Below are 72,089 nucleotides of genomic sequence, written 5' to 3'. Positions count from 1 at the left end.
CGTAGATGATTGCTTTGGCATAGGGTGTTCATTGAGTTGTAAGTGTTGTGTCGCTCAAAGCTTTTAAGCGTGAGTGCTGTGTATCTTGATTAAAGCTGTTAAGCACAATCAAGAGTTGTTTGAAGTGTGACTTCAAAATTGTCTTTAATATTGATTAAAGGTCACTGAGGTGATTGAGGGGGAGTGAGTAGGAACTCTGATCTTAGAGTAAGATTGAAATTGCATTGGGTAGGGATTAAGTGAAGAGTTGTAAACGGGTGAGTTTAGCTTTGAATTAATACTACTAATAGTGGATTTCCTCCCTGGCTTGGTAGCCCCCAGATGTAGGTCATGTTGGACTGAACTGGGTAAACAATTACTTGTGTTATTTACTGCACTTACTTTTAAGTTCTGCATAATTCCTGTCTGTGCAGAATTGGATGTCATAACAACCCGAGTGACATCTAAAGTCTGATAACTAGAATTTCAGGTTCATTATACCATATCTCTAACATGCATTAACACCAAAATTTCTATTGCCCTGCCTCAGATAGTTGTGACTTAAAGCTAAATTTTGACCCTAAAGGCATAACATTCTAGTAAGTGAGATTGTAAGTCTCCCTCCTTTCATGGTATTGTATGGAAAATTGGCTCGTTTTACTTCCTTTGGAAGATGTCTTGGTTCAAGGATCCATGCTTGTGAATAGAGGGTTGAGTGTTCTCCAAAGAATGACTTAATCAATTGAAAAGCAAAACATCACTAACATCTAATAAACTAACATTTGACTAACTTTTATTATTATTGATTTTATTTTCAAGTCATTTATATTATGCAATTTAAATTTAAGTCATTTACCATTTCATTTGTCATTTACATATCATTTAACTTGTTTATATTGTTGTCCTTTTCACTTTGCTCACTTGATCCATATATTGTGATTGTATATTTTTGTTTGTGTATTTTGTTTGTGTTTTTGGTGTTAGGACCTTAAAATACTTAATAAACAACAAAAACCCTAAAAAATGTGTGTGTGGACTGTTGGATTTGATCTGAGCTTTTGGGCTTATAATTAGGCAACATTCCATATGCAAAAGGACATGGCCAATGCCAACATTTCTGAAACCAAGTTATTATGATTTGAGCTTTCATCTGATGCAAGTATTGGGATCCTCATGAATTCATCTGTTACATGGTTTTGATGCAACTGTTACTTCGAACCTGTGTCTAATACCTTATTCTGAGCTAATCAAGGAGTATGTCATCTGATACTTGCTCTTCATATTGCTATTTTCTTGTTGATATTGCTTTATTCAAAGTCCAAAGGGAAAGTGGGTTTTCTATATGACATTCTTGTCTGTTGGATTGCATCCCATTGGTCAGATATTTTCAACTCTTAACTTTTAATTTTATGCTTAGGATTAATCTCTTCATCTCCTCCCACTTCTTAAATTTCAAATCTCTCCCCCTTTTTAAAAACCTTATTTCTTTGTGATTTCAAATTTTGACCTTATTTTAAATTAGAAACTTTGGCCTTATGCCATTGCACTTTTAAACTCTTTTCTTAATCAAACTTGTAAATAAATATAATCATATTGACTTAAAATTTCAAAAGACAAAAAGAACTAAAACTCATTCAAACTCTTTTAGGCTCCTTTATGCCTCTTTTAAACTTAATTTTTTATTAAAAGCAATCCACTCATTTTGAAATTGATACCACGAAATATAAGGTTTTGATCCCTCATTTTTATGTTGGTACGTAGGCACAAGTCCGAAGGTCTTGTCAAACACAAAAATATAATTAATGAATTCTTTCCTCATCCCCACACTCTATTTATTGCAAATATCTTTTATACCAAAAACACATACACACATAAAAAAGGGCTCCCTAGGAGTACCTAAGACACTTTGGGTGCTAACACCTTCCCTTTGTGTAACCAACCCCCTTACCTGTAATCTCTGGAATTTTATTAGTTTTGATTTGAAAAGTTCTTATCTTCGGGTTTTGTTCTTACTTTTCCCCTTTCCTTTGGAAACAATAAAAACATGGTGGCGACTCTGGTTTTATTGACGTTAAGTTTATCCATAGCTTAATGGTCATGAATTTACCGCTACAGAAATTAAGTGGCGACTCTGCTGCGGAGTAGTCGTCAGTGGGTTTAGCCTACTTTTTTATATGTGTATATAATTGTATGTTTGATGTTTGTATATTTGTTTGTGTGATATAATCTGCTTGTTGTGCCTGGTGATCTCTGAGTGGTGAGATAAGTTCTAACCTGAACTTGAGTGAAATTAAGATATGAGGATGGTATAGTCATGTTCGACTTGTGTGGAGTAGTCCTTAACAAGTTGGCTTGAGACCCATCTACTCAGTGGAGACCCTTTTGGAGTTAGGCATTACTTTTTATGATTTGGGGTCCGAGAAGCTGAGGACAGTAGACCATTTAACCCAACTTGGCCTATTTAGGATGTAGTGCGGAGACTGTTCAGGTGTAGACTTGATAACAGTTGTTACGCGATACTACACTCAGACGAGTTTCTCTTGAGAATATTATGGGTTGACGAGTCAGTCATCCTAACCTATAATATCTGATAGATGGAATTAAGACTCTAGGAACTTTTTAGAACATGATCTACATATTTTTATCCTTAGTACACTCCTTTGGGATGGTTCTTAACCCGACTCCATGATTGTGACTCACAACAAACCCTTTGATTCTTGGTTGATCCAATCAAGTCTTGTCAATATCAATGGAACTTGGGTGTCGATAAGGTGAAAACCATAATCCACCAAAATTGATGATTAATCTTGACAATGACTTGATTCATCCCTTGACCTTTGTTTGTTTACCTTGTGTGTGATCCCTTATTTGTGATTGTTGCATTCATGCGCATCATAACATTCATCACACGAAAAATAACTTCAAGGAACTAAGGCTTTATTTGCAAATATTTTCAGACCATGGATTATGGACGAAGGAACACTAAGAAGTACAGTTTCATATGTTCTGATTTGAAAGAGCTTAGGAAGTTATCATCTTTTGTATTAGATCCCTTGGACTTCAAGAAATGTCATGGGAAGCTTTTGTCTGTGTTATCTAATGATGTGGTTGAAGGACTCTTGAGTGTGTTGGTTCAGTTTTATGATCCTCTCTACTGTTGCTTCACTTTTCCCAATTATCAACTTGTGGCTACGTTAGAGGAGTATGCCCATTTCTTGGGAATACTTGTTTCTTACAAGGTGCCTTTTAGTGGATTGGAGGAGATCCCCTTATCTCATATCATAGCTGAAGCTCTTCATCTGAAGAAGTCTGAGATTAAGGCTCATTGGGTAAAGAAAGGAGGTATTTTTGGGTTGACTTCTGAGTGCCTCATTGGAAAAGCTACTATCTTTACTCAAGCCAGTGGTATGGACGCTTTTGAAGCTATCTTTGTGTTGCTCATCTAGTGTTTAACTTTGTTCCCTAACATTGATGGTTTTGTTGATGTTAATGCCATTAGAATCTTCTTGATTAGAAATATTGTGCCTACTCTGTTGGGTGACATGTATTTTTCTTTGCATTTGTGAAAATTCAAAAGGTGGTGGGACTATTGTGTGCTGTGTTCCTCTTCTGTACAAGTGGTTTATTTCGTACTTGCCTCAGACGTATGCTTTTATGGAGAACAAACAATGTCTACGGTGGTCTTAAAGACTTATGTCCCTCACTAATGATGATATTGTTTGGTATGATTATGTCTTGAGTGGCTTGGATATCATTGATAGTTGTGGTGAATTCTATAATGTTCCTCTCATTGTTACACAAGGAAGAGTTAACTACAACCCTGCTTTCGCTCGTCGTCAACTTGGGTTCCCCTTGAGAGATAAGCCTAATAACACTCAGTTAGAGAGACTCTTCTATCAAGAGGGTAAAGATCCCCAATGTTTGAAGCAGAAGATGATACATGCTTGGCATAATGTGCATAGGAAAGGAAGATCCGAGCTTGGTCCGTGCAACTATGTAGCTTTGGAAGCTTACATTACTTGGGTGAAGAAGAGAGATTTAAAGATGAAGATGTTGTATGCTTGTGAGAGACCTATGTCTTTGGTTGTGGCTGAGCCATCAACTCTCCCTAACCAAGATGTAGAGGAGTTGGAAGACGCACTTGCCAAGATGAAGCAAGAGAGAGATATGTGGGAAGAACGGTTCCATGCTTTGAGCCAAAAGCATGAGGAGTTGCAACTTGAGTCAAAGGATAAAGAAGTGCTTATTGAACTTCTTGAAGACCGAGCAGTGAAGAGGCAGAGAGAGCCAGAGGGTCCATCATCCTCTATTATGCCTCAGCCTTTTGGTGCTTGGAAGAAGATTGTTGATCAGTTTTCCTTGAGAAGGCTCAGATGAAGACATCTGTTGAGACCGAGATTCGACGCATCCGAAGGAAGTACGTTCCTGCAGCCAGATCATCTGACACTAGTTTCTGAAATTGTACTCAGTGTAATCCTTCCAAATTTAATGAATAAAAGATATTTTTTATGGTCAATCAAATTGTTATTATATATTTGCAAATAAAATAGTATGTTCCTTGAAATTAAATAACAAAAACATTGCATTTCATGCATCATTCGCATAACAGGTTTTCTTCCCCAGATGTCTTATCGGTTATTATTCTGTGCTTCAGTCAAGTTGACTCACCAATACAACACTCGCGCCAATCAACCCAGAATTATGGAGCATTTGGAACAAGAGAGCAAAGAACTGAAGGATGAGATTGCTCGTCTGACTGCTAGGATGGCGTCTGTTCTTGCTGTGCAGAATTAGTCTTCACCAACTCCTGCAACTCCTCCTCCTCAAAGGACTGTCATCTCCGAGGTTGCTACCTCAACCATGCCTGCTGCTGCTACTCAATCCGGCCCGTCTATGCCTGTTGGATTCCCGTGGGGAATGCCACCAAACTTTATGCCTGAAGGGTTTGCACCCACATTTGCTTCTATACCGGCATCTAGCCCGATCATGTCTGTGTCACCTCCAGTTGTTCATATCTTACCTTGTGTTGAGGACACCATCTACCATTCTGATCCGTATGAGGGCCCAAATGTTTACGAGAAAATGGATGAAATGAAGGATCAATTCCTTGAGTTACACAAGGAGTTGAAGACGTTGAGAGGAAAGGACCTGTTTGGTAAGAGTGCTACTGAACTCTGCTTGGTACCAAATGTGAAGATCTCGATGAAGTTCAAAGTCCCTGACTTTGAAAAGTATAAGGGAAATACTTGCCCGCTTATACACCTTGTTATGTACGCCCGAAAGATGTCAACTCAAACTGATAATGATCAGTTATTGATTCACTACTTTCAAGACAATTTGACTGGTGCTGCTCTGAGATGGTATGTAGGGCTAGACAGTGCAAGTGTTCGCACGTTCAACGATTTGGGTGAAGCTTTTGTGAAATAGTAAAAGTATAATATGGACATGGCGCCTGATAGAGACCAACTGAGGTCTATGTCTTAGAAGGACAAGGAGACATTTAAAGAGTATGCCCAAAGGTGAAGAGAGTTTGTCGCTCAGATTAGTCCTCTATTAGGAGAGAAGGAGATGACGAAGATTTTCCTAAAGACCCTGAGTTCGTTTTATTACGAACGCATGATTGCCAGTGCCCCCAGTGACTTTACCAAAATGGTAAACATGGGGATGAGGTTAGAGGAAGGAGTCCGTGAGGGACGTCTGTCTAAGGAAGAGGTGTCGTCCAGTAGGAAATATGGTAGCGGTTTTGCCAAGAAAAAGGAAGGGGAAACCAATGCAGTGTCTATATAGAGGCAGATGAGGCCTCGTGTCAGAAAGAGTTTGCAACCTCGTCAATATCAGCATCAAGTTTCATCAGTAATTCCAGTGTTTTCAAACAATTCCAACAATCAATCAGTGCCAATTCAACAACAACGTTAACAACAATCGCAACAAAGAACCAACTACAACAGCAACAACAACAATAATCAACAACAAAAGTTCTAGAGGAAGAAGGTCTCTTTTGACCCTATTCCTATGTCATACGCCGAACTCTACCCATCTTTGGTTCTCAAGAACCTACATCAACCAGGAAATCCACCGCAAATTCCCGAGCCACACCAATGGTGGTATAAGCCTGAACTCCGCTGTGCCTTTCATCAAGGAGCTCCCGGCCATGATATTGAGAACTGTTACCCATTGAAGTATGAGGAACAGAAACTTGTGAAAAGTGGGATGGTGTCCTTTGAGGACCGTGCGCCGAATGTGAAATCCAATCCGTTGCCCGTTCATGGTAACTCTTTTGTCAACATGGTAGATGGTTGTCCTGGAGAATATAAGGTTTATGATGTTCGCCATATCAAGCAATCTTTGGTTGCAATTCATAGAGATATCTGTTTGGTCAGTGAGTGTGAGCATTGAAATTTCGGTATCAGATATGAGATGTCGAAGGTAATGTCACGACACTAATATCTGAGTAAAACAAACAGGATAAAGATAAAGAATAGTAATGCAAGAGACACAAGCAATTGTTAACCCAGTTTGGTGCAACTAACCTACGTTTGGGGGCTACCAAGCCAGGAAGGAAATCCACTAAATAGAATCAGTTCAAAGACTCTCAGTACACTCCACAAGTTACAGTCTTTTTCACCTAATCTCTACCCGTGTGATTTCTACCTAAGAACTCTTAGATATGAGTACCCACTCACTCCCCCTCAATCACACTAGTGATTATAAACAACAATTACTTATGAAAAGAAGACACTCACACTTGATTTTACTTAGCAGCTTCAATTAAGTAGACACACACTCATGCTTAAAAGCTTAGAGTGACAAATTACAACTCACAAATCAGACCAATTCAATCATCTATGGATGAATTGAATGGCTTACAAGTCACGCGACCACACAAGACACAAACCCTTATTCTCTCTCAATATTTCGCTCTGTATTGGTTGTGTATCAATTCAGGTTTTCCATGTCCTATTTATAGAAGCATTCAACTGGGCTTGGACATCTTGAAACCCTAAAACTATTTTCCAATCAAATCTTCTCATGACAGTTGGTTAGATCTCCTTGGAAAATAAGTAAACCAGGTTGTAATTAATGATTGAATGCATGTATAAATCAGATCTTCAATCATACAGAGATTGCCATTAAAAGCGCAATCACATAACACATAACATTCACACTGAATGTTCTGTGTACATATGTCATGACATCAGGTCTGACATCCTGGAACAATCATGCATAATTCCATTTAAAATTTCCAGCAGGTACATTATATCAGATGTCATGACATCGTGTATGACATCCTGAAACAATCCTGTATAATTATATTTTTAAACTCCAGTAGGTACAAGATATCTTATGTTAAGACATCACATGCAACATCTTGTGAACACTCTTTGTTTTACCAAAATTGCTGCCAACACTTAGAACCAACAAACTCCCCCTTTGGCATATTTTGGCTAAAACATATATCAGTCCATTTTGTTCACAAGAAAAACACATCAGCAGTTAAACAGCATAACAGCAGTTTAAGCAGCAGCAAAAGCAAACAGAATTACTAGCTATAATAGAAACTAGTAAGATACACAAATGCACAAGGGTACTTCTTCTCCCCCTAAGTCTATTCAATACAGACATCTCCTTTAACAATAACAGGACATGTAATAACAACACCTGTAGCAATCAGAATATCCTTCTGACATTTCCTTCAACATCTGTAACATTCAGAATCACATTCTAACATCTCCTTTAACATCACAAAACAGGACATCATTCTGTCCCACATCAGACATCTCCTCCAACATCAGCTGCACAGAACATGAGACATCTCCTCCAACATCACAGAACAGAACAACATTCTGTTCAACATCAAACCTCTCCTCTAACAACAGTTGTTCACCTATTTAGCCTAACTAGCTACAACAACACTGCAAATCTCCACATCTACATATTTAACTGCAACTCTCCACATAATCACTTCCCCCCCTTTTTAGTCAAAATAGACCAAAGGTGACCAATTAGACAAAATAAATGTGAATCAACCTAGAAGAGAATGTCACAACAGATGTTATAATATATAAAATGTTAAAACATAAATGTTAGGAGATACAAACCATAATTATACACAACTGTAATAGCTGAGATAATTAGAAATCCATGGAACTCATTAAGAGCCCAAATATTACATCAAGGCATCAGTAAGGACTGCCACAAATTACAAATATTTCAACAGAAAAACCAACACAATATCCAGCATCCAAAACAGCCAAACCACCAGGGGGACCAGTTCTTCATAACAGGGGGACCTTCACAACTTAACCTGAGGAAGTAGCATCTTCTTCTTATAAACACCTTGCAAAAATCCTTGCTATTTTTGTCAGAAATATCCTCTGGGATATTAACCACAAACTCCTTTGATTGCTATAGATTCTCATGAATACAAATCCCCAATTTCGCTCTTAAACATTCAAATTGATTAGCATCCAAAGCTTTTGTGAATATGTTAGCTATTTGCTTTTCAGTAGTAACATGCTCTAGTGCTATGATCTTCTCTTCCACAAGTTCTCTAATGAAGTGCTGACGAATATCAATGTGCTTTGTCCTGCTGTGCTGAATAGGATTTTTGGAAATATTTATAGCACTCAGGTTGCCACAGTACAATGTCATGACTTCTTGTGTGACATTGTATTCAGTCAACATTTGTTTCATCCAAACCAGTTGAGAACAACTACTCCCAGCTGCTATGTATTCAGTTTCAGCAGTGGATAGAGACACACAATTTTGTTTCTTGCTAAACCATGATATCATATTGTTCCCCAAGAAGAAACATCCTCCTGATGTGCTTTTCCTATCATCAGCACTTCCAGCCCAGTCAGCATCACAGTAACCACTCAACATAGATCCAGATCCATGAGTATATAACATCCCATAATCACTGGTGCCATTGACATATTTCAGTATTCTCTTCACTTGGTTTATGTGACTAACTTTTGGTTCAACTTGATATCTAGCAGAAACACCTACAGCAAATGCAATGTCAGGTCTGCTTGCTGTGAGATATAGCAGACTGCCTATCATGCTTCTGTATAGACTTTGATCTACACTAACACCATTTTCATCTTTGGAGATTTTCACATGTGTAGGAACAGGTGTCCTTTTATGACTTGCATTCTCCATGCCAAACTTAATAATAATGTTCTTGGCATACTTGCTTTGAGATAGAAAGATAGAATCTTCCATCTGCTTGACTTGTAGCCCAAGAAAGTAGGTCAATTCTCCAACAAGGCTCATCTCAAACTCAGACTGCATTTGTCTAACAAAATGTTCAACCATCTGATCTGACATCCCACCAAACACAATGTCATCTACATATATTTGTGCCACCATGAGCTTCCCTCCTTCATTCTTCACAAATAGAGTTTTGTGAATACCTCATTTTCTGTATCCATTGTTAGTGAGGAACATTGTGAGTCTCTCATACCAGGCCCTAGGAGCTTGCTTCAACCCATAAAGGGCTTTCTTCAATCTGTACACATGCTTTGGAAGATTTGGATCTGTGAATCCTTTAGGCTGTTCAACATATACTTCCTTATTTAAGTAACCATTCAAGAAGGCACTTTTTACATCCATTTGGAACAGTTTGAATTTCAGAATACATGTCACTCCAAGCAATAATCTAATGGACTCAAGGCGAGCACAAGAGCAAATGTTTCATCAAAGTCCACTCCTTCAACTTGAGTATATCCTTGTGCTACTAATCTTGCTTTGTTTTTAGTAATAACCCCTTGTTCATCAAATTTATTCTTATATACCCATTTTGTACCTATGACATTTACTCCTTCAGGTCTAGGAACCAGTTCCCATACTTCATTCCTCTTGAATTGACCTAACTCCTCCTGCATGACATTGATCCAGAACTCATCAGTCAAGGCTTCCTTGACATTCCTATGTTCAATCTTTGACACGAAGCAGCCATGTGAGATCACTTCCCTTGCTCTAGTAGTGACCCCTTTATTTAGATCTCCTATAATGAGATCTTTGGGATGATCCTTCTGAACTCTGATGGAGGGTCCCATGTTGATTTTGTCATCTTTAGGTTCAGCTTGAGGAGGATCACTTTCCTCATTTTTGTCTGAGAAGTCAGCTGGGGAATCATTCAGAGCTGTCTCGACATCGTCTTTTGGTCATCAACCACAACATTAATAGATTCCATCAACATATTAGTTCTGGAATTAAAGACTCTGTAAGCTCTACTATTTGTTGAGTAGCCCAGAAATATTCCCTCATCACTTTTGGGATCCATCTTCCTTCTTTGTTCACGATCAGTCAAGATATAGCATTTACTACCAAATACATGGAAGTATTTGACTGTAGGTCTTCTTCCTTTCCAGACTTCATATAGGGTTGTAGGAGTCCCTTTCTTCAATGTCACTCTGTTGTGAACATTGCAGGCTGTGTTCATGGCTTCAGCCCAAAAATGGTATTGCAATTTCTTAGCATGAATCATAGCTCTGGCTGATTCTTGAAGAGTTCTATTTTTTCTTTCCACCACACCATTTTGCTGGGGAGTAATGAGAGATGAGAACTCATGATGAATTCCTTCTGAAGAACAAAATTCAGCAAATTTGCTGTTCTCAAATTCCTTCCCATGATCACTTCTAATTTTGATAACAGGACTTTCCTTTTCTCTTTGAAGTTTTAGACAAAGCTCCTTGAAGACTTCAAAACATCAGATTTTTCTCTTATAAAATTGATCCAGGTGTATCTGGAGAAGTCATCCACCACTACATATGCATACTTTTTCCCACCAAGGCTTTCCACTTGCATGGGTCCCATCAAATCCATATGGAGGAGTTTCAAAACTTTGGTAGTGGTGTCATGTCTGAGCTTCTGGTGTGACATCCTTGTCTGTTTTCCAATCTGACATTCTCCACAGATTTTTCCTTCATCAATCTTCAAGTTGGCAATTCCTCTAATAACTTCAACAGATATTATCCTCTTCATACCTTTAAGATGCAGATGGCCCAATCTTTAATGCCATATCTTCACTTCTTCCTCTTTGACCAAGATACACATTGAAGAGTAACCAGTTTCTTGAGAACTCCACATGTAGCAGTTGTCTTTAGACCTAACTCCTTTCATGATCACTTCATTTTCCTTGTTACTAATCATACATTCAGTTTTAGTGAAGTTTACATTTAGACCTTGGTCACACAGTTGACTGATGCTTATTAGATTAGCAGTTAATCCCTTTACAAGTAGGACATTGTCAAGGTCAGGAACTCCAGGGCAATCAAGCTTACCAATTCCCTTGATTTCACCCTTTGTTCCATCACCAAAGGTTACATAACTTGTGGCATGGGGATGAAGGTCAATTAGCAGGTTTTTGTTTCCAGTCATGTGTCTGGAGCAACCACTGTCAAAATACCAATCTTCTTTGGCTGAAACTCTGAAGGATGTGTGAACTATTAGACTTGAAACATTAGTCTTAGGAACCCATAGCTTCTTGTTGACAGGCCTGTGATGTTTGGATCTTGGTTGGTAGTGAGTCTGGTGATGAACAGGGCTAGGATAACCATACAGCTTATAGCAAAACGGCTTCAGGTGGCCAAATTTTCCACATTAATGGCATCTTTATCTTTGGTGTTTCCCTTTCTGCTGTCTTCCCTTCTGATGTTGTGACATGTGATGTGACATTGCAGGGTTGCTATCAATATGGCTGCACTTAGGTTTGGATTTAGGTTTGCCATTAATGTAACTGCAATCAGCCTTAGATTCATTGAACCCAATGCCAGATTTATCTCCTGTTGTTTGACCAGTCTGGAGAATCTTGTCTAAGATGTCAGATCCGTTGTTAAGCATTCTTACATACTTGGTCATCTCATCTAGTTTGGAATTCAAGAGTACAACTTCAGTTTTCAAGTTGGAGATGGTTTCCACATGTTCCCCTTTTCATTCTCCAGTTGAGCTATCACTTTCTTCTGGCTTTCAACTTGTCTGCACACTTCTGCACTTTTGTGACACAACTCTCTATAGGTAGTGGCCAGCTCTTCAAAGGTTACTTCATCATCACTTGACTCTTCATCAGAACCCCATCTTCCTGTCAATGCAGTCACAAGATTTGCAGCTTCTTCTGTTTCACTTCCATCATACCAAGAGGCAGCAAGGCTCCTCTTCTGTTTCTTAAGGTAGGTCCCACATTCAGTTCTGATGTGACCATACCCATCACATTCATAGCACTGAACTCCTTTTCCTTCTTTGGGCTTTTCTTCTGACCTTGTTCTTCTTCCAATATTGTTGGATTTACTGATGTCAGATGCGATGTTCTTGACATTGGCCTTAGATCTTACATCCATCTTTTTCATAAGTTTGTTGAACTGTCTTCCCAGCATTGCTATCTCATTTTCCAGATCTTCATCAATCTCTTGACCACCTTCCTCATCTTCCCCTTCAGTGTTTGACATGAAGGCTATGCTTTTGGCTTTCTTTTCAGATCCATCACATATTCCCATCTCAAATGTTTGGAGGGATCCAATTAGCTCATCAACTCTCATATTTGAGATGTCTTAAGATTCTTCTATGGCTGTCACCTTCATAGCAAATCTCTTAGGGAGTGACCTGAGTATTTTCCTTAATAGCTTTTCATCTGACATCTTCTCTCCCAGAGCTCTAGAGGCATTGGAAATTTCAAGGATATTCGTGTGAAATTCATGAATATTTTCATCTTCTTTCATCCTTAAATTTTCAAACTTGGTAGTGAGCAGTTGTAGTCTAGACATCTTCACTCTAGAGGTGCCTTCATGAGTGGTTTTGAGAATGTCCCAAGCATCTTTAGCTACCTCATAGTTGTTTACCAATCTGAAGATATTCTTGTCTACCCCGTTGAATATGGCATTCAATGCTTTAGAATTTCCAAGGGCTAGATCATCCTCCTCCTTGGACCATTGTTCTCCAGGCTTCTTATCAGTAGTGGCTTCTCCTTCCTTAGTAATTACTGGATGTTCCCAGCTTGTTAACACAGCCTTCCAACCCTTATTATCAAGAGATTTTAGGAAAGCTACCATTCGAGGTTTCCAATAGTCATAGTTAGATCCATCCAAAATTGGTGGCATGTGAACAGATCCTCCATCTCTCTCCATAGTACCAGAAAGTATTGTCTCTAGATCTCACCCAGAACCAGAGCAGGATGCCTGCTCTGATACCAATTGAAATTCTGGTATCAGATATGAGATGTCGAAGGTAATGTCACGACACTAATATCTGAGTAAAACAAACAGGATAAAGATAAAGTATAGTAATGCAAGAGACACAAGCAATTGTTAACCCAGTTCGGTGCAACTCACCTACGTCTGGGGGCTACCAAGCCAGGAAGGAAATCCACTAAATAAAATCAGTTCAAAGAATCTCAGTACAGTCCACAAGTTATAGTCTTTTTCACCTAATCTCTACCCGTGTGATTTCTACCTAAGAACTCTTAGATATGAGAACCCACTCACTCCCCCTCAATCACACTAGTGATTATAAACAACAATTACTTATGAAAATAAGACACTCACACTTGATTTTACTTAGAAGCTTCAATCAAGTAGACACACACTCATGCTTAAAAGCTTAGAGTGACAAATTACAACTCACAAATCAGACCAATTCAATCATCTATGGATGAATTGAATGGCTTACAAGTCACACGACCACACAAGACACAAACCCTTATTCTCTCTCAATATTTCGCTTTGTATTGGTTGTGTATCAATTCAGGTTTTCCATGTCCTATTTATAGAAGCATTCAGCTGGGCTTGAACATCTTGAAACCCTAAAACTATTTTCCAATCAAATCTTCTCATGACAGTTGTTTAGATCTCCTTGGAAAATAAGTAAATCAGGTTGTAATTAATGATTGAATGCGTGTGTAAATCAGATCTTCAATCATACATAGATTGCCATTAAAAGCGCAATCACATAACACATAACATTCACACTGAATGTTCTGTGTACAGATGTCATGACATCGGGTCTGACATCCAGGAACAATCCTGCATAATTCCATTTAAAATTTCCAGCAGGTACATTATATCAGATGTCATGACATCGTGTATGACATCCTGAAACAATCCTGCATAATTATATTTTTAAACTCCAGCAGGTACAAGATATCTTATGTTAAGACATCACATGCAACATCTTGTGAACACTCTTTGTTTTACCAAAATTGCTGCCAACATGTAGAACCAACAAGCATGACCATGATGGTTGTGTGGTATTCAGTGTGAACCCTCGAGGATGTGTCATTATTAAGAGGGACATTCAAAGATTGATGGATGAAGGGCTTATCCAAGTTTGTCAGTCAAGAGAAGTAGATGATGTCAATGTAATAGTTCCAGTGTTTAAGACCCCTGAGCGGGTAGTCATTCAATTTGATAGTAGCAGCAGCAACAACTTCAATAGATCGGTGTCACCGTTAGTGATACGGTTAGCGGGCCTCATCCCGTATGCATCTGATAAAGTTGTTCCTTGCCAGTATAATGCTACAATGATGAAGAATGGTCTAGAGATTCTGTTGCCTACGATAAATACTATTGTGAATATAACTGATATCGCAAAGGTGGCCCGTAGTGGTCGTGTGTTTGGCCTTGTCTTTCTAAAAGATATAGAAGAGGCTACAGTCAGTAAGAAGGAAGATGTACCTGTAATAAACACAATTAGTGCTCCCGTGTGTCATTATGGTGAATCCAGCAAGCTGAAGACTAACGATGATGATGATGTATTGCGATTGATTAAGAATAGTGAGTTCAATATGGTGGAGCAGCTACTTCAAACTCCTTCGAAGATTCCAGTGTTATCTCTGCTAATGAATTCTGAAGCGCACAGAGAAGCATTGCAAAGAGTGTTGGAGCAAGCCTACGTTGAGCACGACGTTACTGTGGATCAATTTCACCATATTGTGGCTAAAATTACCTCTTGTAACAATCTGAGTTTTTGTGATGAAGAACTTCCCGAGGAAGGCAGAAATCACAATCTGGCACTACATATACCAATGAATTGCAAGGAGGATGCACTGTCAAATGTGCTAGTTGATACTGGTTCTTCTCTGAATATACTCCCAAAATCAACTCTGTCCAGATTATCCTATCAAGGCGCTCCGATGAGGTATAATGGCGTGATTGTCAAAGCGTTTGATGGTTCTGGAAAAACCGTCATTGGTGAAGTGGACCTTCCAGTTAAGAAAAGTCCGAGTGATTTTCAGATTACTTTCCAAGTAATGGTTATCCACCCGACCTATAGCTGTTTATTGGGAAGGCCATGGATTCATGAGGCTGGAGCTCTAACGTCCACTCTGCACTAGAAGTTGAAATTCGTGAAGAATGGCAAGCTTGTCATCGTTAGTGGAGAGAAAACGCTTTTGGTGAGCCATCTGTCATCTTTTACGTATGTTGAAGCTGAGGAGGAGGTTGGAAGTCCGTTCCAAGCCTTGTCTATTGCTGAAGTGAAGAAAACTGGGGCACCCATATCTTCTTTTAAAGATGCTAAGAAAGCTATTGAGGCAGGTAATACAAATCAGTGGGGCCGAATGGTAGAAGTGGCAGAGAACAAGAACAGGTCCAGATTAGGATTTCCGCAAGGGCTGTTTAATCTCAGAGCTGAAGAAGTGCAACCAAGTTTCTGTAGCAGAGGTTTCATCCATGGTAATGAACAACACTCAAGTGCCGTGATCAAGGGTGATGAAGATGAAGATCGCGCCAACTTTGTGACGCATGGCTGGACTTGCAACAATTGGGCTGCTGTTGATGTTCCTGTTATTTTCCATTGTTCTAAGTAATTTGTTTTTCATTGGTCAGATCTTTTCAACTCTTAACTTTTAATTTTTGCTTAGGATTAGTCTCTTCATCTCCTCCGATTCTGTTAAATTTCAAAATCTCCCCCCCCCTTTTCAAAAACTTTCTTTGCTTGTAATTTCTAAACTTAGACTTTATTGCAAATTAGAAACTTTGGCCTTATGCCATTGCATTTTTAAACTCTTTTCTTAAATCAAACTTGTCAATGAATCTAACCATATTGACTTAAAATTTCAAAAGCCAAAAAGAACTAACACCCATTCACACTCTTTTAGGCCCTTTGTGCCTCTTTTAAATTTAAATTTTGATTAAAAGAAAATCCATTCATTTTGAAACTGATACCACGAACTACGAGGTTTTGATCCCTCATTTTTATGTTGGTACGTAGGCACAAGTCCAAAGGTCTTGTCAAACACAAAAATATAATTAATGAATTCTCTTCTCATCCCCACACTCTATTTATTGCAAACATCTTTTATACCAAAAACACATACACACATAAAAAAGGGCTCCCTAGGAGTACCTAGGGCACTTTGGGTGCTAACACCTTCCCTCTGTGTAACCAACCCCCTTACCTATAATCTCTGGCATTTTATTAGTTTTGATTTGTAAACTTCTTATCTTTGGGTTTTGTTCGTGCTTTTCCCTTTTCCTTCGGAAAAAATAAAAGCGCGGTGGTGACACTAGTTTTGTTGATGCTAAGTTTATCCATAGCTTAATGGTCATGAATTTATCGCTACAGAAATCAATAGGCGACTCTCCTGGGGAGTAGTCCTCAATGGGTTTAGCCTACTTTTTTATATGTGTACATAATTTTATGTTTGATGTTTGTATATTTGTTTGTGTGATATAATCTGCTTGCTGTGCTTGGTGATCTCTGAGCGGTGAGATAAGTTCTAACCAGAACTTGAGTGCAATTAAGATAGGAGGATGGTATAGTCATGTTCGACTTGGGTGGAGTAGTCCTTAACAAGGTGGCTTGAGACCCATCTACTCAGTGGAGACCCTTTTGGAGCTATTAATGTCACACAAGTTATTTGTGGTTAGGCGTTACTTTCTCTGATTTGGGGTTCGAGAAGCTAAGGACCGTAGAACATTTAACCCAACTTGGCCTATTTAGGATGTAGTGCGGAGACTGTTCAGGTGTAGACTTGATAACAGTTATTACAGGATACTACACTCAGACGACTTTCTCTTGAGAATATTATGGGTTGATGAGTCAGTCATCCTAACCTGTAATATTTGATAGATGGAATTAAGACTCTGGGAACTTTTTAGAACATGATCTACAGGTTTCATCCTTAGTACACTCCTTTCGGATGGTTCTTAACCTGACTCCATGCTCGTGACTCACAACAAACCCTTGATTCTTGGTTGATCTAATCAAGTCTTGTCAATATCAATGGAACTTGGGTGTTGATAAGGTGAAAACCATAATCCACCAAAATGGATGATTGATCTTGACAATGACTCGATCCATCCTTTAACCTTTGTTTGGTTGCCTTGTGTGTGATCCGTTAGTTGTGATTGTTGCATTCATGTATTCATGCGCATCATAACATTCATAACACAAAAAATAACTTCAAGGAACTGGGGTTTTATTTGAAAATATTTTCAGACCATGGATTATGGACGAAGGAATACTAAGAAGTATAGTTTCAGATGTCCTGACTTGAAAGAGCTAAGGAAGCTATTATATTTTGTATTAGATCCCTTGGACTTCAAGCAACACCATGGGAAGCTTTTGTCTGTGTTATCTAATGATGTGGTTGAAGGACTCTTTAGTGTTTTGGTTCAGTTTTATGACCCTCTCTATCGTTGCTTCACTTTTCCCGACTATCAGCTCATGCCTACGTTTGAGGAGTATGCCCACCTCTTGGGAATACCCATTTCTGAAAAAGTGCCCTTTAGTGGATTGGAGGAGATTCCCAGATCTCATATTATAGTTGAAAGGAGGAATGTTTGGGTTGACTTCTGAGTTCCTTATTGGGAAAGCTACTGCCTCTGCTCAAGCCGGTAGTGTGGATGCTTTTGAATCCATCTTTGTGTTACTCATTTATGGTTTAGCTTTGTTCCCTAACCTTGATGGTTTTGTTGATGTTAACGCCATTAGAATCTTCTTGAATGGGAATCATGTACCTACTCTATTGGGTGACATGTACTTCTTTGTGCATTTAAGGAATTCTAAAGGTGGTGGGACTATTGTGTGTTGTGTCCCTCTTCTGCACAAGTGGTTTATTTCACACTTGCCTCAAACGTCTGCTTTCGTGGAGAACAAACAATGTCTACGGTGGTCTCAGAGACTTATGTCCCTCACTAATGATGATATAGTTTGGTATGACTCCGCATTGAGTAGTTTGGATATTATTGATAGTTGCGGTGAATTCTCTAATGTGCCTCTCATTGGTACACAAGGAGGAATTAACTACAACCCTGCTTTGGCTCGTCGTCAACTTGGATTCCCCTTGAGAGACAAGCCTAATAACATTCAGTTAGAAGGTCTTTTCTATAAAGAGGGTAAAGATGTCCAACATTTGAAGAAGAAGATGATACATGCTTGGCATAATGTGTATAGGAAAGCAAGATCCGAGCTTGGTTCATGCAATTGTGTAGCTCTGGAAGCTTACACTACTTGGGTGAAGAAGAGAGCTTTGGAATTGAAGATGCTATATGCTTGTGAGAGACCTACGTCTATGGTTGTGGTTGAGCCATTAACTCTCCCTAACCAAGATATAGAGGAGTTGGAAGACGCACTCGCCAAGATGAAGCAAGAGAAGGATATGTGGGAAGGGCAGTTCCATGCTTTGAGTCAAAAGCATGAGGAGTTGCAGCTTGAGTCGAAGGATAAAGATGCACTTATTGAACTTCTTGAAGACCGAGCAATGAAGAGACAGAGAGAACCAAAGGGTCCATCTTCCTCTAGTATGCCTCAAACTTTCGGTGCTTGGAAGAAGATTGTTGATCAGCTTGTCTTCGAGAAGGCTCAGATGAAGACTTTTTTTGAGTCCGTGATCTAACGCATCCGAAGGAAGTACGCGCCTGCAGCCAGATCATTTGACATCGCTGTTAGGGGATCCTTAGGATGATTAGTTTCCTTTTCTCTTGTACTTATACTATGGTTTCTGAAATTGTACTCAGTGTAATCCTTCCAAATGATATGAATAAAAGAGATTTTATGGTCAATAAAATTGTTACTATTGTTATTATATATTTGCAAATAAAATAGTATGTTCCTTGAAAATAAAAACAAATAAAACGTTGCATTTCATGCATCATTTACATAACAGGTTTTCTTCCGCCAGATGTCTTATCGCTTATTCTTCTATGCTTCAGCCAAGCTGACTCACCGATACAACACTCGCGCCAATCAACCCTGAATCATGGAGCACTTAGAGCAAGAGAACTGAGAACTTAAGAATGAGATTGCTCGTCTAAGTGCTATGATGTAGTCTATTCTAGCTGCTCAAAATCAGTCTTCTCCAACTCCTGCCACTTCTCCTCCTCAGAGGACTGTCATCTCAGAGGTTGCTACCTCAACTGTTCCTGTTGCTGCTACTCAATCCGGCCCGTCTATGCCTGCTGGATTCCTGTGGGGGATGCCACCATATTTTATGCCATAAGGGTTTGCACCCACGTTTGCTTCTATGCCGACATCTAGCCTGGTCATGTCTGTGCCGCCTCCAGTTGTTCATACCTTGCCTCGTGTTGAGGACAACATCTACCATTCCGAGTCATCTGAGGGTCCTGATTTTTATGAGAAGATGCATGAAATGAAGGATCAGTTCCTTGAGCTGTGTAGGGAATTGAAGATATTGAGAGGAAAAGATCTGTTCGAAAAGAGTCTTGTTGAACTCTGCTTTGTACCAAACGTTAAGATCCCGATGAAGTTCAAAGTCTCTGACTTTGAAAAGTATAAGGGAAATACCTGTCCGCTTAGTCACCTTGTCATGTATGCCAGAAAAATGTCAACTCAAACTCATAATGATCAGTTATTAATTCACTACTTTCAATACAGTCTGACTGGTGCCGCTTTGAGATGGTACATGGGGCTAGACAGTGCAAGTATTTGTACGCTCAACGATTTGGGTGAAGCTTTTGTAAATCAGTATAAGTACAATGTGGACATGGCGCCTGATAGAGACCAACTGAGGTCCATGTCTCAAAAGGATAAAGAGACATTCAAAGAGTGTGCCCAAAGATGGAAAGAGCTTGCCGCTCAGATTAATCCTCCGTTGGAAGAGAAGGAGATGACCAAGACTTTCCTGAAGACCCTGAGTTCATTTTATTATGCACAAATGATTGTCAGTGCCCCCAGTGACTTTACCTAAATGGTAAACATGGGGATGAGGTTAGAGGAAGGAGTCCGAGAGGGACGTTTGTCTAAGGAAGAGGTGTCATCTAGTAAGAAGTATGGGAGTGGTTTTGCCAAAAAGAAGGAAGGGGAAACCAATGTAGTGTCCGTAGGGAGGCAGAGGAGGCCTCATGTCAAAATAAATCCGCAACCACTTCAGCATCAACATCAAGTTTCATCAGTTATCTCAGTATTTTCTAACAATCAATCAGTGCCAGTTCAACAACAACGTCAACAACAGCCTCAACAAAGAACCAATAATACAACAACAACAAAAATAATCAACAATAACAAAACTTTGAGAGGAAGAAGGTCTCTTTTGACCCTATTCCCATGTCGTACGCTGAACTCTACCCATCTTTGGTTCTCAAGAACCTACTCCAGCCAAGAAATCCACCTCAAAATCTAGAACCATTCCATGGTGGTATAAGCCCGAACTCCGTTGTGCCTTTCATCAAGGAGCTCCCAGACATGATATCGATAACTGCTACACATTGAAGTACGAGGTCCAGAAGCTTATAAAAAGTGGGATGGTGTCCTTTGAGGACCGTGTGCCGAATGTGAAAGCCAATTTGTTGCTCGCTCATGGTAATTCCTCTGTCAATATGATAGATGGTTGTCCAGGAAGTTTCCGAGTCTTCGATGTGCGACGTATTCATAGGTCCTTGGTAGAGATGCATAGGACCTTATGTACCATCAGTAATTGTGAGCACGACCATGATGGTTGTGCAATTTGCAGTGTAAACCCCCGGGGGTATTTCATCGTCAAGAGGGATATCCAAAAGTTGATGGATGAGAATGTAATCCAGATTCAACATTCGAGGGATATAGATGATGTCAATGTAATTGTTCCAGTTTTTAAGACCCCAGAGCGGGTAATAATTCAGTTTGATAGCAGCAGCAGTAACAAAGTCAACAGATCGATATCACTGTTAGTGATACGGTTAGCGGGCCCCATCCTATATGCATCCGATAGAGTTGTTCCTTACTAGTATAATGCTATGGAGAATGGTCAAGAGGTTCCATTTCCTACAACCAATTCTGTTATGAATATTACAGATATTGCAAAGGTGACCCGTAGTGGTCGTGTTTTCGGTCCCGTTTTCCTGCAGGATGTAGAAGATGTTTTAGTTGGTAAGAAGGTTGATGTACCTGCAGTAAACCTAGTTAGTGCTCAAATGTGTCAGTCTGGTGAATCCAACAAATTGAAGCCTAATGATGATGATGAGGTACTAAGATTAGTCTAGAAGAGCGAGTTTAATATGGTGGAGCATTTGCTTCAAACTCCTTTGAAGATTTCAGTGTTGTCTCTGCTGATGAATTCCGAAGCGCATAGAGAAGCATTGCAAAGAGTGTCGGAGAAATCCAACTTCGAGCATGATGTGACTGTGGATCAATTTGACCAAATTGTGGCTAGCATTACTTCCTGCAACAACTTGAGCTTTTGTGATGAAGAACTTCCCGAGGAAGGAAGAAATCACAACTTGGCACTGCATATATCGATGAATTGCAAGGAGGATGCACTGTCAAATATGTTGGTTGATACCAGTTCTCCTCTGAATGTACTCCCCAAATCAACTTTGTCAAGGTTATCCTATCAAGGCGCCCCGATGAGGTATAATGGCGTGATTGTCAAAGCTTTTGATGGTTCTCGGAAAACCGTCATAGGAGAAGTGTACCTTCCAGTGAAGATAGGAAGTGATTTTCAAATTAATTTTCAAGTAATGGATATTGTCAGACCCCAATTTTGACCCTAAGATCCCTCATGTAATTCCATCATAAGCATTAGCATTGGGATCATATCTTGGCATCCTCCTTACCCCTCATTCATTGGGTTTGTTTTGGGAGAGATCACCAAGCACTTTGTGATTATATCATACTTGTATTTTATCATTTCACTAACCAAAATACCGAAAATATGTCTTTGCATTTGCCTAACTCTTTTGTAGGAAGGGCATGATTCCATTGATTCATCAAGTTCACATCTAGGGTTTGAGACCCTCACGAACAAGGAGAATAACCAAGAATTGATCCAATAATGGTTATGATCAGCATATATGAGTCCCAATGTTCTCTACATGTTATATTGATCAAGTTTTCTTCAAGAGTTTGAGGGTGATTTGCCTTGGAAACCCTAGTTTGACTGGGTATCTTGAGTAACTTCTCCAACAAGATATCTCACCAATTGATCAAATTTCTTAAGGGACACTTTAAATTTCATCATCCTAAGCATATATGATCTACCATGAGCCAATAAAATCAAGAGAATTGGAAGTTAGCAAGTTGGTTGATGGTGGTTGGCCAGATGAATTCATCTGATCAAAACTGGGTCTCCCTAGACCCTATATCCTATAATTTTCACCATATGAAAATGATTCCAAGAGAAAACTTACTCTAAATGACATTCCAAACAACTTTCATGTTCAGACCTAGAGCTAGGTTTACTTGGAAAATCATTTTCTATGTTGAAACATTATAGGTCATTTTGTCTAAACCCTAATTTGAAAGTCAACTTTCCAAGGCCATAACTTGCTCAATTTTTATGAGATGAAATATTTCCAAGTTTAACAACCAAATTCAGTGTGTCTACTTAAACTTTGATGTTTGTAGTGGGAGCTAATTCAACTTTTTTGAGCATGTGATATGAGGTTACATTATAGGTCACTTTTGACCTACACCATTGATCAAGTGATTTTTCCAAACTTCAAAAATGCATAACTCTATCATTTCAAATCCAAATGACATGAAATTGGTGACCATTTTGAAGGTGTTTGAAATAGATACAACTTTTATGAAGACACTTTTCTAATTTGAAGCTCATATAAAAAGTTAAGTAAGGTGGAATATTGAGACATATGGCTTGACACTTAGAAAAAATTTGATATGTCAAAAATTTCCAAACTTCCAACTCAAATTTCTCCAAGTTCCAAGCTCCAAATGCAAAGGTGTTGAACATGAAAGTTGTTCCTCTTGATCTCACCTTTCCAAAGAGCTCAAATTCATTTATTTTGGACAAGGAATGCATAGGATGCACATGGCATGAACATGGTGACATCACTTGGCAAGGATCAAACGAAATTCAAATGCACACTTGCCTTGCAATCCAAGCTCAATTCAGACTATCTAACATTCATTTGTGGACTTATTGCAATGATCTCATGGGCTTGTACACGCCCATGCACCCATGTATCACCATTTTGCATAAATTGGAAAGTGAATTCAAGTGTGCAAATATCAGTGATTTCAGCTATAAATAGAGCTCCAATTGCTCAGAATTTCAGACACATTCGCGCCAACTTTGATCCCCCATCTCAAACCCTCACTTTGCAAAGGATAAACCTGAGAAATTCTTTTGAATTTGAGGTTGAATTTCCACTATTTTGAAATTCAAATCTCCAGGAATCCATAGCCTTTCAAGCATCCAATCCTTCTTCTGCAAGAAAGAGGAGTGAGATCATGCACAAGCAAGATCAAGATCAGTTGAATCCAGACATCCATTGAAGGTATTTTCCAGAAGTTTTGAACTCTTCGATTCTCTCAAATTCTTGCTCAATTCTATTGATTCTTTGGTTGTCTGAAGTCCTAACAATGTAGGCAAGAAGATTGAGTTGCATTGAGGCCAAATCGAAGCAACTCAGTTCATGTACCTCAAATTTCAACTCCATGTATCTCTCAATATACTTGGAGTTAGAGTGAATTAAGGCCAGATTCGAGCTCAGTGCCATTTTTACTTTAAAATTATGTCCCTGTTTTTAATTTTGGTGATGGTTGATGGTGGACCAGTCCGGCGAGGTCCACCGGAGAAGAAGACCGGAGCTACAGCTCCGGCAATGCGCGACATGTCTCACAACCACAGGATCCATGTATTTTGTTTTAATCTGGAGCGTGCATTTTGATTACCAATGTTGCCACGCGCTGACTAAGGACCATGGTGGATAGCGCGTTCCTGGCCACTTGATCTGCCAGCTCAATTAATGAGGGAGATCAAGTGGTCCACGTTTTTTCTGATATTTTCATTTTCATTTTATTTGCATTATTTTCAATAATTCATATTAAATTCAATATTGATCCAAAAAACATGGGACTTTCACCAAAAATATTCAAATATTTTTCTCTTTCATATTCTGAATTAAAATTATTTTTTGGATCATTATTAATATTTTTCATGAATTAATTGATTTTTCATTCGTTTTTAATTGTTTAAAAATATTTTTAAATGTCCAAAAATTATGAAATTTTTTCTCCAAGGTCCTTTGACCTTGTTTGACCTATGATAAATCTCATGGCCATTTATTTGGTGTTTTGATGAGATTTTAGGAATTGGACAAACCATATTTAATTTAAATGCACTATTTTAGTATTTTTAATTTGAAGAAATGCCAAATAAATTTGTTGACCAATTGTGATGACTTGTTTATGTTTGACTCTTGTTGTTAGGCCTTGGTCAAGGTTGATTTGACTTTGTCAAATTAATATCATTGGATTTAGGGGATTAGTGGAATGTACATCCATCTCCCAAAATGAATGAATGATATTAATTTGGTAAAAGTCCTTCTTTGACCAATTTGTGATTTCATCCATTCCCTTCCCACTTCATCTTATTCCCTTTCTTCATTCATTCATTCCATTTGGCCTATGACATCTCAAAGTCCTAATGCTAGTTAATTGAAAAATTGACATGATTATGGATGAGATTAGGCCACACCTTTTGCATATTCTTTTTGTGTGTAGTATGTTTCATGAGCATAGTCCATTATACTATGTCTCTAACATGCATTAACACCAAAATTCTATTGCCCGATCTCAAATAGTTGTGACTTCTACATAGGTACAATTACGATTGCTTAACATAGCGCTAAATTTGTGACGTAAAAGGCATAAGCATTCTAGTTAATGAGATTGTAAGTCTCCCCTCTTTCATGGTATTGTGTGGAAACTTGGCCTTCTTTCGTTCCTTTGGAAGATGTTTTGGCTCAAGGATTCATGCTTGTGATAAGTGGGTTGAGTGTTCTCCAAAGAATGTCTTCAAATGAAAAGCAAAAGAAAAACAATACTAACTTCTAACCTACTAACTACTAACTTTTAATTTCAAGCCTTTACTTTAATATAATTTATTTCTAGCACTCTATTTCATTTGCCATTGTTCATATCATTCTAATTATTTATGTTAATGCAATTTTCACTTTGTCCATTTAGACCATATTGTGTGATATGTTTTTGTTTGTGTACTTTGCTTGTTTGTTTGGTCTTTGACCATTAACGTACATAATAATAACAAAAACCCTAAAAAAAACTTTTGAGTGGACTGTTGGCTTGATCTTGGACAAAGGGACTTAGAATCTAGGCAACCTTCCTATGCTAAAGGACTTGGCCAATGCCAACTTGTTGAGAAATCAAGTGCTTGCAATTTGAACTTCATCTGATACATCTTTGAAGACCTCTTTAAGTTCATCTGCAACATGACCATTGTGAAGTTGTTATTTTGAACTTGTGACTTGTGGAATTCATCTGTTGCATGAGCCGTTTTGAAGAAGATCATGGAATGGATAAGCTTGGATATGGCTATCTTTATTTGATGCCTTGATCTTCAAGTTAATATAATTGTGCATTTGTGTATTGCTTGATTCTAAAAGTCCAAGGGAATTCTGAGTTTCTATTGACATTCTTGTCTATTGGATTGCTACCCACTTGGTCAGATCTTTTCAACTCTAAACTTTTAATTTTTGTACGTAGGATAGTCTCTTCATATTCTCCCCATTTATTTAATTTCAAAATCTCTCCCTCCATCTTTTTTTCAAAATCTTCTTTGTGTGAACTACTTTTGTTCTAAACTTTGATCACTTTTTTGCAAAAGATAGAAACTTTGGCCTTATGCCATTGCATTTTCAAACTTATTTTCTTAAATCAAACTTGTAAATAAACTTAACTATACTTGACTTAAACTTTCAAAAAAGCCAAAAAGAACTAACTCATTCAAACCATTTTAGGTCTTTGTGCCTTTCAAACTTAAATTTTGTTAAAATCAATGCATTCATTTTGAAATTTGTATCACGAACTACGAGGTTTTGATCCCTCATTTTTATGTTGGTACGTAGACACAAGACCGAAGGTCTTGTCAAACACAAAAGTATAATTAATGAATTTTTTTCTAATCCCCTCATTCTATTTGTTTGTAAACATCACTTTGTACAAAATACATATGCACACAAAAAGGGCTCCCTAGGAGTACCTAGCACACTTTGGGTGCTAACATCTTCCCTCTGTGTAACCAACCCCCTTACCTGTGATCTTTGACTTTTTATTAGTTTTGATTTGAAAACTTCTTACTTTTTTGGGTCTTGTTCTTACTTTTTCCCTTTTCCCTTGGAAACAATAAAAGTGTTGTGGCGACTCTTGTTATTTGATCTCTAGCTTATCAATAACTTGATGATCATGAATTTGGCGCTACATAAATTAAGTGTCGACTCTGCTGGGGAGTAGTCTCCAGTGGGTTTAGCGTACTTTTTGTGTGAATATATTTGTATATATGTGATGTTTATATATATGTATGTGTGATATAATCTGCTTGTTGTGCTTGGTGATCTCTAAGTGGTGAGATAAGTTCTAATCCGAACTTGAGTGCAATTAAGATAGGAGGATGGTATAGTCATGTTCGACTTGTGTGGAGTAGTCCTTAACAAGTTGGCTTGAGATCCATCTACTCAGTGGAGACTCCTTTGGATTTGGAAATGTCACACAAGTATTTGTGGTTAGGCATTACTATTTCTAATTGGGTCTGAGAAGCGGAGGACCTTGGAACACCTAATCCATCTTGGCCTATTTAGGACATAGTGCGGAAACTGTTCAAGTGTAGACTTGATAATAGTTGTTATGCGATACTACAATCAGACGAGTTTCTCTTGAGAATATTATGGGTCGATGAGTCAGTCATCTTAACCTGTAATATCCGATAGATGGAATTAAGTCTCTGGGAACTTTTTAGAACATGATCTACAGGATTTTTATCCTTAGTTAACTCCTTTGGGATGGTTCTTACCCAAACTCATGCTCGTGACTTGTAACAAACCATTGATTCTTAGTTGGTCCAATCAAGTCTTGCCAATATCAATGGAACTTGGATGTTGATAAGGTGAAAACCATACTCTACCAAAATGGATGATTGATCTTGACAATAACTTGATTCATCTCTTGACCTTTGTTTTCCTTGTGTGTGATCCTTTATTTGTGATTGTTGCATTCATGCGCATCATAACATCCATCACACAAAAATTTCAAGGAACTAAGGTATCATTTGTAAATATTTTTAGACCATGGATTATGGACGAAGGAACACTAAGAAGTACAGTTTCAGATGTCCCGACTTGAAAGAGTTAAGGAAGCTAGCATCTTTTGTATTAGATCCCTTGGACTTCAAACAACGTCATGGGAAGCTTCTGTCCATCTTGTCTGCTGATGTGGTTGAAGGACTTCTGAGTGTGCTAGTGCAGTTCTATGATCCTCTCTACCGTTGTTTCACTTTCCCAAATTTTCAGCTTGTGCCTACCTTGGAGGAATATTCTCATCTTTTGGGGATACCTATTTCTAGTAGAGTGCCTTTTAGTGGATTGGAAGAGATTCCCCGATCTAGTATTATTGTTGAAGCTCTTCACTTGAAGAAGTCTAAGATAGAGGCTCATTGGGTGAAGAAAGAAGGGTTATTTGGGTTGCCATCTGTTTTCCTCATCAAGGAAGCTACTACTTTTGCTCAAGCTGGTAGTGTGGACGCCTTTGAAGCTATCTTTGTGTTGCTCATCTATGGATTAGCTTTGTTCCCTAACATTGACGGTTTTATTGATGTTAACGCCATTAGACTTTTCTTGATTGGGAATCTTGTGCCTACTTTGTTGGGTGATATGTATTTCTCTTTGCATCTAAGGAATTCTAAAGGTGGTGGAACTATTGTCTGTTGCATCCCTCTTCTGTACAAGTGGTTTATTTCGCACTTGCCTTAGACACCTGCTTTTATGGAAAACAAACAATGTCTAAGGTGGTCTCAGAGACTTATTTCTCTCACTAATGATGATATAATTTGGTATTATCCGTCCTTAAGCAGTTTGGAGATTATTGATAGTTGTGGTGAATTCTATAATGTGCCTCTCATTGGTACACAAGGAGGAACTAACTACAACCCTGCTTTGGCTCGTCGTGAACTTGGGTTCCCCTTGAGAGACAAACCTAATTACATGTTGTTAGAAGGTCTTTTCTATCAAGAGGGTAAAGATTCCCAACATTTAAAGCAGAAGATTGTGCATGTTTGGCATAATGTGCATACACTCTTTGGGTGAAGAAGAAAGCTATGGAGTTAAAGATGCCTTATCCTTGTGAAAGACCTATGTCTATGGTTGTGGTTGAGCCATTAACTCTCCCTAACCAAGATGTAGAGGAGTGGAAGACGTGGTCGCCAAGATGAAGCAAGAGAAGGATATGTGGGAAGAGCGTTTTTGTGCTTTGAGCAAGAAGCATGAAGAGTTGCAATTAGAGTCTAAGGACAAAGATGCACTTACTGAGCTACTTGAAGACCGAGTGACGAACAGACAAAGAGAGCCAGAGGTTTCATCTTCTAGCATGCCTCAGCCTTCCATTGCTTGGAAGAAGATTGTTGATCAGCTTGTCCTCGAGAAGACTTAGATGAAGGCTTCTTTTGAGACCGAGATCCATCGCATTCGAAGGAAGTACACACCTACAGCCAGATCTTGTGACATTATTGTTAGGGATCCTTAGAATGACTAGTCTCCTTTTCTCTTATATCTTTTTTTTGTTTCTGAAATTGTACTCAGTGTAATCCTTCCAATTTATATAAATAAAAATAGATTTTTGGTCATATCAAATTGTTTCAATTACCATTTAAATATTATATATTTGCAAATAATATAGTAAGTTCCTTGAAAATAAAAATAATCAAGCATTGCATTTCATGCATCATTTGCATAAGTAGGTTTTCGCCAGATGTCTGATTGGTGTTTCTTCTGTGCTTTAGCCAAGCTGACTCACTGGTACAATACCCGAGCCAATCATCAGAAAATCATGGAAAATCTAGAGCAAGAAAAAAAAGAGCTAAAGGACGAGATCGCCTGCCTGACTGCCATGATGGAGTCAGTTCTTGCTGCTTAGAATCAAGCTTCTCCAACACCTGCAACTCCTCCCGCGAGGACCGTTACTTCAGAAGTGGTTACCTCTACCATGCATGCTGCTACCGCCCACTTCGCACCGAATATGCCTGCCGGATTCCCGTGGGGAATGTCGCCCAACTTTGTGCCTGAAGGCTTTGCGCCTACATTTGCTTCCATACCGGCATCTAGCCCGGTCATGTCCGTGCCACCTCCCGTTGTGCACACTTTACCTCGCGTAGAGGATACCATCTATCATTCCGAGCCGTATGAGGGTCCGGATGTGTATGAGAAGATGGATGAAATGAAATATCAGTTTCTTGAGCTGCGCAAGGAATTGAAGACGTTGAGAGGTAAAAATCTGTTTGGGAAGAGTACTTCCGAGTTATGTTTGGTGCCCAATGTCAAAATCTCGGTGAAGTTCAAAGTGCCTGACTTTGAAAAATAGAAGGGGAACTCGTGTCTGCTCAGTCATCTTGTGATGTATGCCTGCAAGATGTCGACTCAGACAGATAATGATCAGTTGCTTATTCATTACATCCAAGATAGCCTGACTGGTGCTGCACTCCGTTGGTACATGGGGTTGGATAGTGCAAGCATTCGTACTTTCAACGACTTGGGAGAGGCTTTTGTGAAGCAATACAAGTATAATGTGGATATGACGTCGGATAGAGACCAATTGAGGTCTATGTCTCAGAAGGACAAAGAGACATTTAAAGAGTACGCACAAGGATGGAGGGAGTTGGCTGCCCAGATCACTCCTCCTTTGGAGGAGAAAGAAATGACAAAAATCTTCTTGAAAACCCTGAGTTCATTTTATCATGAATGCATGATCGCTAGTTCCCCCAGTGATTTCACCGAAATGGTAAACATGGGGATGAGACTTGAGGAAGGAGTCCATGAGGGACGATTGTCAAGAGATGAGGTGTCAACAAGCAAGAGATATGGTAGCAACTTTGGTAAGAAGAAGGATAGTGAAACCAATGCAGTAATCAGTGGGAGGCAGAGGAGGCCTCAAATCAGAAGAAATCCACCACCCTGTCAACATCATCATCAAGTATCATCAGTAATTCCGGTATTTTCTAATCAACAAGCAACGCCAATTCAATAACAACAACAACAACAACTGCAACAAAGAACGAACACCTACAACAATAATAATACCAACAACAATCATCATCTGTAGAACTTTGAAAGGAAGAAGCTCTCTTTTGACCCGATTCCTATGTCGTATGCAGAGCTGTATCCCTCGCTAGTTCTCAAGAACTTAATTCAACCGAGGAACCCACAGCAGATCCCAGAACCACTTCCCTGATGGCATAAACCTGATCTTCGTTGTGCTTTTCATCAAGGAGCACCCAGACACGATAGTGAAAATTGCTATCCATTGAAGTATGAGGTTCAAAAGCTTATGAAGAGTGGTATGGTGTCCTTTAAGGACAGCGTGCCAAATGTGAAAGCAAACCCTTTGCCCGCTCATGGGAACTCTTCAGTGAATATGATGGACGGTTTTCTTGGAGAATTCAAGGTTTTTGACGTCCAGTTTACCCGAAGATCATTGGTGCAGATGCATAAGGATATATGTATGGTGAGTGACTGTGAACATGACCATGATGGTTGTGTTGTTTGTAGTGTGAACCCAAGAGGGTGTGATGTAGTGAAAAGGGACATCCAACGTCTGATGGATGAAGGCATGATTCAAATTGTTCAATCTCGTCATGTAGATGACGATGTCAATGTCATAGTGCCCGTTTTCAAGCAACAAGAGCGGTTGGTAATTCAGTATGATAGCAACAACAATAAGAACATCAGTCAAAGATCAGTATCGTTGTTGGTAATACGGTTAACGGGCCCAATCCCGTATTCATCTGATAAGGTTGTACCGTACCAGTACAATGCTACAATGATAAAGAATGGTCAAGAGGTCTCGTTACCTACGACTAGTTCAGTAGTGAGCATTGCTAATGTTGTGAAGGTGACCCGCAGTGGTCGAGTGTTTGGGCCGGTGTCCCTAGAAAATAAAGAGGAAATAATTGTTGGTAAGAAGGTGGAGGTGCCTAATGTAGATCCAGTTGGTTGTTCAAAAGATAAGTCTGGTGAATCCAGCAGCTTGAAAGCCAATAATGATGATAAGGTACTCCGATTAATAAAGAGGAGCAAATTTAATGTGGTTGGGCAGCTGCTCCAGATCCCCTCAAAAATCTCCGTGTTGTCTCTAGTTTTGAATTCTGAAGCGCATAGAGAAGCACTACAAGGAGTTCTTGAACAAGCATATGTAGAGCATAATCTTACTATGGATCAGTTTGATTACATCCTGGCTAACATCACTTCATGCAATAATTTGAGCTTTTGTGATGAAGAACTCCCCGAGGAGGGAAGAAATCATAACCTGGCTTTGCACATTTCAAAGAACTGCAAGGAAGATGCTTTGTCAAATGTGCTTGTTGACACCGGTTCGTCATTGAATGTGCTTCCAAAGTCAACTTTGTCAAAGCTATCTTACCAAGGAGCACCCATGAGGTACAACGGTGTAATCGTCAAAGCTTTTGATGGTTCGCGCAAGACAGTAATTGGTGAAGCGGACCTTCCAGTTAAGATAGGTCCGAGTGATTTTCAGATTACTTTTCAAGTAATGGATATCTACCCGACCTACATCTGTTTATTGGGAAGGCCATGGATTCATGAGGCAGGGGCTGTTACCTCCACCCTGCATCAGAAATTGAAATTTGTCAAGAATGACAAGCTTGTGATTGTTGGAGGAGAGAAAGCGCTGTTGGTTAGCCATCTGTCATCTTTCTCGTATGTAGAAGCTGAGGATGAGGTTGGAACTCCGTTCCAAGCCTCATCTATTGCTGCTGAGAAGAGAATTGGGGCACCTATGTGTAGCGGTGTATTCGTCGCTATATGATCTATCGATTAAATCATAAGCAAGGTATACAATGAATTTTCGAGTCGCCACCGCACTTTTATTTATCCAAAGGATTGGCTAAAAAGCGAACAAAAGCCTAAGAAGTTTTACACGTAGAAAACTAATAAAAAGATCAGAGAGTCTGGGTAAGGGGTAAATTACGCAATGGGAAGGTGTTAGGCACCCATCACGTCCTAGGTACTCCTAGGGAGCCCTTTTCACACTTGTTGTAATAAATTGTTATTTGTTATGACATAAGTATTGTGCAAACATGATTGGGATGATAAGAAAAGAATATACAATTTTTATTGGGTTTGAACGGATGAACCCGCTGCCTACGTACCTTCCATCAAAGGTAAGGATCAAAACGCCGTAGTTCGGCTAAAAGATTTCCGAAAGTTGGTGGATTCAATTTTAAACAATAGCACTGAGGCTTTTCATTATCAATGGGAGAAAACTCGACCAAGGAACAACATCCACCATGCGAGGATAGCTTCGACGTACTAGAGGGGTTAGCCCTGTTTTCAGTACGGAAGTCTTACTGTCGACTCACTAAAGATAAGGTGAGGTTTGGCATGATGTATGAGGCTTGTATAGGCATGAATGAGCTCCTTCAAATCAATTCCATCCATCAAATCATTGATTAAATCCACAGTTGACCAAGTTTGACTTCAGTTGACTTTTCTAGGGTTTTGCATGATTGAACCACTTCTGATGAATTCCAAACCCTAATTCTTTGATATTTTGATTCCAAGTGATGTCCCAAGTTATATGAACTCTTGATCATTGATCATGGTGTCCAAATTCTGCAAGAATGGCCACCATCCACTGCTTTGACTGACTGTGACTGATTTTGACCTAATTGGCTGATGATTGCTTCAGCTGCAAGTAACATGGTTAGCTGACAATATTTTTGTACTTTGGAATGATAAGCATATGAAAAGCAAAGATATACAAATGCAAGACATGCTTGGTGATCAAGAAACAAACTCACAAGGCAATCTACCCACTAGGAGGGAAGCTAGGGCATGCAATGATCCTTGAGGCCATGATATGATATGATATGGGCCATGAGGGATCTTAGGGCCCAAAATTGGGGTCTTACAGATGCCCCTATTTAAGGTCATTCTAGCCGGAGAAGTGAAGTTTAGAAATCTTCATCTCGACGCGGTAGAATGGGCTTAAATAATAGTAATGAGACAAATTTTGGTCCCTAAGAGACCTCATGATGCAAATGTATGTATGCAAAAGAACAAATTCTGTGGGGAATATATGATTCACACAGAAGAAAAGACGATCCATCGGAGTAATATACTCACCAGGCACAGAGACTCTGACAAGACTCTAGTTGGGGATAAACTGACACAGCGTGAACAAGACACGACTCTGATTAGGGAATACAGAAAAAAGACTGGAGAACTCACTGGGGAGTGAAGGACTCACACTGGGAAAAGAATTCCAAAGGAAAATAAATCCATTGGAGAGACACAAGCTGACTCCTGGGGAGAAGCAACAAGAAAACTTCACTGAGGAAGCATCAAACAAATGAGATGTTACCAGGTATAAGGGTAACAAAAATCAGGAAGGAACACCAAGGATACCGGGTTGTAGGTATGTAACAGGTGGCCGACCAAAGACGTGAATTGGTGTGTGTTCCAAAACACTCATCATCCTGAAGAGAGCGAAAGCAAACTTGTTTATAGGATGGACATTCGAATCCACAACGGGAAAACGAATCTTACTCAACTGGGGACACAAACCCAAAGAGTGCATGAGATATAATATCCATTACCGGCAGACCGTGAATAATATACTCGAAAGGAAAATTATCCTGAACCGGTTACTGGGTTGTTTATAGGATAAGATCCGAAGACGTGAATTGGTTTTCACTTCCAAAACACTCATCATCCTGAAGAAAGCTAGAACAGCAGACTTGTTTATAGGATGGACATTCGATTCCACAAGGAATACGAACCTTACTCAACTGGGGACACAAACCCAAAGAGTGCATGAGATATAATATCCATTACCGGCAGACCGTGGATAAGAAACTCGCATGAGATATATTATCTATTACCGTCAGAACGTAGATAATAAACTCGCATGGTAAGAAACACCAGAGATACCGGTTACTGGGTATATAATAGGTGATCTACCGAAACGTGAATTGGATTCCACTTCCAAAACACTCATCATCCAAAACACAAACTGGTTAAAGGATGGATATTCGATTCTACAAAGAGTACGAATCTTGCTCAGTTGGGAAAATCAACAAAGCATTCCAACTAAAGAGCGCATGAGACATAATATTCATTACCGGCAGACCGTGAATAATACACTCGCATGAGATATATTATCTATTACCGTCAGAACGTAGATAATAAACTCGCATGGTAAGAAACACCAGAGATACCGGTTACTGGGTATATAATAGGTGATCTACCGAAACGTGAATTGGATTCCACTTCCAAAACACTCATCATCCAAAACACAAACTGGTTAAAGGATGGATATTCGATTCTACAAAGAGTACGAATCTTGCTAAGTTGGGAAAATCAACAAAGGATTCCAACTAAAGAGCGCATGAGACATAATATTCATTACCGGCAGACCGTGAATAATACACTCGCATGAGATATATTATCTATTACCGTCAGAACGTAGATAATAAACTCGCATGGTAAGAAACACCAGAGATACCAGTTACTGGGTATATAATAGGTGATCTACCGAAACGTGAATTGGATTTCACTTCCAAAACACTCATCATCCAAAACACAAACTGGTTAAAGGATGGATATTCGATTCTACAAAGAATACGAATCTTGCTCAGCTGGGGAAAATCAACAAAGGATTCCAACTAAAGAGCGCATGAGATATATTATTCATTACCGGCAGACCGTGAATAATAAACTCGCATGGTAAGAAACACCAGAGATACCGGTTACTGGGTATATAATAGGTGATCTACCGAAACGTGAATTGGATTTCACTTCCAAAACACTCATCATCCAAAACACAAATTGGTTAAAGGATGGATATTCGATTCTACAAAGAATACGAATCTTGCTCAGCTGGGAAAATCAACAAAGGATTCCAACTAAAGAGCGCATGAGATATATTATTCATTACCGGCAGACCGCGAATAATATACTCGCATGGAAGATTATCCACAACCGGTTACTGGGTTGTTTATAGGATAAGATCCGAAATCGTGAATTGGATTTCACTTCCAAAACACTCATCATCCAAAACACAAACTGGTTAAAGGATGGACATTCGATTCTACAAAGAATACGAATCTTGCTTAGCTGGGGAAAATCAACAAAGGATTCCAACTAAAGAGCGCATGAGACATATTATTCATTACCGGCAGACCGTGAATAATACACTCGCATGGTAAGAAACACCAGAGATACCGGTTACTGGGTATATAAAAGGTGATCTACCGAAAACGTGAATTGGATTTCACTTCCAAAACACTCATCATCCAAAACACAAACTGGTTAAAGGATGGATATTCGATTCTACAAAGAATACGAATCTTGCTCAGCTGGGGAAAATCAACAAAGGATTCCAACTAAAGAGCGCATGAGACATATTATTCATTACCGGCAGACCGTGAATAATACACTCGCATGGTAAGAAACACCAGAGATACCGGTTACTGGGTATATAAAAGGTGATCTACCGAAAACGTGAATTGGATTTCACTTCCAAAACACTCATCATCCAAAACACAAACTGGTTAAAGGATGGATATTCGATTCTACAAAGAATACGAATCTTGCTCAGCTGGGAAAATCAACAAAGGATTCCAACTAAAGAGCGCATGAGATATATTATTCATTACCGGCAGACCGTGAATAATACACTCGCATGGAAAATTATCCTGAACCGGGTTGTAGGTTGTTTATAGGATAAAATCCGAAAAGAAAGGCATCGGGATACCAGAATAGGTATACAATGATGACCAAACAAAAGGAGCAACAGACATTACCGACAAAAGGGTAAATGAAAGGCGATTTGCTGAGGATGCATTGATGAAAATCAATGATCCGGGGAACACAATCACTGACAAAAGGTGAAAGGACCCGTTGGGGATAAAATTGCTAGCATACGGCAATTATCCACAAAAACTTGCTAGGGATATAAGTGCTGATCTGAGCAACTTATCCAAGCAAAGGAAAATCAACATCAAGCACTAGATGAAGATACCCACAAGGGGGAAATTGTCATCGGTTGAGATGAACAACAAAGTTAACTCTGCAAGTGGAGAAAACAGGGTTTACAACTACCGGTTTGTAGGTAGAAAAACCGCAAAGATAGGACTTACGACTGCTGGTTAGTAGGCAGAGGGCCAAAATTGGTGGGGATAACCACAAAAATTAGGGTTTACATCTACCGAATACGGGGTAGAAGACCAAAAACTCCGCGTGGGGATAGAACAAATCACAAATCTGCACGGGAAACCAAGATAGGGTTTATAACAAACCACAAACTGCTGAAGAGCAGGAAAAATAGGACTTACAACTACCGGGTAGTAGGTAGAAAACCAAAACTCTGGCTGGAGAATAAAAGGTGTATAACCACAAATTCTGTTAAGAAAGCTAGGAAAAATAGGACTTATAACTACCGGTATGAGGGTAGAGGCCCAAAAACATTCCGCTGGGGAACAACCCACTGGGAAGCACAAGACATTTGACAAATAGCCAATTCGGGAATGATCCGAAAAGACGGACTGAATCAAGACACGTCCTAATGAGGATATAACTCAAATAGGAAAATCCATCCCAATATATGTGTTGGGAGGAAACGGAAGAAACCGTCATCCACGAGGATATATCTCAGTGGGGAACTGCAGAAGGAAAGACAACATTTTCTGCTTATGGGGTTGACTCTATATGGAGAGATTTATAACACCCGACATCTGCTTGGGGAGATCTATAAAGAGATCTATATCACCATAGCAGGAGACACGACAAAGGAAGGATATATGGCAAGGAATGCAACATGAATATCTGAATGTTTTATGAATATGCATGAATATGCGTGATTTATGTTTGATGAATGCTGACAAAACAGACAATTCTAACACAAACAGGTCCAGGAATCAAGCGCCCGGTATTATACTTCCAGGGGAAAAACCAGCTGGAAAGCCAATCCGCGGGGATCCATATGCTGTAAAGCAAAGATCTGCGGGTACTGCTGAAGAAGCAGAGAATCGGAGATATCAGGAAATAACCCAATCAGGGTACAGAAAGTCACAACGGGCAAAGACAGCCACCAAGACGAATCTGTCGGGGAACAAGAGAAAATCCAAGATATCTGCAGGGGATCCCAGTGTTAACTGAGAAACAAAAAGTGCATTGCACAAGCACGAACTGCTGTAGAAGCAACTCCACATAACTCCGCTGGGGAACAACCCACTGAGGGAGAATGATATCATCCAAATAGAATCTAACTGCATAAGCAACTCTACTGGGGAAAACTGTCGGCTACTCTCTTGGGGAACAAACCACTGAGGGAGGACAGATCAAACAAGTAGATTCTGCAACGAACCACTCCACTTGGGGAGAATATACACATCAAACTGATCACAACAAGTAGATTCTGCAATATAAGCCACTCTACTGGGGATCACAAACAGTCAGGAAATCAATCCATTCTCTGGAGGCTAGAGCCATCATCCGACCATATTGGGGATTGAAGGAGTATTCAACAGGCAAAACCGCCACAACAAGTATTCTGCAGACTATGCTGAGGAAAAGATGGATGCAATACTGGGATGTCAACCCAAATCAACCACTGAGTAGGAAAATAAATCCCGCTCTGCTGAAGAGAAAAACTCTGATGGAGAGATAGCAACAATTCCGCAGACGACTTCGCCGGGGAGAAGGTAAAGTACCGGGTATCAAACCACTGACTTACCGAGTCTTTCAAAAGAAAGCGATCGTGTTGAGGAAACAGACAGCTCTGCTGGCAACTGCACTGGGAAGAGTGACAACAACTCTGCTTGCGACCCTGGGTATATCAATAACAGCTCTACTCATGACTGTGCTGAGGAGACAAATAAAGTCTGGGGCAGACGACCCACTGGAGAAAGTGACGGGGCACCAAGATGACAAACCATCAACCGCCGAAACTTCTACAATAAAACACCCATGCCGGGGGGAGCTGCTGCTGGAGAAAACGAAGTCTTCAACAACACTCTGCTTGCGATTATACTGGGGAACAACCCCAACAACAACTTTGTTTGAGGAACAACCCCAACAAAGATCTGAAGCAAGAAGATACCACCAAACCAGGAATATGAACGAATGTCTTACCTGTTGGAAATCATGCCACCCTCGGGAGAGCACTGAGATATTCTTGAGTATCCTTTCAATCTTGTGAATGTTCACTTTGTTTAAACAATATATTTTGAAAAATTTGATTTGTTTAAAACAATGACATTTTATCAATTTAAAACATGCAAAACATTTGTTGAATTGAAACAAATAAGAGTGCAAATAATTGGATAAAAAGCTCAAATTGATTTGATGGAATGGTAGCCTGCAAATGGCAAGACTCCATAGATCTGTACAAATTTGAAATCAGTGATACATATTGGAAGAGGGCTACATTGAACATAATGATCCTTTCTCTACCAATTTGAATCTCGATGTATCCGAAGCTTCGGTTGATGACGAATCGAGAATCTTCTGACGAAATGACGACTGATAAACCAGAAAGTCTTGTCAGGATGCAGTTACTTGCCAAATCCCTAATTTTTGCCTAGATTGCCCCAGGGTGAGGTACTCAATCTAGCGGGATGCAAATATTCTCTTTTTTTTCCAAGTCTCTAATTTTTGCCTGGATTACCCTTACGGGTTCTCCACCGAGACGCTCATTTTTGCCTAAGCCGCCCTTTCGGGTTTTCAACTTAGCGAGCTATTCTGTTTTTTTCATTTCTTCTTTTTTCATTTGCATATACTTTTTTTTTTAGGCAAAGTATCTCTTGACTGCATCTGAATTCACAGGACGAGTGAAATTCTCCCCATCCATTGTTGTAAGCATTAAAGCACCGCCTGAAAAGGCTCTCTTAACAACATATGGACCCTCGTAGTTTGGAGTCCACTTGCCCCTGGAATCGGGCGCGAAAGACAAAACTTTCTTGAGCACAAGGTCACCTTCTCGGAACACACCAGGCTTGACCTTCTTATCAAATGCTTTCTTCATTCTTTGCTGATATAGTTGACCATGACACATGGCAGTCAATCGCTTCTCTTCAATCAGATTCAGTTGGTCATAACGACTCTGAATCCATTCAGCATCAGTCAACTAGGGACTTGAGGGTATACTCTTTTTTCTTTTGGAAAAATCTTGAAATTTTTTTGCTGATTTTTGATTTTTTCATCTTTTTCACCCTCTTTTTTTTTTTTTTTTTTTTTTTTGATTGATTGCATTTGCAATGCCCCAGTTTGACTGTTTTGCTGATTCTCATGATACAGCTGAATGAGCTTCTTTGGGTGCTCAAGAAGGCGGGTAATCTCGTCAGGGACCCCCTTCAACATCATCTTCCTCTGCCTCAGATACAAGGACTTCAAGATTAGGAGATGGCGTTGGATCATTATGTTCAATGGGTTTAGAAATCCCTGCATAATGATTCTGGATAATGAAAAGCTTTTGAATTTTAAATAAGCAAATCATTTATGCAGATGAAAAATGTTGTTTTTGTTTTTCAGGGTTTTTTGTGATCACTGATTTCATGCAAAAGCAAAAAGTGAAAACAAATGGAAAAACAAATGTTAAATAATGCATTAATTGAATGAAACATCATTGTATTAAATGCTTCCAACAATGTCATCACTTCTCCTTTTGGCATGGGAGAAGGGTTTCAAACAAAGTGAACAAATCACGCTGACTTATGAATGACCGTAGGAACATCCACAGCGACCCAATTGTGGCAAGACACCACCAGGAATGATGAAATTGTTCACCTCCTCTGCATCCTCTTCCAAGATAGCAGCAGCCTCTTCTTCAGGTTGATCAGTATGGATGAATCCTCCACTTGTGAACAAACCTTGCTCATTATGTGCCCCAGAACAGTAGCCAATGTCAGCCCGGGATTGGTTAACCAGGAATAAATCCATCAACAGGAATAAATCCATCAAAAGCACTTAGTCTGGCAAATCTTCCTTGAGTTCACAATTCTCTTGCTCAGGATGATCCATCAATCTGGCAAAGTTGGCTCTGGTATAACACCGGCAAAGTGCGTCTTCAAGATAAATGAAGATCGCAGGGTCAGACCACAGGACGGGAGACCGGAACAAAACACCTGCTTATGCAAATGATGCATGAAGTGTTTATGCATATGCTTGTTTTTATATCAAAGGAACCCGAGGGTTTTATTTGCAAACTTTGAAATATTTAAGCATTTTGATCGGACATGAGAATATCTCATCAGATATATCAGGTGAAAAAATTTTCCCGGTTTTTTCATGTTTTGAGGATTTTTGCAAATAAACTCCTTTGAGTTCTTTGAAAATTTTCTTTTTTTCTGATGATATGGATGCGGATGAATGCGTGAATGCATGAATGCAACAAGCACACTCAAGGATCAAGCAAGGCACACCAGACAAAGGTCGTGGGAAAGCTCATTGTATCCCTAATATCAATCATCCATTTTGGTGGATTTAGGTTTTCACCCTATCGACACCCAAGTTCCATTGATATTAACGGTACATGAACCGGCTCAGACATTCTTAATATCAACCAGCCGCTTTGGTGGATTTTAGGTTTTACACCTGATCCGGGATCCATTGATATTAACAATGTTTGAACGACTCAACCACGAATCACGGGTTTGTTGAGAGTCACGAGCATGGAGTCTCGGTTAAGAACCACCCAAAGGGAGTGTACTAGGGTTTAAACCTGCCAGACATGTTCTATCAGAGGTTCCCATAATCATCGTTCCATCTTTCGAATATTATCGGAGGAACGAATACTCGTATTCCAAGAATATTCTCAAGAGAAACTCTTATGAGTGTAGTATCGCGTAACAATCGTATCAGAACTGACATCTGAACGACCTCCGCACTACGGTCCTAAAAATAGGCCAAGATGGGTTTGGTAAACTAAGGTCCTTGGCTTCTGCGGCACATGATTGAAAGAATAATGCCTATCCACAAATAACTTGTGTGACATTATTAATCCAACATGACCTCCACCAAGTGAATGGGCTCGCAAGTCAACTGGCTAAGGAATACTCCACACCAGTCGACAAGACTATGCCATTCTCCTATCCTAGAGTGCACTCGAGTTCGGGTATAGAACTCATCTCACAGATCACCAAAGCAAACAGCAATTGTATATCAAGCAATTCAAACATTACAATCAATACAGTGATCCCAAATTGTACAAAAATATGTCATATAACAAATAACAATATAGCACAACAAGGGTGAAAAGTAGGCAATACCACCAAGGATTCTGGTGAGATCTCCCCAGCAGAGTCGCCACTTTTCTGTAGCGGTGTATTCGTCGCTATATGATCTATCGATTAAATCATAAGCAAGGTATACAATGAATTTTCGAGTCGCCACCGCACTTTTATTTATCCAAAGGATTGGCTAAAAAGCGAACAAAAGCCTAAGAAGTTTTACACGTAGAAAACTAATAAAAAGATCAGAGAGTCTGGGTAAGGGGTAAATTACGCAATGGGAAGGTGTTAGGCACCCATCACGTCCTAGGTACTCCTAGGGAGCCCTTTTCACACTTGTTGTAATAAATTGTTATTTGTTATGACATAAGTATTGTGCAAACATGATTGGGATGATAAGAAAAGAATATACAATTTTTATTGGGTTTGAACGGATGAACCCGCTGCCTACGTACCTTCCATCAAAGGTAAGGATCAAAACGCCGTAGTTCGGCTAAAAGATTTCCGAAAGTTGGTGGATTCAATTTTAAACAATAGCACTGAGGCTTTTCATTATCAATGGGAGAAAACTCGACCAAGGAACAACATCCACCATGCGAGGATAGCTTCGACGTACTAGAGGGGTTAGCCCTGTTTTCAGTACGGAAGTCTTACTGTCGACTCACTAAAGATAAGGTGAGGTTTGGCATGATGTATGAGGCTTGTATAGGCATGAATGAGCTCCTTCAAATCAATTCCATCCATCAAATCATTGATTAAATCCACAGTTGACCAAGTTTGACTTCAGTTGACTTTTCTAGGGTTTTGCATGATTGAACCACTTCTGATGAATTCCAAACCCTAATTCTTTGATATTTTGATTCCAAGTGATGTCCCAAGTTATATGAACTCTTGATCATTGATCATGGTGTCCAAATTCTGCAAGAATGGCCACCATCCACTGCTTTGACTGACTGTGACTGATTTTGACCTAATTGGCTGATGATTGCTTCAGCTGCAAGTAACATGGTTAGCTGACAATATTTTTGTACTTTGGAATGATAAGCATATGAAAAGCAAAGATATACAAATGCAAGACATGCTTGGTGATCAAGAAACAAACTCACAAGGTAATCTACCCACTAGGAGGGAAGCTAGGGCATGCAATGATCCTTGAGGCCATGATATGATATGATATGGGCCATGAGGGATCTTAGGGCCCAAAATTGGGGTCTTACACTATGTCCTTGTTGAAATATGCTCAGAAGATTGTTGAAGAAGGGATTGTTGATCAGTGGGGGCGCATGGTAGAGGTCTTCGACAACAAAGGCAGAACCGGTTTGGGGTTCCAGAAAGGCTCATCAACAGTTAAATCTGAAGATATGCAACTCAGCTTCCGTAGCGGAGGGTTCATTCATGGAAATGAACAACACTTAGCTGCTGTGCTAGAGGATAGCAAAGAGGAAGACTGCACCAACTTTGTAACGCATGGAAGGACATGCAACAATTGGACTGCCTTTGATATTCCTATTATTTTGCATCGATCTAAGTAATAGCTTTTATATTTAAAAATCCTTCTCCTATGCCTAAGGGAGAAGTGAACATTGTTTGGGCATTTTAAATTGATCATCAATAAAATTAATTTTATTCATCCACATCTTTAATGTTTATTTTTACTTTTTGCTTTATTCTGAAAATGGTAATCACAAAAAACATAAATAAACAATATAATTGTCCATCTGCATAATATTTGGTCACAAATTCACTTCTCTAAAATTAAAATATCAAATCATTATGCAGGTTGGTTCCTAACCCCATTGAATACAATGATCCTTCTCCTTCTCCAAATTTTGAATTCCCTGTGTTTGTGGCCGAGGAGGAAAGTGATGAAGAAGTGAGTGATGAATTGACTCGTCTTCTTGAGAAAGATGAAAAGATTATTTAGCCGTTTGAAGAGCAGATTGAGCTAGTCAACTTGGGTTCCAAGGATGATGTGAAGGAAGTCAAGATTGGGTCTCGACTGTGTCCAGATGCTAAGAAGGGGTTGATTGATCTTCTTCGAGAATATTCAGATGTGTTTGCTTGGTCCTATCAAGATATGCCTGGTTTAGATTCTGAGATTGTGGAGCATAGATTATCGTTGAAGCCAGAATGCTCGCCAGTCAAGCAGAAGTTGAGAAGAGCACATCCTGATATGGCTGTGAAGATCAAAGAGGAAATGCAAAAGCAGATTGATGCCGGTTTCCTTGTGACAGCTGAGTATCTACAATGGGTGGCCAATATTGTGCCAGTGCCGAAGAAAGATGGAAAAGTCTGCATGTATGTCGATTATAGAGATTTGAATAAAGCCAGTCCAAAAGATGATTTCCCTCTGCCATACATTGATATGTTGGTAGACAATACTGCTAAATTCAAAGTCTTTTCGTTTATGGATGGATTTTACATATATAATCATATCAAGATGGCACCCGAATATATGGAGAAGACCACATTCATTACCCTCTGGAGAACATTCTGTTATAGAGTGATGCCTTTCGATTTAAAGAATGCTGGTGTGACTTACCAGAGAGCAATGACTACTCTTTTTCATGATGTGGTGCATAAAGAGATTGAAGTATATGTCGATGACATGATTGCTAAATCAATTGATGAAGAGGAACGTGTCGAACATTTGTTGAAGCTATTCTAGCGTTTGAGGAAGTATAAACTCCACTTGAATCCCAATAAGTTTACTTTTGGTGTTCGTTCTGGTAAGTTGTTGGGCTTCATTGTCAGCGAGAAGGGTATTGAAGTTGATCTTGCCAAGGTCAAAGCAATACAAGAAATGTCTGCGCCCAAAACTGAGAAGCAAGTCAGAGGTTTTCTCGGCCGCTTGAATTATATTTCCATATTCATTTCCCACATGACTGCCACATGTGCGCCTATATTCAAGCTTCTTCGGAAAGATCAGTCTTATGATTGGACCGAAGACTTCCAGAAAGCTTTTGACAGTATCAAAGAATATTTGCTTGAACCTCCTATTTTGTCTCCACCTGTTGAAGGAAGACTGTTGATCATGTATTTGACTGTGCTAGAAGATAGTATGGGTTGTGTTCTTGGTCAGCAAGATGAGACTGGAAAGATAGAATTTGCAATTTACTACCTCAGTAAGAAGTTCACCGACTATGAGACTCAGTATTCTATGCTTGAGAAAACTTGTTGCGCATTGGCTTGGGCTGCTAAACGGCTGCGCCAGTATATGTTGAATCATACCACTTGATTGATATCCAAAATAGATCCAATCAAGTATATTTTTGAAAAGCCTGCTTTAACTGAGAGGATTGCCAGTTGGCAGATGTTGTTATCAGAGTATGATATCGTATACCGATCCTAGAAAGTGATCAAAGGTAGTATCTTAGCTGACCATTTGGCTCACCAACCAATTGAAGATTACCAATCAGTGTAGTATGACTCTCCCGATGAAGAGATTTTGTACTTGAAAATGAAAGATTGTGATGAACCATTGCTTGAAGAAGGGCCAGAACCTGGTTCCCGTTGAGGCATGGTGTTTGATGGAGTTGTTAATCAATATGGTAATGGCATTGGGGCAGTGATTATTACTCCTCAAGGAACGCATCTACCATTTACAACTAGATTGACTTTCAAGTGTACAAACAACATGGCAGAATATGAAGCTTACATTATGGGGCTTGAAGAGGCCATGAATCTCAGAATCAAGTATTTGGATGTCTTCGGTGATTCAGCTTTGGTTGTGAATCAAATCAAAGGAGAATGGGAGATGAATCAACCCGGTTTAGTACCATATAGAGATTATGTGAGGAGGATTTCAACTTTCTTTACAAAGGTTGAGTTACATCATATCCATCGAGATGAAAATCGGATGGCAGATGCTCTTGCAATGTTGGCGTCAATGATTGTAGTGAAGTATTGGAATGAAGTTCCCAATTTATCTGTGATGTGTCTTGATAGGCCAGCTCATGTGTTTACTATCGAAGAGATTAAAGACGAGAAGTCGTGGTATTATGACATCAAGTGTTTCCTCCAAAGTCAGATTTACTCGCCTGGGGCATCTTTGAAAGATAAGAAGACTTTGAGAAGATTAGCCGGTAATTTCTAATCGAATGGTGATATACTATACAAGAGAAACATCAACATGGTTTTGCTCAGATGCGTGGATAGACACGAAGCAGACTTGTTGATGACCGAAGTGCACGAAGGTTCCTTTGGTACTCACTCCAATGGACATGCAATGACGAAGAAGATGTTGCGAGCAGGTTACTATTGGCTGACAATGGAATCTGACTGTTGCAAGTTTGTGAAGAAATGCCACAAGTGTCAAATTTATGCTGATAAGATTCATGTTCCTCCGACACTATTGAATGTTATCTCTTCCCATGGCCCTTCTCCATGTGGGGAATTGATATGATTGGGATGATCAAGCCCAAAGCTTCGAATGGACATCGTTTCATTTTGGTGGCAATTGACTACTTCACAAAATGGGTTGAAGCGGCATTGTACGCAAATGTAACCAAGCAAATTGTTGTAAGGTTTATCAAGAATCATATTATATGTCGTTATGGTGTGCCAAGTAAGATAATTACTGATAATGGATCAAACTTGAATAACAATATGGTGGAAGCTCTTTGCAAAGACTTCAAGATTTCACATCATAATTCTTCTCCCTACAGACCCAAGATGAATGGGGCTGTTGAAGCTGCGAATAAGAACATCAAGAAGATTATCTAGAAGATGGTTGTCACGTATAAGGATTGGCATGAGATGCTCCCGTTTGCTTTGCATGGGTACCGTACATCCATCCGCACTTCAATAGGGGTGTAGCACCTCAAATTTGCACCCCCCATTTGTACATTCATTTCATTTTTAGGTTTGTACATTCATTTCATTTTTAGGTCATTAACATTGCATTAACATTGCATAGTACATAGCATTTCATCAGTCAAGAGTGGTATTAGGAGAATTCATCTGTGCAAGAGAGCAAAGGTTTTCCATGAGATAAAGGCCCTATGGTTATTCTAGAGAGCTTATGTGAACCCAAGGTTCATTTTGATGCAATTTGGTCAAGTGTTGAAAGCTCAAAGTCCACAGTGCAGTTTCAGGTCATCTAGGGCCCATAAAAGTCAACTGCAAGTCAACTGAGGGCTAGGAGGTGGAGAAATGGTTTGAGACACTTCATTCATGTCCAAAAGAGGTTTATTCATCATTTCAAACACTTATCTTGAAGGATTTGAAGCCAGATCAAAAGTTTCCAAAAATGGAAAATGACCTGTAATTTCAAGTTTCCAAAAATGGCAAGTTTTTGGACCAACTTCAACTTGATTTTCCAACATCAAATAATCTTCAAATGAATTTTTGCCCAACATGAAAGTTGAAGATCTTTCTCTCCCATTTCCAAAAAGTCCAAGATCATGAATTTATGATGAATGGTTAAGGAGTTGTGATCAAATCATTGCAAAGGGTGCATGAAAATTCAAATGGCCACAAGGCTCCAAATTTGGTGGTTCTTCTTGCATTTTTATTCTTATGACATGTAGTTTCCAAAACATACATCACATTGCATGAAATTTGAACATTTGATCACTTGCTTATTCATGAAGATTTTGGAGGGAAACTTGAAAATTCAAAAATGGTTCATCATGAGAACTTTCTACCATTGCCAATGTGTTTAAAAAATGATTTTGAGTGACTTTGATCAAGCAAATGGCACTGTTCACGTAGGATTACTCCATGCACCATGCATTTTTCATTTTTTGCCAAACACCCTTATTTTGCTTAATCTCAAATTAACCATGATTAATTTTAATTAAAATGAGATTAGGACATAGTATATATTGATAATCATAACAGAATTTGAGGGAGCTTAATCATTTTTCACCATTTCAAGATCCAAATTCTCTCTCCCTCCAAAATTTTCTCTCGAGCATAATTCAAATTTTCTCTTCATAACATTGCAATTTCTTTCCATATTCTTGTTCTCTGGCTTTGGTTGAATGCAGATCAAGCTTTGGATTGTGAATTTCGTGCAAGAATCAAGTGTAGCAAGCTCATGAAGGTGAAGATGGAAATTCTGTTTTGAGCTAGATCCAGCACCTGCCAAGCTTCAATTTCTTCATCAAACATCATTACAAGTGTTATAGAGTGGATTTGGATCATTCAAGGCTTTGGATCGTGCATCTTCAAGGATCTGCTCTTCAAGAGGTCAAGTTTTGAATCTCATAATTTTGCAATTCATTGCCATATTCTTGTAGATATGTTCTTGCTGGTGATTCTGAGTTAAATTGCATGTGAAATGATGCATTATTGAATGAGATATGTGTGATTCAAGTTTTGTGCACAAATTTTATTTTGCTCGATTCTCTTTGATCTTGTGGAATTAGGCTTAGATATGAGTTGATCTGTAATCACCATGGAAAGATATTTGAAATGATGTACTTGTTTTGGATTTCTGGAAAAAATTTCTGGACTGTGTTACTGTTCATCTTCATCTTCGTGAGGAAGATGAAGATCTTCATCCTAGCGTCCGTGTTGTGACGGTTTTGCGTCCACTCTGGTTTTGGCTAGGGTTTTGCCTGAAACGACGTCGTTTCACATTGGCGCACGCTCATTCAAATTCGAACCAAGTTCGATTCTGGCCAAAGGCAATTTTTCAAATTCCACATCAATTATTCCATTTCCCTCCTTATTTGCCATGACATGTTCATTTTGATTTCAAATTTTTCATCCAACTTCAAAAATCCATATAAAATTGAAAAATGCTCCAAAAAAATGCCTGGTTTTTTGCTAATTGTTCCTTAGAATGTCTAGAATTTGATGATGATAATTTTTGAAGTTGTGCATGGCTGGATTTTGGATTGTGCTAGACTTTGTGATCATGTGCACATTTGTGACCTTGCTCCATTCATCTTATCATGAAATGCTTGATATTAATCCAATGGACATGAAATTTTACATGATGATTCTTGACATGTTGATGGATGTTTTAGGCTTGGTTTGACATTTTTCTCATTTACCATTTCTGTTTTGTACACATGTTTGCATGGTGTGATAATTTGTGTCACACATTTGGTTGATCAACTTGTGCAATTTCATTTCCATATCAAATGACCTTTGATGCTTCCGATTTTTTGTATGATGATTGTGTTGGGTGTGTTTAATGCTCATGAATGTTTCCAGAATTATTTGAATCATTTCTGTTTTAATTTAGAATTTTCATTCTCAATGTCCAAATATGAGCTTTGAAATTGTCTTTGACTTCTCTTGCACATCAAATGCCTTTGCTTGATGATTTTGTTTTGGTCCTTTTTAGGACATGTTAATATGTGTTTGAAGTTGCATTGTGTTGAATTTCAGCTCCTGTTTTGAATTTTTTCTTCACCTTTGACCCTAGGCTTTGACCTAGTGGTTAGTACTTACATGTGAGCTTTGAATTTCAGGACCAAACACCTAATCTCCATGGTTGATGTTGCTTCATCATTTGAATGTTGATATTTGCTATTGATTGCTAACATTTGGTTATTTTATAGGTTGAGCATAATTCACTTGAGTTTGCCTATTGGCTTATATTTATGTACATTGGGATTGTCTGTTTGTTGTTGACTGTTGTCTATTTGTCTGAGTACTGTACTGATCTGTTTAGTTGTTTACACAGGTACCTAAGTTAATTTAAGTTCATTTGAACTTTGCTTTGCTTTTGCTTGTGGTTGGCATACCACTGAGGTAAATTCCTACTCTTCATGTAGTCTGGAAAACATGTTATGTTACTTTGGCAGGCACCTGTCTGAAGCCCTCCTTAAGAGGCCATGTTCTCGTTTGTTTATCTTTGTGCCAAGCAGGTTAAGTCCTCTTAAGAGGCAATTGGCAGATACAAGGGATGTGCAATCCATCCCCTGCTATTCAGTTGTGTCATTCACTTTGCTCACACCATGTGTTGATGCACTTTGAATAAAAAACCCAAAATCTTGTCCATAGAGTCAGTCATTTGTGGAGAAGAGTTCCTTCATTCTGAACTCCCACACTTTCTATTGATTAAAGCTCTCCCAGGCCAGGGATAAGAGCTATGAGGTCTTACCCTCATTTCCCATTTCATCTACTTCACCCTAACTCTCAATGTTAGGGTTAAGAGCTCAAAACACCCCTTTCCAGTTGGCTTGTTTGTCAAGGTTGATTTGACCCTTTGACTAAAGCCTAGCCTTGTATGAGCCACTTGTTTGCATATAGTGTGTGTGCTTGCTCTCTTGTGCTTGTGTTTGCTTATTTGTTGTTTAGGCTAGCTTGCTCCCTGTGCAAGTTAGGTTAGGATTAGAGACCTCAACATAGGGATCGTATGCATGACAACTTCTAGGCTCGAGTCGTAGTCTCCCTAGTAGTCTGTTATCTCCCTAGTCTCTAGTTAGGATAGAAGTTTTTTTCCCTGTTAAGGGGAACTACGTCGCCCTGATCCTCATACCAGATGAGGTACGTAGGCAGGAGATGAGCTGATCTCTCTGGGCGCCCTTTTCTTTTTCAACCCCCTTGTGTGTGTTTGGAGTCTGACGTAAGTCCAGCGATTGGCGGTCAGTTTCCCGTGTGAGTTTGTTTGCTTGGAGTCTGACGTAAGCCCAGCGATTGGCAGTCGGTTTCCTGTGTGTGGTTGTTTGTGTGGAGTCTGACGTAAGCCCAGCGATTGGCAGTCGGTTTCCTGTCTGTGTTCCTTTCTTCGGAGTCTGACGTATGTCCAGCGATTGGCAGTCGTTTTCCTGTGAGTTTTGGTTTGGAGTCTGACGTAAGTCCAGCGATTGGCAGTCGGTTTCCTGTTGGTGTTTTGTTTGGCGTGCGTTAGCCGAGCTACGAGTGCTCTGATTCTTCTCTGGTTAGAGAAGATACGTATGCATAGGATGCGATATCCTAGCGAGCATGTTTCCCGTTCCCCCGAACTACGTCGACTCTGATGTTTGTGTCTGATAAACTACGTAGGCCCAGGATGCGACATCCTGTCGAGTTCGCTTCTTCCGTCTTTCCTGTGTTTCACTCTAGTTGTGTGCAGTTTTGAGTAGTCTTTTTAGCAACCTTTCTTCTATCCTTTCTGAGTGTGGATCCCGTCGAGTACGGCGGATGCGTAGGGGTGCTAATACCTTCCCTTCGCATAACCGACTCTCGATCCTATCAATCTCTGGTCGTGAGACCATTCCTTTCCAGGTTTACTTCGAGCGTTTCCTTTCCCTCCTTTGGGATAAATAACGCACGGTGGCGGCTCTGGGGCATCATATTGAGAACTGTCGGGCTTTCTGTCGCATTACGCGAAAAACCGGTGGGAAAACGAAACAACAGAGCCGCCACCGTGCGTTATTTATCCCAAAAGAGGGAAAGGAAACGCTCGAAGTAAACCTGGAAAAGACATGGTCTCGCGACCAAAGAGAATGGGATCGGGAGTCGGTTATGCGAAGGGAAGGTATTAGCACCCCCTACGCATCCGTCGTACTCGACGGGATCCACGCACAAAAGGAAGGAATATGGTTGCTAAAACACTGCTCACAAACAAACACACTGGCTGAAAGAGACACAAGAAAACAAACGAAACTAACTCGGCAGGATATCGCATCCTGGGCCTACGTAGTCTATCAAGCATAGACATCAGAGTCGACGTAGTTCGGACTAGGGGGAAACGTGCTTGCTACGATGTCGCATCCCATGCATACGTATCTTCCCTAACCGGAGAAGAATCAGAGCACTCGTAGCTTGGCTAACGCACGCCAAACAAAACCACACAGGAAACTGACTGCCAATCGCTGGACTTACGTCAGACTCCACACAAACAGGCAAACATGGAAACCGAATGCCAATCGCTGGACTTACATCAGACTCCAAACCAAACACACGCACACTGGAAACTAAATGCCAATCGCTGGACTTACATCGGACTCCAAGCACACAACAAGAGGATACGGAATGCCAATCGCTGGGCTTACATCCATCTCCTAACACACACAAGACAAAACAAGAAAAGGGCGCCCGGAGAGATCAGCTCATCTCCTGCCTACGTACCTCATCTGGTATGAGGATCAGGGCGACGTAGTTCCCCTACGCAGGAACACAGGACTAGCCTAACCAGAGACTGGGAAATGACAAACTAGAAGGGAGACTAACTCAAGCCTAATAGTTATCATGCAAATTCACCACGGTCCTAGGTCAAGGTTTCTAGCTAACTTGCACAGGGAGCAAGCTAAACCTAAGCAGCACAAGCAAAGCAATCATACACACAGATAGCACACGCTATATACAAACAAAGTGGGCTCACACAAGGGTTAGGCTGTGAAACACAAGCCAACTGGCATCGGGTGATGTTAGCTCTTAACCCTAACATTGAGAGTTAGGGTGAAGCAGATGAAATGGGAAGTGAGGGTAAGACCTCACAGCTCTTATCCTTGGCCTAGGAGAGCTTTTAGACAGATGAAAGTGTGGGTTCAGAAAGTTGGAACCCTTATACACTTATGACTGACTCAACAAGGATCTTGGGTTAATATCCACAATGCATCAACATGTAATGTGAGCAAAGGGATGACACACTGACTAGCAGGAGATGGACTATACATCTCTTTTATCTGCCAATTGCCTTATCAAAGGTCTTTTCCTGCTTGGCATAAAGATAAACAAACACAAGCATTGCCTCTTAAGGAGGACTTCAGACAGGTGCCTGCCCAAGTAACAGGACAGGTCTTCCAGACTACATGAAGTTAGTGGAATTATACCTCAATGCTTAAGCTATCAAGCAAAGAAAAAGCAAGTTCACAATGAACTATAGCAACTAAGGTACCTGAAAACAATCCAACACAATCAGTATTCAACTCAGAAAATCAAACAGACAATCCAAAAGTCAACAGACATAGTATACATGCAAACAAGCAAGCATCATTGCACAATGCACAAGCTCAACTCAAATGAGCTAAAAGCCACCTACAAAACAAATCAACATTAGTCAAGATAAACCACATTGTCAACTCAGGCAATGTGCATTAATCTCCTCATAGCCATATGCTTCTAAACCTGCAAACCAAGCTCAAACATGAGAAGCAAACCACTAGGACAAGGCCTACGGTCAAAGTGGGAGAAATAATCCAAAACAGAACATGCAAATTGACATGAATCAAATTAAACCAATCAAGAACACAATCCAAGTGGTCCCATGTCAATAGCATCAATCAATTTCACTTTACAATGCACATAAGGCAAAGCATGCAAGTTGAAAGCTCATTGAAGCAAACAGAATGAATCAATCCACATCCACTCAAACATAATTCAATAAATCCCAATAAAACTCATGGCTAAACAGCACTCATCACATGATCAACACACCAAAAATCAAGGCATTTGGACAAGTCTAAGCATAGCAAATAAATCCATAAGGCAAGGTATGCACAAACAAACTCAAACAAGGCACAATTAGATGCATCAAGTTCACACAAGCCTAAAATAGAATCCATACATGATATAGACATCAAACCAAAGCCAAGACAAGCTTCAAAGTGTCTAGAAAACATGTGCAAAATTTCAAGTTCATATGACAAACATCAAGCATTTCACAAACCATTTAAGTTCATGACTCTTCAAAAGTCCAAACATGACCAATCAGCAAAGAAAATCTCAAACAAATGGGAAATGCATCCAAAAATGCTACAACAATTCATGATCAAAATTAGCATCCAGAAGAATCAACATGCAAAAAATCAGATTAATTGGCATTGAAATGGCATGGCAATGAAAATCAGAAAGTCAAGCAAGCAATGGTGTGACACACATTGTCACACCTTCATTAACCAGAGCATATCTCAACAACCAGAAATGAGAAAAATGCAAACTCTATACCAAAATGACCATTAAGATGTCTATTTCAAGCATGCAAAATTTCAACATCATTGGAACAAAACTCATCATTTCACAATCAAAATGGTAACCAAGGTACAAGATAGCACATGTATGAACATTCCCTAAGCAAAATAAAAATCCATGCGTGCAAAATTTCTGGAAAAATCATCAAAAAATAGTAGACATCATGAGGAACATCATGCAAAAAATCTCATCTCATTTGGACAATTATTCATGGACTTATGAATTTTTGAAATGAATGAAAAATTAAAAACATATGAACAAGGCATATATGAACATGGATGGAATAAATGATGAAAAGGCAAAGGCATGGTTTGAAATTGCTCCAGCAGAGAATCGAAGCGCGTTGGAATTTAAACTTGGCGCTCTTAAGTGAAACTCTGCGTTTCACTTAAGTCTACGTGGCCATGAGAAGCGCGCTATACCAATCATTCATCCAAGTCATTGCCAGCGTGGACCAATACATGGCTTTAAACAAGAAAATTCATGCAAATAGCGCTCAGACAGATCAAACTCATTTCTGGAATTGAAAACCCTAATCTTCATACGTGTTCATCAACATTCATACACTCAAGAACATTCATGCACAGAAATTGACAAAACCTATACCATTGGAGTCCTCTTCTAATGTACATCACTAATCTAAGATCAATTCATTCTAATTCTCAATAACACGTCTGGATCGAGCCAAAAGAAATTTCACATGTCAATCTTAGATTCAACATAACTTTCTTATTTCTTAATGAAATTCGATGCTATAAAGCTCAGACTACTCAGTGATGGAAGATCTATCATACGCATATCATGATTTCAAGAATTATAAGATTCGAATCCTAACCTTCAAAGAGATGCAGAACTAAAATCGAGGTTTTCAAGCCTTGTAATGTTGAGACAGATGCTCCTATGCTCTTCAGTGAATGAATGGAGGAAGAATTGGATGTTAAACTTGCACGATGTTGCTGGAATCTTCACTTGCCATTAATGGAAGCTAGCTTCAACAGTCCTCAATTTGCACGACAGTTCATGGATCTAGCTTCCAAAGTCTTCAATTACACTTGTGGATGATGATTCGACCAAGAACAATGCAAGTTTTTTGGAGAAATTTGCAGAAAAATTGAGAGAATCAAATTGTGAAGAAGAAGCAAATAGATCTAGATCTGAACCAAAAATGAATGTTAACCAGGTTTTCTGTTATGATTATCCTTTTATATGATGGACTTAATTCACCTTGAAATGTCATTTTTAGCCAAATGCAAGTGATACCATGTGTGGAAAATGCTTAATTTTTGAATTAGCCTTTTCCCTCAAAAATTCAAATGCAAAATGCCAAAATTTTGTAATGGAAATGCATGGCTTTTGATGTATGTTTTGGATAGCTCATGTCAAAATAAGAATGTTACAAAAAATCCCACTTCAATTGGCCTTTTGGTGTGAAAGTTATCCCCTTTTGAACTTCAAATTTTCTTTACCATGATTGATCCCTAACTTTTCAACCATACATGATAAATTCATGTTCTTGGACTTTTTGGAAAGGTGAGAGCAAGATCTTCAACTTTCATGTTGGACAAAATTTCATTTGAAGCTTGCTTGATGATGTAATCTTGAGGAGAATACCTTTCCATTTTTGGCAGTTTCAAATTACAGGTCACTTACTATTTTTGGAAACTTTTCATCTGACCTCAAATTCTCCAATGTTGATGTTTGCAATGTCAAATGAGACTTGTATGGACATGAATGAGGCCTCTCTAACCATCTCCCACCTTCAAATCCATGATTGAATGCACAGTTGACTTTGGTTGACTTTATAGGGTTTCAGATGAATCTCAACTTGACTGATGAGCTTTGAACCTTCAACCTTTGGCCAAACCACTTAAAAATGATCCCTAGGTCACATGAACTCAATGAACCATCCCTAGGGCTTTGCTTCAATAGGAAATGCACTTGCTTTCTTGCACAACTGGATCTCCTGACCAGTCTTGACTGATGACTTGCACTTGGCACTGGACAATGCAATGTTGATGACCTAAAATGAAAAATGTATGTACAAAATGGGAGGTGAAAATTTGAGGTGCTACAGCTGCCCCTATTCAATCAACTGGGAACCCGAACGGATGAGAGCAACGGCTGTCAGACTTTCAGGGTAAACAGGGATTGAATACCGAAGAACCGTAGAAATTTGCACACTGTGGGGATCCGACAGTAACTTCAACTGGGATCTGATATTTATTACTGGGGATTTTGATTTTTTCTCAAAGGTACAGCCTCATCCAGACATCGGAAGACGATGAATGGGAATAGAAATCACAACCAGACGTCAACGGACGACTAGGAAAAACTCGACGTTTACTGAAACCAACGGAGAGGTAACAGACATCAACGGATGACTGCGGGGAAAATACACCTAGATGTCAACGGGCAACTAGGAAAAACTCGACGTTTACCAAAACCAACGGAGAGGTAACCAGACATCAACGGATGAATGGGAAGACTCGACCAGACGTCAACGGACGAAAGGGAGAAGCTCGACGTTTATCGACACCAACGGAGAAGGAGACCCTACTGGGGAAGAGCAGAATACATTTGGATGTCAACGGACAACTAGGAAAAACTCGACGTTTATCAAAACCAACGGAGAGGTAACTCTACTGGGGGACGACCAGGAAAAACTCGACGTTTACCAAAACCAACGGAGAGGTGACCAGACATCAACTGATGAATGGGAAGACTCGACCAGACGTCAACGGACGAACGGGAGAAGCTCGACGTTTATCGACACCAACGGAGAAGGAGAAGCTCGACGTTTATCGACACCAACGGAGAAAGGAGACGCTCGATGTTTATCGACACCAACGGAGAAAGGTGACCAGACAGGACGTTTACCGACGACTCTACTGGGGAACTCTAACTGAGGATCGACCAGACATTAATGAATGCCTGGGGAATAGGATATACAATCAGACGTCAACGGACGAATGAGAAAAACTCGACGTTTATCGAAACCAACGGAAAGGTAACTCTGAGGGGAAGGGTACAACTATACGTCGACGGACGAATAGGAAAAACTCGACGTTTATCGAAACCAACGGAGAGGTAACTCTTCTGGGGAGAGGAAATATAACTCAGCCAAACGTCAACGGACGACTGGGAAAAACTCAACGTTTATTGACACCAACGGAGAGGAGAACTGCTCTGCTTGGGGAAAGGTGAACACAACCAATCATCAACGAACGATTGGGAAAAACTCATCGTTTATCGAAACCAACAGAGAGGTAACCCTGTGGGGATCAACAGCCATTAACAAATGATCTGTGGGGAACAAGCAACTATACGTCAACGGACGCATAGGAAAAACTCGACGTTTATCGACACCAACGGAGAGGTGACCCTTATTGGGGATAATTAAACTAGACGTCCACGGACGAATAGAAAAAACTCAACATTTATCGAAACCAACGGAGAGGTGACCTCTGGGGAGGGTATTACGAACATCGAAAGATGATGTTTACCGACATCAAAAGAAGACCAGACATTAACGAATGACTAGGGTAGGACTCGATGTTTACCGACACCGAAAGATGGTGTGTACCGACACCAAAAAAATAACACATGCAGGTGCTAACATGACACTGACCAGTATCACCAGATGACATCTACATATGTCGGGGCAAGGCTAAACACTTGCTAGGGTCTCACTGGGGAGAAACGGACTTTCCTTCACCAACGGATGAGGACATAAACCTCTCTGGGGGGTACCAATCCTGAATGCTATCAGGAGCAACTGTAGCAAATGTGCCGTATAGATATTGAACAAAGATCCGCCTCTGCCGGGGATATGGTCTGATGGTTAACACATGAATGCATATGTTTGAATTTTTCTATGGCGTAATGCTCCATATTGAATAGGAATGCTACGCGATTTTTGAGGATGCGATGATCACTATATGCAAAATGCAAAATGATGAACTCCGGCTGGGGAGCCAAAAGATCAGATACTCCAACTCTACGGGGAGACTCTTCTTAAGGAATACTCTGCGGGGAGAGCATCGACTTCTCACTCGTGTTGGAGAAATAACACTGTTGCTGGGGAAAGGATAGACTCCGTTAGGGACATCCTTCATAACCAATCCACTCGGTGACTCCGCTTGGGGAAACAAACAATGCGACTTTGCTGAGGAGTAACAAAACAACTCGCTGGGGAATAAACCAGGCGACTTGGGGAGCAAACCAGGCGACTTCATTGGGGAGAGCCGTCAATCCACAGGTAGGATAAACTCTGCTTTGGGAAATAAATGCTACTCCGCTGGGGAAACTCATTCAATCCACAGGTAGGATAACTGCTGGAGATAATCTTCAACGGACCTGATCCACTCGGGGACTCGCTGAGGAAAATTATCAACACAAACCCCTACTTGGGAGATCTGCTAGGGAAAGCCACTCTGTTGGGGGTAACACACCACTCTGCTGAGAAAGAGCATAACTCTGGTGGGAAAGTGATACCAGGCCCTGCTGGGGACGGACATCCACAACCCTGTTGGGGAAAGGCGCTCATGACTACGCTGGGGATAACAGTACTTCAAGCCCGACTGTTGGGAAAAGCATCATTCCAACTGACACCTCCGCTGGGGATATAACTTCTTTCCAACTCAGTGGGGATCTCAACTGGGGAAATAATGGCTGGGGAACAAACCCACTTTCAGGCCTGCTGGGGATAGGCAATACCTCAAAGCTGCTGGGGATAGAAAGCACTATCCACAGGCGTCTCTGCATGAGAGAATAGCTCTGAAAGCTCTCGTACTTGCTGGAGAAATATCTGCTGTGGAATCGTCCTCACAGATGACAACCTGCAAAACAGCACAACAAAACAGGCCCCAGGGGTTCGCATGGACAAGATACGCTCAAGTGTCCTCAACATTTAAAATGATTTTCAAATGTTTTATCTTTCAGCACGTTATTGTTTAGCCTTCATGTTTTTATATGCAATGTTTATCAAAAATTCGGACGTTTTTGCAAACAAAACAGTAAAAATAAAAACAAGAGAGCTATTTATCTGAATAACGACTTTTATTGATTGAAAATGGGCCTGAAAAGGCGAATGCATTGGGAAGCAATTCCTAGAAAGAGGTAATTGCGCACAAAAGGAAAAATCTATCCTAATGGCAATGTGAACACGACATCCACTATTTCCCAATTCTGTTATAACTCACAGATCATCAATTTTCCTCCCAATCCCTTGCTTTCTGAGAAGAATGACTGGACTGATCACATCTTTCGAGATGGCAGACGACGAAGCGCGATGTAGTACAGATAACTCAGACTGTAGTCTTCGCTCTAATCCCTCTTTTGCCTGGATTGCCCTTGCGGGTTTTCAATCCACCGGGATACCCATTTTTGCCTAAGCCGCCCTTGCAGGTTTTCGACTTACCGGGTGTACAAATTCTTTTCCTTTTTATCCCTAACTTTTGCCCGAACCTTTTCTTTCTGTTTTTTTGGTTCGCCGGGATGCCCTTTTTTGCCTGGACTCTTTTATTCTTTTTGTCCAGCGGGTCAATTTACGCGAAGTATTTTTTGACTACATCTGAGTTAACAGGGGACGGAAAATCTTCACCATCCATAGTTGTAAGCATCAAGGCTCCACCGGAGAAGACCTTCTTCACAACATATGGACCTTCATAATTAGGAGTCCACTTGCCCCTGTTATCTGTACCGGGAGGAAGGATCCTCTTCAAAACTAGATCACCAGCTTGATAGCTCCGAGGATGCACTTTCTGATCAAAGGCTCTCTTCATCCTTCTCTGATACAACTGCCCATGGCACACAGCTGCTAGCCGTCTCTCCTCGATAAGACTCAACTCATTAAACCTTGTCCGAATCCACTCGGCTTCATCCAGCTTGACATCTAGCAAGACTCTCAGAGAAGGGATCTCCACTTCAACTGGTAGGACTGCTTCCATACCATACACAAGGGAGTACGGGGTTGCCCCGGTCGACGTACGTACTGAGGTACGGTACCCATGCAAAGCGAAAGGCAGCATCTCATGCCAATCCTTGTACGTCACGACCATCTTCTGCACAATCTTCTTGATATTCTTGTTTGTCGCCTCTACAACACCATTCATCTTCGGTCTGTAAGGAGAAGAATTGTGATGTTCAATCTTGAAATCTTTACACAACTCTTTCATCATCTTGTTATTGAGATTCGAACCATTATCAGTAATGATCCTCTCAGGAACCCCATAACGACATATGATTTCCTTCTTGATAAACCGGGCAACCACTTGTTTGGTAACATTAGCATAGGAAGCTGCTTCCACCCACTTGGTGAAGTAATCAATCGTGACCAAGATGAAGCGATGTCCATTAGAAGCAGTAGGCTCAATCTTCCCAATCATATCAATGCCCCACATCGCGAATGGCCAAGGCGAATTCATGACATTCAGAGGGCTTGGTGGTACATGCACCTTATCAGCATAAATTTGACACTTATGGCACTTCCGAGCATATTTGAAGCAATCGGATTCCATAGTCATCCAGTAATAACCGGCTCTCAACAATTTCTTGGACATTGCATGACCACTAGCATGGGTACCAAACGAACCTTCATGCACTTCCTGCATCAACATGTCTGCTTCGTGTCTATCCACGCATCTGAGCAAGACCGTGTCAAAGTTCCTCTTATACAGCACATCATCCTGATTCAAATAAAAGCTTCCAGCTAGCCTTCTCAGGGTTTTCTTGTCATTCTTTGACGCACCTTCAGGATACTCCTGGCTCTTGAGGAAGTTCTTGATATCATAATACCACGGCTTCTCATCAATCACAACAGACTCGGCTGCAAACACATACGCAGGCCTCTCGAGTCGATTCACCGCAACATGTGGCACATGATTCCACCAATGAACTTTGATCATGGACGACAAAGTAGCCAAGGCATCAGCCATTTGATTCTCATCCCGGGGGACATGATACAACTTCACCTTCTTGAAGAACGTCAGTATTCTTCTAGTGTAATCTCGATACGGAATCAAATGCGGTTGGTTCGTATTCCAATCTCCATTGACCTGATTGATCACTAGAGCGGAATCTCCATAGATGTTGAGCGTTTTGATCCTCAGATCGATGGCTTCTTCTATCCCCATGATACAAGCCTCATACTCAGCCTCATTATTGGTGATGTCAAAAGTCAATCTGGCAGAAAAGGGTATATGAGCACCTTTCGGATTGATCAACACTGCACCAACACCGTTACCATTTACATTCACAGCCCCATCGAACATCAATGTCCACTTGTCATCAGGATCCGGTCCTTCCTCGACAAGAGGCTCTTCACAATCTTTCATCTTAAGATACATGATGTCTTCATCAGGAAATTCAAACATCATCGGCTGATAATCTTCGATCGGCTGTTCGGCGAGATAGTCTGATAAAACACTACCTTTGATGGCCTTCTGCAACGTGTACTGAATATCATATTCTGTTAAAATCATTTGCCAACGGGCAACACGTCCGGTGAGAGCCGGCTTCTCAAAGATGTATTTCACTGGATCCATCTTAGAAATCAACAAGGTAGTATGGTTCAACATATACTGCCTCAGTCGGCGAGCAGCCCAGGCCAAAGCACAGCAAGTTTTCTCAAGCTGTGAATATTTGATTTCACAGTCGGTAAACTTTTTGCTAAGGTAGTATATGGCATGCTCTTTTCGACCAGACTCGTCATGCTGTCCCAATACACACCCCATCGAGTTCTCAGTCACTGACAGGTACATTATCAGAGGTCTCCCTGGAACGGGAGGAATCAGGATTGGAGGTTTCTGTAAATACTCTTTTATCTTGTCAAAAGCTTTCTAACAATCATCGTTCCACCTGATTGCTTGATTCTTCCTCAGCAATTTGAATATTGGTTCACACGTGGCAGTTAGGTGAGATACAAACCTTGCAATGTAGTTCAATCTCCCTAAAAACGCACGAACCTGCTTTTCTGTTTTCGGTTCAGGCATTTCTTGAATAGCTTTGACTTTTGCTGGATCAACCTCAATCCCTTTCTCGCTGACAATGAAGCCTAACAGCTTCTCTGATCTCACCCCAAACGTACACTTGTTTGGATTCAGCCTTAGTTTGAACTTTCTCAGTCTGTCGAACAACTTCCGCAAATTAACTAGGTGCTCCTCTTCTGTTTGCGACTTCGCAATCATATCATCCACGTACACTTCGATCTCTTTGTGCATCATGTCATGAAAGAGAGTCGTCATAGCCCTCTGATAGGTAGCACCGGCATTCTTCAGCCCAAATGGCATCACCTTATAGCAGAACGTGCCCCAAGGTGTAATGAATGTCGTCTTTTCCATGTCTTCTGGCACCATCTTGATCTGATTATAGCCAGAAAAATCGTCCATGAAAGAGAATACCGAGGATTGAGTCGTATTATCAACCAATACATCAATGTGAGGTAATGGGAAATCATCTTTCGGACTCGCTCTGTTCAGATCCCGGTAATCAACACACATTCTGACTTTGCCATCCTTCTTCGGCACGGGAACGATGTTGGCCACCCACGGGGGATAAGTTGTCACTGACAAGAAACCAGCATCGAACTGCTTCTTAACCTCTTCCTTGATTTTCACAACCATATCAGGACTAGTTCTGCGAAGCTTCTGCTTGACCGAAGGACACTCTTCTCTGAGAGGTAGTCTATGCACCACAATATCAGTATCCAACCCAGGCATATCTTGATAAGACCAGGCGAATATCTCCACATACTCTCTCAGCATCTCAATCAACCTGCTCTTGACCTCTGTCTTCAAAGTAGCCCCCATCTTAATATCTCTTCTGGCGTCCTCAGTACCAAGATTCACAATCTCCAACTCTTCCTGATGAGGTTGGATGACCCTTTCCTCTTGCTTCAACAATCTAACCAATTCTTTAGGGAGTTCACAGTCTTCCTCACTCTCCTCTTCAGCTTGGTAGATGGGATTGTCGAAATCATACTGAGCCATAACAGAACTGTTCATAGTGGATGCCATAAGATCACTTCTGCATGTTTAATGCTTTGTTTTAGAAAAAGGAGTTCAATAAAGTCACAAAAACAAAAACATTGCCATTTTTATTTTTTCTGAAAAATGAAAACAAAAATAGAAAGACATGGATCACAAAATTGTTTGCAAAACGTCCTTTATTAATGATAATCATTGAAAACATGCTAAGGCCCTACAATGAACCACTACGTCTTGGGCAGAACGTAGGGTTTTGTGCAGAATGAAAAAACAAAAGAAAATTACTCTGTTTGAAGAGTAACTTGGACCACATCTTCTGTCGTCCAGTTGTTGATCACTTCCCCTGGTGCACATGGGCGAACCCAGTTGTCGAGATCACAATCACTGTCACCATCTTCACTACCGACCGCAAAGACGTCGCCGTGATTCATCAGCCCAGCGCTGGTAAAGGTACTCGGACCTGCTTGTACACCCTGCTCCGCTTGCAAAGGTTGATAGCCAATAGCAAACTTATCCTTTTTGACCGGCAAATCCACCATCTTGCCCCAGCCTTCAGCCTTGCCAGAGTCAACAACCTCCTTGGCCTGCTTATACGAAACAATCGAAGCACCCGGCTTCCTCTGATCAACAAACGCCACCCTCTCGAGAGCAACAATCTCAAATGCCTGGCATAAAGTTTCGTGAATCTCGCCATCCACCTCTACATATTTGAAAGAGGATAGGTGACTCACCAGAATATCTTCTTCGCCGCACACAGTCATAATCTGACCGTTCCAGACATACTTGAGCTTTTGGTGGAGAGTTGACGAAACTGCCCATGCTGCATGAATCCACGGACGCCCCAACAAACAATTGTACGCGGGCTGAATGTCCATAACATAGAAGATGATATCAAAGACCTCCGGACCTATCTTCACCGGCAAGGTAACTTCACCAAACACAAAACGTTTGGATCCGTCGAATGCACGAACTATCAGGTCACTCGGAGTAAGCACAACCCCTTCAACAGATATCTTCTTCAGAATTTGCTTAGGTAAGACATTGAGCGACGAGCCGGTGTCTACCAACACGTGAGACAAAACAGCACCCTTGCATTCCATGGTGATATGCAAGGCCTTATTATGATTACGTCCCTCAGGCGTCAAGTCTAGGTCAGTGAACCCTAAACCATGCCTGGTACTCACGTTGGCAATCACACCCTCCAGTTGGTTGACGGAAATCTCTTGAGGTACATACGCCATATTTAGCATCTTCAACAAGGCGTTACGATGTGCCTCAGAGCACAGCAGCAAACAAAGTATTGAAATCTTGGACGGAGTCTGGTTAAGCTGATCTACAATCTTGTAGTCACTCTTCTTAATAATTTTCATGAACTCCTCCACGTCCTTTTCAAACGAACCCTCAAGTACCTCCTTCTGAGCGTGTTCTTCGTCAACCACAGTCTGTTTGCCCTTAGCCTTGGCAAGAGCCTCGGCGTTGTTATCTCTTAACGGTTGTGGAGCAAACAGACGTCCACTGCGAGTAAAGCCTCCTGGTCCCCCGACATTGTCCACAACTGGATTTGCACTCACTACAGGAGCTCTACTGGGTACACTGATTGTCACAGGCACTTGATTACCTGGTCTGGTCTGATTCTCAGCCCTTCGGTTACTACGGTAGGCGTTGTCATATTTCCACGGAACAGCCCGAGTATCAACAGCCCTTCTGACTGGCGCAACAATGGTAGTTGGATTACTGGCATTTACTGGTGCAGAAATGGTAACAGGAGTACCACTCGTTGTAGGCGCACTAACCCTCTGACCACGTCCTTCAGACGGTTTGAAAAAGATAGTGACCGTTGACACTGAACCACGATCTCTGACAGCCCGACTGAACTGCAAACAGCCTTCATCCATCAAACCCTGGATACCGGCCCTTAACTGTTCACAACCATTCTCAGATTCATCACAACCAATACAGCCCTCGTCACAGCCCGGGTAGACACCCCCATTCAGCAAACGGCCCTTGACAACTAGCAAAGAAGTCTGAATCTCATCAACACTAACCACCAAGTTTTCAGCTTCTTCCCCTTCAATGATATTCACTCGGTGTGCACCATGCGGCGGCATAGGGTTACTTACAACATTTGGCACAGAAGCAAAATTGATAGTTTTGGCATCAATCAGGTCCTGGACTTTATGATGAAAAGCTCTGCAATTCTCAATGTGGTGTCCCGGTGCACCAGAGTGAAAGTCACAACGCACATTGGCATCGTACCCCGGTGGTATTTTTGTCAACGGCGCCATAGTTCTCAATTCGACAAACCCTAGTCTGAGCAACTCAGGTAGTAACTCAGCATAGGTCATTGGCAAAGGGTCAAAACGTCGATCAGGCATCCTCTGCCTCGGCTGATACGGACGTTGCTGTTGTTGTTGTTGTTGTTGTGGCATTTGTTGTTGAACCCTCTGTTGTTGCGGTTGTTGACGTTGTTGAGGTGCAGGAATCGTCACGGCGGCAACCTGACGATACTGATTTCTGTTCGGATTTCTGCGGTGTTGAACAGCACTGGCTTCACCCTCTCTCCGGCGAGGCGCCCCAGCAAAAGGTTTCTTGGACGACGAGGACCCAACATCTTGAATCTTACCAGCTTTGATCAAACTCTCTGTCCTCTCTCCACAGATAACCACGTCCGAAAAACTACCGAATGGGCAGCTCCCCATTCGATCCATAAAGACACCCTGCAGCGTGCCAATAAACATATCAGTTAACTCCCTTTCCAGCATAGGGGTTTGAACTCTCGCAGCCAATTCACGCCACCTCTGGGCGTACTCCTTGAAGCTTTCTCCGGATTTCTGACAAAGACTCTGCAGCTGAGTCCGGCTAGGCGCCATGTCCATGTTGTGCTTATACTGCCTCAAGAAGGCTTCACCCAGATCCCTCCAGCATCGGATAGAATCTCTCTTCAGTTCCATGTACCAATCCAAGGAAGCCCCAGATAGACTATCTTGGAAAAAATACATCCACATCTTTTCATCATCGGTATAAGCAGAGATTTTCCGATAATAAGCCTGCACATGGATGCGAGGGCAAGAAGTACCGTTATACTTGTCGAAAGAAGGTGCTTTGAATTTGTAAGGGATCCTCAACCCCTCTACCAGCCCCATATTGGTAACATCAAAACCCAGGGAATTCTGACATTCCATGGCTCTAATCTTCTCAGCAAGGGCATCCACTTTACGATCCCTATCCTCAACCCTTTCGGCCACTTCATCATCTTCACTCAGCAGCGTGAACATGTCCTCTTGTCTATCAACAATAGGAGCCGGATGACGAAACGGAGCCCGGGTAGCTCTGGCATTGACAGTCTCTGCAGCAAGAGGTTGTCCGTTGATTCTTATCCCCCTTAACTCATCACCCACAACGTAGTCATTGGCGGGAGCAGCAGCATTGACATTCTCATGAACAAGTATGCCCACCGGCGACGCGCGGTTGGACTGCGGAATCACGGTCTCTTGTCTCTGAACCAGGGCTCTAAGCTCTTCCTGACCTTGCGCAACCCCTTGCATCATTGTCATAAACTGGGCCATGTTCGCCCTCATCTCAGCCAACTCCGTCTGAACTTGATCCATACTTCTCTGTTGATTGAGTCTGGTTGAATAATGATGCGGTCTTCGATCAGCTATCCTGCCTGACACAGGAACCAGAGTGAGAAGTCACGGACGAGAACACCTGTTATGCAATATGATATGAGTATGATGCTAATGCATATGATGCACATGATATGTTCATTTCTCAGGCATTCAAAGAGCCTGATTCATCTTCAAAAGATGGCAACCTGCAATGAGAACAACACAGGAGCACAGAGACAACATACAAAAGAGCAATGAGTACAGAGCGAAGCCAACAACCTCATCTATAAATGAGCAACATGGATCATACAACAATGTCAATAAAGATCCATAAAATCAAAGTACAACAATGAATCCCACCCAACAGGCCTGGGGGTGATTCTCAACACAAACATCAGAAATACAAGCTAAGACAAACGACTTCCAGGAATGAACGTCTTCAAGTAGTGACACTGGTCTATCAACAGGTCACACTCTGAACATTCTGGCAAGGGAGTGATCTTCTCCTTCAACTGTCTTCTAAGCTCTACAACTTCTACTCCAAGTTGGTTCTCTGATGTAAGTCTCTGGTCGACTTCCTTCTTCAACTGGATATCTTTGTCTCTGAGTTGCTTCTCCAAGTCTTTGATCTTCTTCAGATAACTGGCCTCAGCTCTCTGCAATCTCAAACACTCTCTGTGCTCTGCATTCAGCAAGTTTTCCATCTCTTCGTAAGATCTCTTCTTGCTCTTTACCCCACCAACATCAACACTCTGGATATCTCTGAGTTGATGAGTCAGGTGCAACCTATCAGCTTTGGCTTGATACAACTCCATCTGGGCATCTTGCTCTTTCTCCTTCAATCGGCGATTCTCCATCAGGGCTTGCTTGTACTGCTCAGCAGGTACGCTCTCAGCAAGGATCAAAGGCGGTTGCACTTGCAAAGGATTCATCCTATCATAGGGCAACAACAAAGTTTCCACTCTATTCTTGACCCACTCAGTGTAGTCAGGCATAGCAATGGCAAACTTCTTCCCTAAGACAGCTCCATCTTAGACACCAATAGACTTCCAAGCTCTTCCCACTCGCTCCAAGCTAGCAGGGTCACTCCGCTTCTCAAAATATACACTCTCAGCTATCTCAGCATCAAGTGGTTTTCCATTCATCACAAACCCCAACTGGCGAAGAGAAAGAACTGGGTTGTAATTGATGCAACCCTTAGTCCCTACAAGTGGCACATTCTGGAATTCTCCACAACTCATAATAACATCACGCACATCCATCCGGTAAGACTGCCATCTGATATCATATGAAGTAAGAGACATAACTCTCTGAGTCCACCTATGAGTGCTCTGAGAATCCAGAAAAGGCCCAATGACTGGCAGGAGAGACAAGAACCATCTGAGCGAAAGTGGCAGGCAACATCTGATAGCTCCACCCTTACCATGCCTACTGTGGATAGCATAGTAAGTGTCAGCTAACAGAGTAGGAACCGGATTTCCTCCAAGGACAATAATAACTGCAGCATAGTTCACAAAGTTGGGCATACTCGGGAACAATACAATCCCATAGATCATGATGGCCAACTGAGCATGAAAGGCTTCCCAATTCCCCTTCTTTGCTTCTTCTCTGGCAATCCTCAACAGAAACTTCAAAGGCAAACCTACAACATCCCCACTGGACCTCCAATTATCACTGACTTCTTTGATACCCAAATGGAGAGCTCTGGCAACAACTCTGAAATCTACCTCCTTCGGAATATCCAGGAAAGGAACCTGATACCGGATCGGAACATTCAGCAAGATGGAATACTCCTCAAGAGTAGGCGCCAACTGATAATCCTGAAAGGTGAAGCAACGAAGCTCTGGGTCGTAGAACTGAAGAAGAGTCTGTAACGGCACTGGATCGACTACCATCTTCAACAGTGTCAGAATATCTCCATACTGATCAACGAACCCCTTCTGATTACCACTGGTCACAAGGTTACTCAACTCTATCAGAGACGTCAAAGGCTCACGGTGAAAGCTATAGGAACAAGTCTTCCGCTTCGGCTCTGGGACTGTTGCCATCTCTATCAGTGAACGGACTCTGGAATGTACCTGAGAAATGATATGCATGCAGATATTAGCTTTTTTCTTTTTCTTTCTTTTTTCTATTTTTTTTATTGCGTTTCTTTTGAAAATAAACATGCTATGATGCAAATGATGCAGACAAGACTGGCAGGCTGTGCATCTCGGAACACAGGATCGAAGCTTCGGCTTGAACTCGGAACCACAATTCATCTGAAACTCAAAGTCATCTGATAAACTGTCATCTGAACCCAATCTGAGGAACCGAGTCATCAACAGGATCACAAGTCACCAACAAGTCACCAACTGTACCTGTAATAATAATCATTCCCTCCCCACTCACGGGTGTCATCTAGGTCAGGGTAAGGTCGAGAGAAATGCAGCATAAATAACCTTTCGCAGAATATCATCATATACACACCCGAAGTATGTAACGATAATATCCCACCAGGGTCTGAACTGCTCGTGATATCAATGTTCCGCTAAGGGGCGCATACCACCCGCTTCCCATGAATCACTCTATTCCTAGGTTTCCTAGATTTCACTCATAGCCTGGGTATTGGGCCTTTTACCTCGAGTAACTCCCACCCCAACAGAGAGAACACAGCACAGCCATCACAAATAAATATGAATGAATGCAAACATTAATGCACACATAAATGCAAACAATAAATAAATGAATGCAATAAATAACAGCAAACAGCAACCAAAACCCTAACCTAGAGAGCGCTAGGAGAGACCCGCTTAGGGAAGATGGACCAGCAAGAGGTCAACTTCTCTTTGTCCCCAACAGAGTCGCCAGCTGTTGCATTACGCGAAAAACCGGCGGGAAAATGAAACAACAGAGCCGCCACCGTGCGTTATTTATCCCAAAAGAGGGAAAGGAAACGCTCGAAGTAAACCTGGAAAAGACATGGTCTCGCGACCAAAGAGAATGGGATCGGGAGTCGGTTATGCGAAGGGAAGGTATTAGCACCCCTACGCATCCGTCGTACTCGACGGGATCCACGCACAAAAGGAAGGAATATGTTTGCTAAAACACTGCTCACAAACAAACACACTGGCTGAAAGAGACACAAGAAAACAAACGAAACTAACTCGGCAGGATATCGCATCCTGGGCCTACGTAGTCTATCAAGCATAGACATCAGAGTCGACGTAGTTCGGACTAGGGGGAAACGTGCTTGCTAGGATGTCGCATCCCATGCATACGTATCTTCCCTAACCGGAGAAGAATCAGAGCACTCGTAGCTCGGCTAACGCACGCCAAACAAAACCACACAGGAAACCGACTGCCAATCGCTGGACTTACGTTAGACTCCACACAAACAGGCAAACATGGAAACCGAATGCCAATCGCTGGACTTACATCAGACTCCGAACCAAACACACGCACACTGGAAACCAAATGCCAATCGCTGGACTTACATCGGACTCCAAGCACACAACAAGAGGATACGGAATGCCAATCGCTGGGCTTACATCCATCTCCTAACACACACAAGACAAAACAAGAAAAGGGCGCCCGGAGAGATCAGCTCATCTCCTGCCTACGTACCTCATCTGGTATGAGGATCAGGGCGACGTAGTTCCCCTACGCAGGGACACAGGACTAGCCTAACCAGAGACTGGGAAATGACAAACAAGAAGGGAGACTAACTCGAGCCTAATAGTTATCATGCAAATTCACCACGGTCCTAGGTCAAGGTTTCTAGCTAACTTGCACAGGGAGCAAGCTAAACCTAAGCAGCACAAGCAAAGCAATCATACACACAGATAGCACACGCTATATACAAACAAAGTGGGCTCACACAAGGGTTAGACTGTGAAACACAAGCCAACTGGCATCGGGTGATGTTAGCTCTTAACCCTAACATTGAGAGTTAGGGTGAAGTAGATGAAATGGGAAGTGAGGGTAAGACCTCACAGCTCTTATCCTTGGCCTAGGAGAGCTTTTAGACAGATGAAAGTGTGGGAACCCTTCTACACTTATGAACTATAGCAAGGATCTTGGGTTAATATCCACAATGCATCAACATGTAATGTGAGCAAAGGGATGACACACTGACTAGCAGGAGATGGACTACACATCTCTTTTATCTGCCAATTGCCTTATCAAAGGTCTTTTCCTGCTTGGCATAAAGATAAACAAACACAAGCATTGCCTCTTAAGGAGGACTTCAGACAGGTGTCTGCCCAAGTAACAGGACAGGTCTTCCAGACTACATGAAGTTAGTGGAATTATACCTCAATGCTTAAGCTATCAAGCAAAGCAAAAGCAAGTTCACAATGAACTATAGCAACTAAGGTACCTGAAAACAATCCAACACAATCAGTATTCAACTCAGAAAATCAAACAGACAATCCAAAAGTCAACAGACATAGTATACATGCAAACAAGCAAGTATCATTGCACAATACACAAGCTCAACTCAAATGAGCTAAAAGCCACCTACAAAACAAATCAACATTAGTCAAGATAAACCACATTGTCAACTCAAGCAATGTGCATTAATCTCCTCATAGCCATATGCTTCTAAACCTGCAAACCAAGCTCAAACATGAGAAGCAAACCACTAGGACAAGGCCTAGGGTCAAAGTGGGAGAAATAATCCAAAATAGAACATGAAAATTGACATGAATCAAATTAAACCAATCAAGAACACAATCCAAGTGGTCCCATGTCAATAGCATCAATCAATTTCTTTTTACAATGCACATAAGGCAAAGCATGCAAGTTGAAAGCTCATTGAAGCAAACAGAATGAATCAATCCACATCCACTCAAACATAATTCAATAAATCCCAAGAAAAATCATGGCTAAACAGCACTCATCACATGATTAACACACCAAAAATCAAGGCATTTGGACAAGTCTAAGCATAGCAAATAAATCCATAAGGCAAGGTATGCACAAACAAACTCAAACAAGGCACAATTAGATGCATCAAGTTCACACAAGCCTAAAACAGAATCCATACATGATATGGACATCAAACCAAATCCAAGACAAACTTCAAAGTGTCTAGAAAGCATGTGCAAAATTTCAAGCTCATATGACAAACATCAAGCATTTCACAAATCATTTAATTTCGTGACTCTTCAAAAGTCCAAACATGACCAATCAGCAAAGAAAATCTCAAACAAATTGGAAATGCATCCAAAAATGCTACAAAACTTCATGATCAAAATTAACATCCATAAGAATTAACATGCAAAAAATCAGATTAATTGGCATTGAAATGGCATGGCAATGAAAATCAGAAAGTCAAGCAAGCAATGGTGTGATACACATTGTCACACCTTCATTAACCAGAGCATATCTCAACAACCAGAAATGAGAAAATTGCAAACTCTATACCAAAATGACCATTAAGATGTCTATTTCAAGCATGCAAAATTTCAACATCATTGGAACAAAACTCATCATTTCACAATCAAAATGGTAACCAAGGTACAAGATAGCATATGTATGAACATTCCCTAAGCAAAATAAAAATCCATCCGTGCACAATTTCTGGAAAAATCATCAAAAAATAGTAGACATCATGAGGAACATCATGCAAAAAATCTCATCTCATTTGGACAATTATTCATGGACTTGTGAATTTTTGAAATGAATGAAAAATTAAAAACATGTGAACAAGGCATATATGAACATGGATGGAATAAATGATGAAAAGGCAAAGGCATGGTTTGAAATTGCTCTAGCAGAGAATCGAAGCGCGTTGGAATTTAAACTTGGCGCTCTTAAGTGAAACTCTGCGTTTCACTTAAGTCTACGTGGCCATGAGAAGCGCGCTATACCAATCATTCAGCCAAGTCATTGCCAGCGTGGACCAATACATGGCTTTAAACAAGAAAATTCATGCAAATAGCGCTCAGACAGATCAAACTCATTTCTGGAATTGAAAACCCTAATCTGCATACGTGTTCATCAACATTCATACACTTAAGAACATTC

Source organism: Lathyrus oleraceus, chromosome 1 (genome assembly GCF_024323335.1).
Source record: "Lathyrus oleraceus cultivar Zhongwan6 chromosome 1, CAAS_Psat_ZW6_1.0, whole genome shotgun sequence".
NCBI lineage: Eukaryota > Viridiplantae > Streptophyta > Magnoliopsida > Fabales > Fabaceae > Lathyrus > Lathyrus oleraceus.
This window is presented reverse-complemented; position numbering follows the sequence as displayed.